The 72,089-nt window shown below is 40.9% G+C and overlaps 1 protein-coding gene across 1 annotated transcript; it reads left to right on the top strand.

Moving 5' to 3' along the window:
* Positions 1–36,351: 36,351 nt before the first annotated feature.
* Positions 36,352–59,899, top strand: LOC126235894 (guanine nucleotide-binding protein subunit beta-like protein). Its single transcript, XM_049944828.1, has 7 exons — positions 36,352–36,562; positions 37,199–37,407; positions 37,737–37,847; positions 57,344–57,439; positions 58,778–58,888; positions 59,161–59,301; positions 59,665–59,899. Exons 1-7 carry the CDS (start codon positions 36,454–36,456, stop codon positions 59,839–59,841), a joined length of 954 nt encoding a protein of 317 aa, XP_049800785.1. The 5' UTR covers positions 36,352–36,453; the 3' UTR covers positions 59,842–59,899.
* Positions 59,900–72,089: the final 12,190 nt, after the last annotated feature.

Genomic DNA, 72,089 nt, shown 5'->3' with positions numbered 1-72,089 from the left:
TCCGCTAATTTCAAGTTGCCGCCACTCATACCTCACCAGTCATTCAACAACATATTTGCCTCTGCACTTCCGCCTCGACTGACATCTCTGCCCAAACTCTTTGCCTTTGAATATGTCTGCTTGTGTCCGTATATGTGTGGATGGATATGTGTGTGTGTGCGAGTGTATACCCATCCTTTTTTCCCCCTAAGGTAAGTCTTTCCGCTCCCGGGATTGGAATGACTCCTTACCCTCTCCCTTAAAACCCACATCCTTTCGTCATTCCCTCTTTCCTGACGAAGCAACCGTTGGTTACGAAAGCTAGAATTTTGTGTGTATGTTTGTGTTTGTTTGTGTGTGTATTGACCTGCCAGCGCTTTCGTTTGGTAAGTCACATCATCTTTGTTTTTAGACATATGTATATACATATACATACACACTCTGCAAACCATTGTGAGGTGCATAGCAGAGGATAGGTCCCGTTGTAACAATTATTAGGGTTTCTTCTCATTCCATTCACGTATGGAGTGCGGAAAGAATGATTGATTGAATGCTTCTGTGCATACAGTAATTAGTCTAATCTTATCCTCATGATCCTTATGTGAGCAATATGTAGGGGATTGTAATATATTCCTAGAGTCATCATTTAAAGCTGGTTCTTGAAACTCTGTTAACAGACTTCCTCAGGATAGTTTACGCCTGTCTTCAAGAGTTTCTCAGTTCAGCTCCTTCAGTATCACTATGACACTCTCCCACGGATTAAACAAACCTGTGACCGTTTGTGTTGCCCTTCTCCATATATGGTCAATATCGACTGTTACCTGTATTTGTTACGGGTTCCATACACTTGAGTAATATTCTAGAACCAGTCGCATGAGTGATTTGTAAGCAATCTCCTTAGTAGACTGATTGCACTTCCCTAGTAGTCTACCAACAAACTGAAATCGACAACCTGCTTTTCCCACAACTGACCCTATATGATTATTCCATTTCATATCACTACAAAGTGGTACACCCAGTCATTTGTATGAGTTGGCTCATTCCAACAGTGGCCCATTAATATTATAGTCATAGGATACTACATTAGTTCGTTTGGTGAAGTGCACAGTTTTATATTTCTCAACATTTAAAGTAAGTTGCCAATCTTTGCACCACTTTGAAATCATATCGAGATCTGACAGAATATTTATGCAGCTCCGTTTAGACAGTACTTCATCACTGATAAGTGCATCATCTTCAGAAAGTCTGACGTTACTGTTAATATTGCCTACGAGGTCATTAATATACAACATGAACAGCAAGGGTCCCAACACACTTCCCTGGGACACACCCACAGTTACTTCTACATCTGATGATGACTCTCCATTCCAGATAATGTGCTGCATCCTCCCTACCAGAAAGTCCTCAATCCAGTCACCAATTTCACTTGTACTCATGATAGTACTTTTGACAGTATGCCTAAGTGTCGTACTGAGTCAAATGCTTCTCATGGGAACCTTTCCAGTGATCCAGTACATTTTTACACATTGAGTGGCATTCTCGTAAATGTGACAGATAATTTAGCATATTTACATCGTCCTCAGTACTGCCCAGTTTACGATTGTGTCTAACACCTTCGTGTGACTACAAAGGGCATGTGATGTGGGACATACTTTTCTCTATTAGTGTGCGTACTTCTTGGATATGGTCAACAGTACTGATCCTTTTCTGAATCCCATCTGTTCAACTTGCTAGTAAAACTCAAACTTCTGACTCAGGCAGTTTGTAATAATTTTTGATAATTTATATAGCAGCTTGTAAAATATAGATAAAAGAATAATAGACCTGTAATTCTTGATGTTCATGTTGTTACCTTTTTTGAAGAGGAGAATGACTTCTGCATTTAACCAAAACTGTGGAAACTTCCTTTACTCGAGACATTTATTTAATAGACTCAGGAATGCTTTTTTATCTCTCCCCCAATTTTAAACATCTCACAGGTGACTTGATTTTCTCCGGGCACCTTCAAGTTCATTTCTTTCCTCAGAGCTGTTTCCATCTCATTTTTATTCATAGCTTCCAGTTCTTATGATCCCACATTCACAATAAATCTTCACGATTTTTTGAAGACAATAGCTGCTTCACCTTTGAGCCTCGCTTTGCTGACTCTGAGTGTGTCCCATTTGATGTTGTGTAATTCATGTTCCAAACAGTCAAAATGTTCTTCAACTTTCATGGTGCTAATATTATGTGTGACAGGATAGAGAGTTTTGTTCACAATGAACCTATTTCCTTGGCCTCTGGTAATCCATCAAGGACAGTGGGATAGCACCTGGAGATGATACACTTGTATAATGGAAACAGAAACCAACAACTGTACTGAAACTCAAACATCGTTTATTCAAAACATGCTACTAGTTTCGACACCAAAAAATCATGCAGGTTTTTGATAAAAGTTTTCAACAGTTTTTATAATTTTGTCTCTTCCAGAAACAGCTTCTCCTCGGTCATTCAGAATGTTGTGGATGATAAACTTCCCTTTTCATTGACTAGAACGAGGGACTCTAATGTTCACATTGATTTTGATGATCTCTTCGATCAGTCTTCTGATTTGCATTCACTGGTCTCTTCTGATCGCCTTACTTAAATTTTTGTTGAAGGGTCTGTCTCTGTCAATGTTCCATTTTCTTCTATAAGCTGTTCCGTTTTAATGTTGAATCTCAGATTTTTCTGTTTTTTGATTGCAATGACTTCCTTTGTTACTGTTTGAATACTACTGGTAATTTCTGTCGAGAGTTTGTTCAGTTCCATTCCTCTTAACTTTTCTCTTGATAGTATCTCACTTATGCATTAGTTAAACTCACTTCTTTTCTCTTGCAAATCATTTATCGTTGGTCAGATCTGCCTTCTCGTAATATGTTTCACGAGTTGACCTGGAAAAGCGTATGGTCACTACCCGTGCAGAAGCGATTAATGACTAATACATTTTAGCAAATTAGGTTGTTCAATGTGATGATGTAATCCACTTCATTCTTAACCATGTCATCAGAGCTTCTCAAGGTCCACTTCCATATTGTATTTTTCTAATAGAATGTGTTCGTGCAATATAAACATTCTTTACTGCTGTTCGAATACTGCTGGTAATTTGAGCCAAGAGCTCATTCAGTTCTGTTCCTCTTTACCTTTCTGTTGGTTGTTAAGGAAATACATCATTTGCCCTCTCTGGTTTCACATAGAAAGTCCAAAATTTGCAGTATAGAGATATTTTTCTGTAGACTTCACTCCTACCTTGTATTAATATCTCGAGTGTTAAGGAAAATGTGGCAGTTTCTGATTTTCTTGCTGTTGTCAGATCTTCATAGAACTGAAACTTCCTGGCAGATTAAAACTGAGTGCCGGACCGAGACTCGAGCTCGGGACCTTTGCCTTTCGCAGGCAAGTGCTCTACCAACTGAGCTACCCAAGCACGACTCACGCACCGTCCCCACAGCTTTACTTCTGCCAGTACCTCGTCTCCTACCTTCCAAAGGCAAAGGTCCCGAGTTCGAGTCTCAGTCCGGCACACAGTTTTAATCTGCCAGGAAGTTCATATTGGCGCACACTCCACTGTAGAGTGAAAATTTCATTCTAGAAACATCCCCCAGGCTGCGGCTAAGCCATGTCTCCGCAATATCCTTTCTTTCAGGAGTGCTAGGTTCGCAGGAGAGCTTCTGTAAAGTTTGGAATGTAGGAAGGCAAAGGTCCCGAGTTTGAGTCTTGGTCCGGCACACAGTTTTAATCTGCCAGGAAGTTTCATATCAGCTCAGACTCCGCTGTAGAGTGAAAATTTCATTCTTCATAGAACTGATCTAATTCTTTGTTGGTTGAAGTGCAAGTAGATGCAGAGGCACAAATGATCCGAAGGCTAACATTAGCATTAAACTTGACAATCATGTAGATCACTCTGTTTGAAATGGGCATGGTCTTGGTGATAAGGTGTTTCCTCCTGTTGTGAATTAGCAGAGCAAAGCCACCAATATGTGAATTTGCATCCGAGTTATTCTGAAACGGGAGATGCCCACAGTTGAAGACAATAGCTGCTTCACCTTTGAGCCTCGCTTTGCTGACTCTGAGTGTGTCCCATTTGATGTTGTGTAATTCATGTTCCAAACAGTCAAAATGTTCTTCAACTTTCATGGTGCTAATATTATGTGTGACAGGATAGAGAGTTTTGTTCACAATGAACCTATTTCCTTGGCCTCTGGTAATCCATCAAGGACAGTGGGATAGCACCTGGAGATGATACACTTGTATAATGGAAACAGAAACCAACAACTGTACTGAAACTCAAACATCGTTTATTCAAAACATGCTACTAGTTTCGACACCAAAAAACCATCATCTTCGGGTACCTGTGTATGGAAACAGACATAGCTTCATAGTAAAGTATAGTGAGAGTACTGACAACAAAAATCACAAGTAATTGATAACATTATCAGACCTCGATAAACCAGCTACATTAACGATGCGATAATTTGGCCACCAACGCGCCCCCCCCCCCTCCCTCCCTCCCCCAAAGTATTGATCGTTAAGTCACCACCCTTCGGAACACTTCAAGCCAGCTGATCTGTTTCAAATTGCTGCCACCCACAGTGACCCAAAAGGCATGACACTGTAGTTGTCAGACGAAATTTTTGTTGTGTTTATGTGTGACTGGATGATAAATTCACTAACAACAGTACTTGTACTTAACATTTAAATGCATTATGTAATGTGAATCATGGTCAAAAATGTTTACTGAGTGTTTCGAATATCATTTTTGTGTACTCACTGTACTGTATTACAAAACCCTGAATTTAATGTCGTATTCCTTGCTACAATTATGTACCGGATTTGAAGGTAACTGTCTTTGTTATGTGCATTCACAAATCCATGTTACCTCCTTGTTGAAATTTATACCATAGCAATTATGGTGGACAGACAGTAAAACAGTCTCCATTTCACATTCTTTAATCCCGTAATGGCCATGTTACTTACCCCTCTCCCCCTGAGATAAACTAGCAGTTTTACTTACATCAAGGTCAAATTCACCAATGTCAATTAAAATTAAGAACATCTTAAAATATTACTGATTCTGTAAGTACACTACTGGCCACTAAAATTGCTATACCAAGAAGAAATGCAGATGATAAATGGGTGTTCATTGGACAAATATATTATACTAGAACTGACGTGTGATTACATTTTCACGCAATTTGGGTGCATAGATCCTGACAAATCAGTAGCCAGAACAACCACCTCTGGCCTTAATAATGGCCTTGATACGCCTGGGCATTGAGTCAAACAGAGCTCGGATGGCGTATACAGATACAGCTGCCCATGCAGCTTCAACACGATACCACAGTTCATCAAGAGTAGTGACTGGCGTATTTGACGAGCCAGTTGCTCGGCCACCATTGACCAGACGTTTTCAGTTGGTGAGAGATCTGGAGAATGTGCTGGCCATGGCAGCAGTCGAACATATTCTGTATCCAGAAAGGCCCGTACAGGACCTGCAACATGCAGTCGTGCATTATCCTGCTTAAATATAGGGTTTTGCAGGGATAGAATGAAGGGTAGAGCCATGGGTCATAACACATCTGAAATGTAACGTCCACTGTTCACAGTGCTGTCAATGCGAACAAGAGGTGACCGAGACGTGTAACCAGTGGCACCCCATACCATCACACCGGGTGATACGCCAGTATGGCGACAACGAATACACGCTTCCAATGTGTGTTCACCCGCGATGTCGCCAAACATGGATGCGACCATCATGATGCTGTAAACAGAACCTGGATTCATCTGAAAAAATGACGTTTTGCCATTTGTGCACCCAGGTTCATCATTGAGTACACCATCGCAGGCGCTCCTGTCTGTGATGCAGTGTCAAGGGTAACCGCAGCCATGGTCTCCGAGCTGACAGTCCATGCTGCTGCAAACGTCGTTGAACTGTTCGTGCAGTTGGTTGTTGTCTTGCAAATGTCCCCATGTGTTGACTCATGGATCGAGACGTGGCTGCACGATCCGTTACAGCCATGCGGATAAGACGCCTGTCATCTCGACTGCTAGTGATACGAGGCCGTTGGGATCCAGCACGGCATTCCGTATTACCCTCCTGAACCCACTGATTCCATATTCTGCTAACAGTCATTGGATCTCGACCAACATGAGCAGCATTATCGCGATTCGATAAACCACAATCGCGATAGGCTACAATCCAACCTTTATCAAAGTCGGAAATGTGATGGTATGCATTTCTCCTCTTTCCACGAGGCATCGTAACAATGTTTCACCAGGCAATGCCGGTCAACTGTTGTTTGTGTATGAGAAATCGGTTGGAAACTTTCCTCAAGTCAGCACATTGTAGGTGTTTCCACCAGTGCCAACCTTGTGTGACTGCTCTGAAAAGCTAATCATTTAAATATCACAGCATCTTCTTCCTGTCGGTTAAATTTCTCGTCTGTAGCATGTCATCTTCGTGGTGTAGCAATTGTAATGGCCAGTAGTATAGTTTTGTTCGTTACTGAACAGGAAAAGTATGTTCTTAACTTTAGTTGAGGTTGTAGGATTCAGCTTTTAGTTGCTAGTGTATGTTCCAATAAAATGTGGTTGATAAACGTGGGACACACTACTACTTGATGACCACTGATCTATAGGGAGGTGTACATCTTAGATCTGAGCCCCACAAAGTCCACATTCTGTGAACCACAGGCTGATAACCTTTTTGTTTTGAGGTGTCATCACAAAAGGACTAGGCAGCATATTCAGACATATCGAATTCTTCGTGATTGTACCTAATTACTTCATCTACATGACTCATCTACAACTGCATGATAACTCTGCAGTTCACAATTAAGTGCCTGGAAGAGAGTTCATAAACCACCTTTAAGCTATTTCTCTACCATTCCACTCTCAAACAGTGTGCGGGAAAAATGGGCACTTAAATCTTTCTGCGTGAGCTCTGATTCCTCTTATTTTATTATGATCATCATTTCTGTCTGTACAGGAGGGTGCCAACAAAATATTTTCACTCTTTGAAGATAAAGTTGGTGATTGAAATTTCATGAGAAGGTCCTGCTGCAGTGAAAAATGCCTTTGTTTTAATTACTGACACCACAATTCCTGCATCATATCTGTGGCACTCTCTCCCCTATTTTGCTATAATATAAAGTGAGCTGCCCTTCTTTGATCTTTTTCAGTTGTTGTACATCAATCCCACACTGTACAGCAATACTGCAGAAGAGAGAGGACAAGTGTAGTTTAAGCAGTCTCTTTAATAGACCTGTTACATTTTCTAAGAGTACTGCAGATAAATCACAGCCTTTGATTTGCTTTCCCCGTAACATTATCTATGTGATCATTCTGATTTGATATATTCATAATTTTAATCCTCAAATATTTAGTTGAGTTTATATCCTTTAGATTAGTGTGATCTATCACTAACTGAAATTTAACTGATTGTTTTTAGTTCTCATTTGGATGACTTCACACTTTTCATGGTTTCTGTATGGTATTTAAGTCAATGTAATCCTTCAATTGGGGATGCCAGTTGAAGGAGATTCCTTGGCAAACACTAATAAATTTCAGTCACAAAGTGAGACATTGCTAGAGGTTTCTATAATGGAAGATATAATGTTGTTTGTCCCCCACCATTGGCAGTTTCACAGGACTAGGTGCATCAGTCTGTGGTTCAATGTTGACACCTGTCTTCCTTAGCACTGCATCCCCTGCGGCTCTGGTGATCTGCATGTCCTCCAGATGCATTGTTTCAGCAGTCTTCTGAAAACACACATGTGTGAAGCAGAGTGAATCATTGGCAGGCCTGCTGCAATAGATGGATGTCCACCGCATAGCATCTACTCCTTATCACTGGCACAGAGAGGAGGAGGAATAATATTAAGTATCTTGTATTTTAAGGGTCAGTAGTATTTCTATTAACATTCAAAATTAACTGCCTCTGAATGAATCAACGGTATCTTATTGACCACTGCCTCCAGTAAAAGTCAGTCAATTCAACATGTGTATTGAGTACTTCTAGAAATAAACAAGAAAACAAACCACATTAGTAATCCATAAATGCAATTGTGTTGGTTGTTAGAAGAAGAAGAAGGAGAGCTAATAGTCACATATTCTCTCTTTGATGACCATCATTGTGCCCCACGAACTAAAGCTGGAAAAGGAGTCATCCCATGACTTATTATTGACTCGCCTACAAGCAGATAAGAACACATAACATTATACCTGTATCATCAGAGGTCAATCTCGGTTGTTTATTAGAGACACCATTTAATATAATAAAAAATATATATAATTTAAAAAATAATTTAAAGGGAAAAGATGAAAGAAAATGCTTGGTAATTGTCCTTTTGCTTTCAATGAAGAGAGAATATTAGTACAATTGCATTATTATGAAATGTTCTGCGTGTACAAAATTGTGCTATTGTTCATTCACTCTACCTTGTGTCATTTCTTTTTCTGTGTCCATCCCTATACATATATTAATTATATTTCTCATCTTCTGAAAGCTTCTCCTTCTGTTAATTTTATGAAAATATGACTGTGGACTTCTTTTCCTCCACTTCAGTTGTAGATGCAGGCAGCCAACTCCAGGAAACACCAGTGACTCCCAAGATGATGCAAAATATGAAGGAATTTTTCTTGACTTGGTTCTACTTCACTTTAATAAAAATGCTTAACACTGTTATTAAGTCTTCTCTTATTCAGAAACACATGTGATACAAAAGACTCATAGCCCACCATACTCCAAGCAGCAGTACATCTTAACAAAACTTCTACATATGAGAGAGCCTGACTAAGACTGTCTAAAATACAAAATCATATGCAAATAATTGAATGAAAGTCCATTCATTTGTCTGCACGCCACCTCGTATTCACAATTAACATCTTTGCCAATGCTTATGATCGGTCGGTGTTTCAATTTTCTTTTAAAATAATCATTAATTTTATGGTATCCTGGGGGGTCCTTCATCATGTACCTACACAACCATCGTCAGCATCAGCAGCTGCAGCAGCACTATGGTGCTTTATAGCACAGACAGGGGTCTAAGGAAGAAGAAAAATGGGGCTAACATCACTGAGAATGAATGAGAGGATGGCTGCAATCGAATAGCACTAACCAGGCGGCTCGAGAAGGAATGAGAAAGGAGTGGTGGAGTAGCTAGTTAGAACCACCAAAGAGTAGCTTTGACCAGTCTAAATCACTAGCTCGAGGATGTGACACCTGTCAGGGATTGGACTTGAATGACCAGCTGCACTGAAGCACCCAATTCATATAGACTTATTGCAGGAACACTTATCACTTCATAGTCGAGTTGATTCCTGTGTGCATAGATGTGACAGAGCCAGGACCTGTCTACGGTATCTTGTGAGCAAAAGAATAATTTACCCATCCAGCCCTTTGTAGCAGCACTATCACACAGGGTCACGTGATAGCCATCGCACTTCCTGCAATCAAAGGAATTGCATTTTCAACTGTTACCAGGGTTGCCACACGTTCTGGAAATCAGGAAATTTCAAATGTGTTAGGGAAATATCAGGGAAATTAAAAAAAAAAAAAAAAAAAAAAAAAAAACATTGGAAAAAATCTTGCTTTTTGTCTCAGTGGATGGAATGGTTTGTTTACTGAGATGTCATGCATTGTTGCTGGCTGGGCACTGCTGAGTACATGAGCTGCTTCCATATTCCCTCATTCTTACAGCTTCTTCCCTTTCAATCATTCCCTCAGCTTGCACTCAGTGCTGCCACCACTACTTGCTGCTACCCTAGCAGCTGCCAACGAGAGGCAGGGAGGTGTGAGAAGTGGTTTGTTTGGAGACTGTTGACTCAGTGGCCGGAGACAGCGGTCATGTGTGCACGAGTTGTCTGAATGATTGTGTGAATGTGTGTGTGCTCTCATTTTCTGACAAAGGCTATGGCCAAAAATTTAGTTGTGAGAGTGTGATTGTCCTTTCTATGTACCTGTCTGCTGCTCATTGATCATCTTTACAGTGAGTTGCTACCTATCCTCAGTAGTATTGATTTCAGAGTATCCACATAAGTTACTTGTTGCACGGATTTATCACCGTGGCCTCATTTCGTCAACACGTTGTCTGTGACATGTAAATAGCTGGCCACACCAGTGAACTTCCATGACGGGCCAGAACCGCAGGCTATTTCTGTGAGTATCTTTAATGGGTCGGGCCTGCCAATCTGAAGCCCAGCATTTCCCACTAATGTGCAGGCCCTACCCATCGAATCTAGTCTCACCAATCTGCCTGCAGGCCAGGTCTGTCTGTGTGTGCCGTAATGTGGCAGATTTTCGTGGTTTATCAATGGACTCTGGACTGTGGTGCTTCTTGGCAGGCCAGAGGCCACAGGCAATGGATTTTAGGAATTGTGACTGTCTCAATGCAAGAACCTAGTACAGTGCGGCATTTTATAGACATTTTATTTATTCTAGTACATTTTGGCGCTTTGAAAGTAACTTGTATATTAGAAAGTGTGGATGATAAAAGGAAAAAAAATGTGGCTGTCACTAGCAATTTGTACGCTATGTACTCATATTTTGTAAAAGAAAAACCACACAGTATCTGTAAAGTAATAGACATAACACTGAGGGCAATAACCGACAATAACAAACATAGTAGAACCAACATTTTATTGGCAGTCACATATGGTGTTGGTTTACACAACTCTTCCCTGCCTTATACATTTCTTTCAAGAGATCTACTTTTTTCTGAGCTTATTTCTGAAATCAGCGAAGATATTTTAAATATGTTTTGGGACTCCAGTGAAATACATATTTTTGTCACCAAATGTGTTTCGTTTTATTGAAATAAAATATCAGTGGTCTTAATGAAACATATATACCATTTTTTTGTCAACTTACGTCTTTACTTACCCTTGAGATCTCAAATCCCCCCCCCCCCCCCAGGGGGCCAACAGCTGTTTTGTGGGGTAATTGGTGTGGCACATACGGGTCCCTGAGCTATCCAGCCTTTATTCTTTTCTGGGCTGCTTTCCCTTCCCCTTCCTTCTCCTTCCCTGTCCTCCTTCCTTTCCCTTTGGCCCTTCCTTTCCTTCTCTTGGTGTTGTTCTTTATGTCAGCCTGGCTATCCTCATGAGTTTGCTTTGTCTTGTGGTTTTTTGGTTGGTTGCTTTTCCTCCTCATTTTTGGCTTTTCCCTTTTGGTCCCCCTCAGGGGTTTGACCTCCATCTCCAAATTTGAAATCTGTAGTGTGAGCCATATGGGGAAGAACTCCTTCTCTAGCGTCTTTGGCTCCTCCTCCTCCTTCTCCTTCTCCTCCTCCTCTCCCTCTCCCTTTTGCCCCTTTCCCCTCCCTCCCTGTCACAGCCCTTTCGCCTCCTTGCTAGGTCACCAGCTCAGTAGCCAGTCTGTGTGGTGGGGCTGTTATCTACCCATCTAGCTGGGCCCCCTGAGACCACAGGGATCACACTGCTGGTACCTGCACTGTGAATGCCTTGTGCAAGCCTAGGAGTGCTTGCCCATCTTTTTGGGGCATCGGAATTCCTGGCAATGACTGTCCTGCCGGGCAGCCACTGCTGTGGCTGGGTGGTGCCCACAAGGTGAGCCTCTGTCTGGAGTGGGTGTACCAGGGCAGACGTTTGGCACAAGAAATGTGTTAAACCCTCTGCTCGCTCTAATGTGGCCGTGTTTCTTCCTTAACGTAGTTCTGTCTCAGTTCCTGTTTCTGCCATTCCAGCCTTACCCTCCTTGGATACACTCTGGGAGGAGCTCTTGGGGTGAAACCTTTTCCACGGTTCCTGGTCTGTACCTAGACCGACAGGGAGACTTTTGCCGCCACCAAACACATTTTCTTTGTGGAACATACTGAGGACAAATTTGGTGAAGTTGAGATCTGGCTCTCTCCTTATAAAGACAACTTTTGCCAGTCAGCTAGCCTCTCTCTGTGGCTGCAATCATTTGGGAGACAACCCCGTGGCTGTCGCTCCTCACAAGTCACTCAATATGATACATGGAGTAATTTTCCATAGGCATCTTCTCCTTCAGTCCGATGATGAACATAGGGCTAATCTGGAATGACGTGGCATTCATTTTGTCCAAGTGTCCAGAGAGGCCCTAAGGACCATCGTGTAGGCACAGGTGCTTCCATCAGGGCATTTGAGAGGGTTACCCTTCCTGGGAAAGTCAAGATAATGGTGTACAGATGCAATGTGAAACCGTACATTCCACCTCCCATGCATTGCTTCCATTGACTCAAGTCTGTCCACTTGTACTCGCAATGCAATGCCACTCCCATCTGTGGTGACTGTGGCCACCCTCTTCATGTGGAGAGCTCTTGCACCCCACTGCCTAACTGTAAACTGCTGTGGTCTCCATTCTCCCAGAGTGTCCAGTGTACATGAAGAAAAAAAGAATTTAGGAAATAAAGAAAGACCCTTGACAGCCTCAGCTACTCTGAGGCTGAGAAGAAATTTAACGGACATCACCCAGTAAATCTCCTCTACCTTTGCTTCAGTTATGTCTTCCCCTCCTCACCCCTCTCCGTTACTCCCATCCTGCCCTCCTTCCCTTTCCCCACCCTCAGTGGCTCCCATCCCTTCCCCTCCAGGAACCACTGTTCCTCCTCCTCCTCCTCTTTGACAGGGAAAACATCCTCTTCTCTGGCACCTGCAAGGGATGGGGCTCCATCTTGGAACACCCATCCCCGGTGTTCTCAGGACAGGAAGCTTGCACCTTTGGGCCGGAGGAGAGACTGACACTGCGAGGGCCCCAAAGCCACTCGCTCTTTGTCTGATCCTGACATCACTGCCACCTATCCCCATACTGATAACGCCTCTTCCCTCCCTCTGAGGGAGAAGAAGAAGCAGTGCAAGTCAAAGGACGAGGCTTCCCCGGCTTCCTGGACGGCTTTTCCCCCCTCCACCTCATCCTGAATCAGACCCAGTTTACATGGATGTCACCCCATCCTCGTTGGTGACGACCACTGACCAAGTGATGTGACCTCCCCTTGGCTTCTTTTATGTCTCACCTGGACTCTTACCACACAGTACTCAAGTGGAATTACAAAGGATATTATTGCCACCTCCTGGAAAAACAACGCCTTGTTTCCTCTTACTGCCGGCCTGTGTGGCCAAGCGGTTCTAGACACTTCAGTCTGGAACTGCACGACTGCTATGGTCGCAGGTTTGAATCCTGCCTCAGGCATGGATGTGTGTGATGTCCTTAGGTTAGTTAGGTTTAAGTAGTTCTAAGTTCTAGGGGACTGATGACCTCAGATGTTAAGTCCCATAGTGCTCAGAACCATTTGAACAATTTTTTTCCTCTTACTCTTCATTCTATCTTGCTCTTCAGGAGTGACCACTCTCTTATGTTTTGTGTTACTGGGCGTTCTGTCGGAACTGTGCCAACCCCAGCATATCGTCTGAAGGGGTCTGCACTTTGGTTCACACCGATGTCATTAGTGACTGGATCCCCATTCATACCAACCTGGAGGCGTTAGCAGTTAGAGTGAAGACGACTCCGGCAATCATCGTTGGCATTGTCTACCTCCCTACAGGTAGTCCATTCCTTACGTTGAACAGTCTTCCTTAATACAGAAACTCCTGCCCCTGTATCTCCTCCTTGGAGGCTTCAATGCACACACATTAGCCTGACAAACGTACTTTGTAAACTGCTTGAGAGGATAGTTAGCTTCCGATTATGTTGGGTTCTCGAATCTCGGAGCCTTTTGTCCCTGTATCAGTATGGCTTCCAGGAAGGACGATCTCCAACTGACCATTTACTCAGATTGGAAACTGCAATCCGACAAGCTTTTACTAACTGTCGGCACTTTGTCATGGTCTTCTTTGACCTACGTAAGGCATACGACAAGGCTTGGTGTCATAGCATTTTAGTTACCCTCCATGACTGGGGCTATTGCGGCCCCCTTCCGATTGTTACTCGTGAGTTTTAATCCCACTGGCTCTTCTGGGTTCCAGTTGGCACTTCACTCAGCACCCCTCAGATTCAGGAAAACATTATCGCACAGGGTTCTGTATTAAGTGTCACACACTTCCTCATAGCCATCAATGGGCTTGTAACCTGTGTTGACCCTCATGTTACCCCAGTGTTGTATGTCGACTATTTTTGCATCTGGTGCAGCTCCCACTCAGTAGTGTCTGCTGAGTGCTGGTTCCAAGGTGCCATCCAATGGACCTCTGCATGGGCTGTCTCCCACGGCTTCCAATTTCCTCCCACCAATGGGAGGCGATCAGCTCCTAGATATTGCAGCACTGTCCTGTGTCTTGGGCTTTTTTTTTTAAACAAAAGCTGATGTATCTGCCCAATATTTGCCACCTGAAGACTGCATGCATGCAGAAGCTTAATGTTCTCCATCTCTTGGCTCATACATCTTGGGGTGCAGGCCATGCTACTCTTCTCCATCTTTACCATGCTCTAGTCTTGTCCAGACTTAATTATGGAAGTCAGGTTTATGGCTCAACGGCTCCTTCCACCCTAAAAATACGTGATCCTGTTCACCATTGTGGGCTGCATCTGGGTGTTGGTGTCTTTCGCACTAGTCCCGTTGACTGTCTCCTCACAGAAAAGGGGATTCTCCCTCTACAAATATGATGAAGCCAACCCCTGGTTTCTTACGCAATCGCCATTTGCACATTACCTGACCATCCCATGTACTCTGTCCTCTTTGCAGGCGAGGTCAGTCTACCTCCTGATCACTGCCCAATGGTGGGACTGCCAGTTGGAATGCATCTCACATACCTGTGTCACGATCTCCATCTCCATTCACTGTAATGCGCCCCATGTATTTCCTCTCAAACCCCCTCGGATTTTGCCCAGACCACAGATTAGGACTGACCTATTCCAGGGTCCTAAGGTCTCTGTTGCCCGTATGGTCTCCTGGCGACTTGTACATTCCATCCTTGCAGAGTTCGAGGTTACTACTATCTTCTACACTGATGGTTCTAAGATGATAGCTAAAGCAGGAAAAGCTTTCATGTCTCCTTCTGGCTTAGAACACCATTCATTGCCAGAATCATGTAGTGTGTTCACAGCACAGTTGCTAGCCGTTACCAGGGCCCTCCATTTTGTTACTCAGGCTTGCCGCCACAATATCTTAATATGTACTGACTCATTGAGCAGCCTGCTACTCTCATCATGCTTTGGTCTCTGCTATCCATTACCTCTCCTTTCTTGGCCGTGCCGCCTACTCAGTTGTCTTTCTCTGGGTCCCAAGTCATGTAGGTATGTATCCCAGGGAATGAACTGGCTGATTGTTTGGCTAGATAAGCTGATACTCACCCTCCATTCCCTTTCATGACCCCACCTGCAGATATGCAGATCTACGTCAAATCTGTCTTTGCCCAAAAGTGGAATGATATCTGGTGCACTACTGCTCTCAGTAATAAACTCCGCACAGCCAAGGAGACTACTGCACTTTGGTGCTCTTCGTTCCACTCCTCTTGGAAGGAGTCCACTGCTTTATCCCGTCTTCGCATTGGTCATACTCACCCATTGTTTCCTCCTGCATAACGAACCACAACCACATTATGGTTGTGGAGCCAGCTAATGGTATCCCACATATTAGTGGAATATCCCCTTCTTTTGGCCCTTTGTACTAGGTATAGTCTTTCTTAATTTTAATACTAACAGAGAAATCATGGATGGTTGAACAGGTCCTCAGTTTCCTCCATGCAAGTGATTATTTCCAGATGCAAGGTTTTGCTTTACTCCTTTAGCAGAGGCAGGATGATTTTGGACGGGGTCTCTCTTCAGGTTTTCTCAGTCTGGGACCCCATGGCAACTCCCCCATGGAAAGACTACTCTTTTTTCCAGTTTTTAGATTTGGTCTAACCTTTTATGCCATTTACTATGTGTGTTTTAACTTCCTTGTTTTATAGTTTGACACCCCTGTCTGGATCCATCCACTCATAACAGACCCTCTTCCTCTGTGAATAACTTTGGAATCACAGGATTGATGATCTCGTTGCTTGGTCCCATAAATCCTTTCAAATAATCAATCAATCTCAAAATTTATCAGGGAAAAATGCTAAAATTTTTCTAGAAGTCAGGGAGATATCAGGGAATTTCACTTGGGGAAACTTGTGGAAACACTGGTTACTTAGTGGCAAGCACCGGTGTTATTTTATTTCAGTGCAGGAATGTGGTGTATCATATAGAAGGATGTACATGGGCCATTGCACATGTGATAGGAAATATTGTACTTTCAACAGTCCCAAGACTTCCCTATTAATGGTAGAAGTAATGGGCAGCAATCACTAGTTGGCAATGGTCAGGTATTGAGTTGCTGAGCTGCCACCACTATCTGAAGAGTCCTATCCATGCAATTGCAAAAACATTGACTGGTACCAACCTACATGGCCACTGCTCTGGCCCCCAGCTGAGAGCTGGCTACTATGTGACGACTGGTACCCACACACTACCGTGATACCGCTGGCGGCCATCACAATCTTGCCCTGGACTAGATGATCTGTCAAGTGCAACACCTCCCCCCACCCACCCACCCACCCACCTACACACACACACACACACACACACACACACACACACACACACACACACACACACCATAGCAGCGATGCTAGGAAGAATGTATGTTTTCCAGAAGAGTTATGGACCTCAGTTAATGTTTTAGATGTTCCTGAAAGTACACAGAGAGCCTTGTGTGGGTCCTTGGATGCAGGAAGCTGTTGACAGGTGGTGCTTTCAGAAAGTACCGCAAAGCAACAGTGATGCTCACACTTTGAGGAGCTGTTGTGGAATGCCTCTGGTGTGAAACAGTGCTGCCACATTTATGCTACTCACTGCACAATTCCTGTGAAAGGTGAGAAATTAATAATATGATTGTGCAACAATAATGCATACACCACTGTATTTGATGGGAATTTGTCTGATGATTCATACTCAATGTGGATGTCTATAGGGCCAGTCCTGATACTTTCATTTTGTTTTGAGGAATCAATCACAATGACTGGTGCTAATTCTTTAAAAGTCATAGTAAGAAGATCAAAATCTCAAGTACATATCATACAGTAGACCAATATTTTCAATGTTCCATTTAATTTGTAGTTATACTATAGGTAATATACCAAATTGAGGAACACATTTGCTTTGGCTTAGGCTACAGTTATCAAATACACTGCAATCTTTAGTCACATCGTGTCAACTGTCTGTCTGCAGCCCATGAATCGAGTTGTTTCTTTTTGAATAACTATCTTAATCAACCAGTTATGTTCTGAAGTCGTTAGCAGAGCTGGATACTTGTAGATGTCCCACGAATGGAAACTTAATGGTAGTTGAACTCTTAGAGTTCATCACACACAAAAGTTTCAGGCAGATCTCATCTGATGCACAACTGTGTGGTGATTTTATAACCTGCCGCGTGAGCCACCATACCTGTAGCTGCTACTCCCCCAGTGACAGACCCCACTGCCGCCCCAACTACGTCACCATTGTGGCAGCCACAGCTGACAGACAACCCACATGTTTCCACTCCTCTGGCCACGAGGACTCTGCAGCTGCCATCTGAATCAGGGCTGGGAGTCACCACTGCAGGTGGCATGTGGCAGCTACCTCCACAGCCTTTCTGGCCTGACACATCATCATCTCCTCCTCCTCCTCCTCGTTCAGACCAGTGACCTCACGAGGCGGGTGCACTATGAAGTATACCTCCTTGCTCCTCCCCGCAACCAGCTTTGTCGACCGGATGGAGTCAATCATAATTGTCTAGTAGTAGCAGTAGTAGTAAAAGTGATCCTATGGCTAGCGGCAGATCTGTCTCCCATCCTATTAGTGGACGACACCAGATCAGTAACGCAATGCCCAGCAGGAGGGAACAGAGATCCAACTAGCTTTCTCAAAGTGTACCTTCTTCTTCTGGAAACAGAGCCCTCAAAACTGCTAATGATCTGCAGAACCCCACCATAAAGTGTAACACAGTGCTATGTTGTGAACTGACGCTTCCCCTCAAACAGAACTTCGGTGTTGAGGTGACGATTATTCTGTATATTTGGGGGAAAAATGGCGTGGTATCGTGGAACAGCTCAATCACTAAGTGGTTTCATGAATTCACCTTGAGTGCTATACAGGCCAAGTTTTACAGGATGGAACTTAGAGGCCCAGGTAAAGCACTCAGCTGAGTACCACACCTTAACATCCATACATATGTCTTTGATCCGATATGTGGGTGGCGGAGGGGGGGGGGGCTCCAACTATACCCCACTTCCTGAGGGTTTGACCGGCAATCAGGCATCTATTGATGTCCAAAATAAGGAAGACAAGTTTTGTTTTGGTTGTGAAAGAAACTACTTGATTCATCGTGAGCATACATCTCGATACAGGAGAGATATTGACGTTCTGGTGTTTTATAACTTGGACAGTATCAAGTTCCCCGTGAAGATCCAGGACATTCCTAAGTTTGAGGCTCAAAATACTGGGATATCAGTTCGTGTTTATGGCCAGGAGAAATAAAAACGCAAGTCAGATGAGCGGAACAAACCAGATAACATGCTGCTATTCTGCAGGGGGGTAATAATATTCACTATGTATGGATCAAAGATATGTCCTGACTCCTTACCTTTCAATTGAGTAACCATACTGGTAGAAGATATTTTTGCCTTAGGTGGGAGTCTCAATATTTATCCTCAAGCAAGTTATTAGCAGAACATCTTGTGGATTTTTCTCCCATGAAACTGTTACATGCCCACAGAGGAATACACATTTTTAAAGTTTAAGAATGTCTCCCGTGAGGAGCGATGTCCCTTTGTAGTGTGAGCTGCCTTTGAGTGCTTCGTCGCTCCTATGACATACTGCAAAGGTGACCCTACAGCCTCACATAGTGGCTTGATGGAAAAACATGTACCAGGTTGTGTGTACATATGATTAGAGTCTTAACTGCCACAAATCGCTTGTAGGGGAGTCTCTTACAATACGGCTGCTCACTGAGATCCAAAAACTTTCATGGGTGGTTGATAAACTTTACAGAGCAGCATCATTCCATGAGAAGTACGAGGTGCATTCAAGTTCTAAGGCCTCCGATTTTTTTTCTCCGGACTGGAAAGAGATAGAAACATGCACATTGTTTTAAAATGAGGTCGCGTTCATTGTCAATACGTCCCAGAGATGGCAGCACCATACGGCAGATGGAATTTTACCGCCAGCGGCGAGAATGAGAACTCTTTTAAATACTTAAAATGGCGAAGTTTTCCTTACTTGAACAGCGTGCAATCATTCGTTTTCTGAATTTGCGTGGTGTGAAACCAATTGAAATCATTGACAGTTGAAGGAGACATGTGGTGATGGAGTTATGGATGTGTTGAAAGTGCGTTTGTGGGTGCGACAGTTTAATGAAGGCAGAACATCGTGTGACAACAAACCGAAACAACCTCGGGCTCACACAAGCCGTCTGATGACATGATCGAGAAAGTGGAGAGAATTGTTTTGGGGGATCGCCGAATGACTGTTGAACAGATCGCCTCCAGAGTTGGCATTTCTGTGGGTTCTGTGCACACAATCCTGCATGACGACCTGATAATGCGAAAAGTGTCATCCAGGTTGGTGCCACGAATGCTGACGGACGACCACATGGCAGCCCGTGTAGCATGTTGCCAAGCAATGTTGACGCGCAACGACAGCATGAATTGGACTTTCTTTTCGTCGGTTGTGACAATGGATGAGACGTGGATGCCATTTTTCAATCCAGAAACAAAGCGCCAGTCAGCTCAATGGAAGCACACAGATTCACCGCCACCAAAAAAATTTCGGGTAACCGCCAGTGCTGAAAAAATGATGGTGTCCATGTTCTGGGACAGCGAGGGCGTAATCCTTACCCATTGCGTTCCAAAGGGCACTACGGTAACAGGTGCATCCTACGAAAATGTTTTGAAGAACAAATTCCTTCCTGCACTGCAACAAAAACGTCCGGGAAGGGCTGCGCATGTGCTGTTTCACCAAGACAACGCATCCGCACATCGAGCTAACGTTACGCAACAGTTTCTTCGTGATAACAACTTTGAAGTGATTCCTCATGCTCCCTACTCACCTGACCTGGCTCCTAGTGACTTTTGGCTTTTTCCAACAATGAAAGACACTCTCCGTGGCCGCACATTCACCATCCGTGCTGCTATTGCCTCAGCGATTTTCCAGTGGTCAAAACAGACTCCTAAAGAAACCTTCGCCACTGCCATGGAATCATGGCGTCAGCGTTGTGAAAAATGTGCACGTCTGCAGGGCGATTACGTCGAGAAGTAATGCCAGTTTCATCGATTTCGGGTGAGTAGTTAATTAGAAAAAAAATCGGAGGCCTTAGAACTTGAATGCACCTCGTAGAAGGAGAATGATGATTTGTTCAATAGTGTGATTGACTGTCAAATTTGTGGGCTGTCATTGGATAGAAAAGCAGAAACTCCTCGCAGGGACCACTGTCATCTAATTGGAAATTTATGAAACCACTTAGTGATTGAGGTGCTCCACAATACCATGCCTTTTTTCTCCCAAATATGCACTATACTTGTCTCCTCAACACTGGAGTTCTGGTTGAGAGGATGCGTAAGATCGCAACATAGCACAGTGCTACACTTTATGGCAGGATACCATGGGTCATTAACAGTTTTGATGAGCTCTGTTTCCAGAAACGGAAGGTACGTTTTGAGAAAGCTAGTTAGATCTCTGTACCTTCCTCCCGGGTTTTCTATGTGAGAAAATAAGAAGCGCTCCTCAAATACATCTTCAATCAGCTCATAGTTTAATTGCAGCATTGATTGACTCCATCCAGTCTACGAAGCTGGCCGTGGGGAGGAGCAGGGAGATACAGGTTGTGGTGCGCCCACCTTGCGAGGTCACCGATTTGGCTGAGGAGGAGGTGGCGCTGTCAGGCCAGAAATAACGCCCAGGCTGTGGGGATGGCTGCCATGTGCTGTCTGCAGTGGTGACTCCCAGCCCTGACTTGGATGGTGGCAAAGGCATCCTAGCTGCCGGAGGGGTGGAAACCTGTGGGTTGTTTGTCAGTCATGGGCAGTCACAGAGGGGATTGTGGCTGAGGCAGTGGCTCATGCAGGCACAAGCCTCGCCCTGGTAGGCGAGTTGTGTCTGACAGGACCGCGTTTCGGTGATGTCAGGTTCATTTGAGCAGTTACCAAACAGCACCAGACAACAGGCTGCACTGCGCATGCGCAGCTAAAATGACGTAGGTAACCTGTGCTCAGTGCGTTTCGTCGCATTTCTGGTGGAATTTCATGCGTGGTGGGGTATCACGTGACCATGTGCAACCCTGCGGCATGTTGTTGAGAGGACATACAGAGTTGTACTTAGAGCAATTGTTTTATCATATCCCACCCAGATAAAGGATGCAAATAAGGAAGCAGTTCTTGGCAAAATATCATTTCAAAATTAGACTCCACAGCTCGAAGTACCATAACATTTTGCTAAGGTGTGGCTTTGATAGATTTTTTAATTTTTTTTTTTTTAAATTCGTACTCTGCAATATTGTTATGTAGCATTTCCAACAGGTTTACATGTACACAAAACTGGAAAAAAAGTTTCTTGTGTAGCTTACACCGGAATAAAGGACAATAAAGTTCATGACTATTTCAAAATGTGTAAAAAATTAACAAGTTTCTGTGTTAGGCAAAGAAACTGTACAACTGACAGTTTATATTCTACTCTAGGAATAAATATGAAAGTCATTTGGGGAGTTAAAGCGATAAAACACGGTATGCTGCCAGTCTACAATTTAGCATAGAATGGCATTCTGTAAATTTAAGACGTAAACACAAATTAAGAAATAACTTCAGGCGTAGAGGAAGTACATTTGTAAAATTCTGCTACAGCTGTCATTACTGTGAAAAGGAACAGGGCACCAAAGACTACGCCAGCAGCATTGGAATTTCATAAACCGTACTAAAATGCTTCATTCCGCTCTAATTGCACATTTCTATGTCCAGATGCACTCTGAAGTACCTGATATTCAGCTTTTCATGTGGTTCTCGTGATACCGATTTTCTTGGAGGTCCAGTACTGTATTCTCAAGTTTGGTTCTTTATTATGGTATGTCATTCGTCCCAGAAAATGAAAATTTGCACTTGAAATTAAAACAAGTTGAAAGTACCTGATAGTGCGGAATGAAACATTTCAGCGGAAAAAAATTAATAGAAGCAAATTTCTCTATAAAACAGACAGAAATAGCTTCATTAAGAAATTAATGGTTGATTGCTAATAACGTGGAAATAATATAAAATCAGAAAACTGAAACTACTAACTTATTTTGGTCTTTCATGGTTATGAGAATGTATATTAATGCACTTGATGGCTCACGGCCACAGAAATCTGTTTTGATTTCATTTGACTTGGGAGCTATAAACGAAGAGACCAGCAATATTACGAAGACACAATATATATACACCGGTTACGTGCCACGTGGGGAAGGACTCTCCCCACTTATAACTCAGCTTGCTCTGCGCATGCGCGAACTTGGCAGCTTGGGAGCGCCGGAAAAAATTTTCCGGCTACTTGCTGCTACTGCTCATACACCAAACAGCCACGCTTCAAGTAGCCAGAAGTGGGAGGAAGGCACTGCTCATACGCGAATTCAGCTCTGCGCATGCGCACGAGCCCGCTGGCTACTGCTCATACGAACCTGGCCCATCTTCAACTGCTATGATACCCAAGCCGCGGGGTACTGTGGGAATGGTGGAATGGATTGCACCCCAGACACTGTCACCTTGCTGACTGTAGAGAAAAAGTGACGAAAATAAGTACACATGTTATTTACTCGCCTGTTGCTGCAAAGAAAAATACTGATTATATATACTACAGAGAATAAAGATGGGTACATAAATTACTGATATCGCCCTCTGTCCAAGCTGACACCATTTCCCTGAGGTCATCGGGGATTGTCGTACCCACTCTGGCATCTCCAATTCGAATTTCCAAAGCCACAGCTCTTGCTCCATTTCTTCCACCCACTGCACCATCTCCTTGTCTGTATTAGCGCGGAGTCATAAGTCCAGCTCCCCACAATCACCTACAGCAACGGACTGATTTAAAAACATATACAGCACCATTAAGAAAAAAATTTTTAACGAAAAGAGCACATACTTGCACAACAGCTGCGATGGTTTCGCTGGTGGTGGTGTAACACCGCTGTCAGACTCATCGGCCTCCTTCTGGAAATCACCTCCAACAATATATTGATTAAAAAACGTAGACACACACACACACAAATTGAAACACTACGAAAAAAAATTAATGAGAATATGTACTTACAAGGTTGCGATAGCTGAATTGCCACTGGGCACTGCTCCACGATCTGACCGTCGGCTCGCCTGCCTAGTCTCCATAACTGATAGAGATTTGCCTGTATACTTGCAGCAACAGCAACAAGGAGAATTGTTGTATACTACTAAAATTTGTCAGAGCATTCAGTTCCACAAATTTTGAACACGAAATTATTTGTTTGTCGAGTTTATGTACTTACATGGCTGTTGTGTCGACTGAATTGCCACTGGAGGCTGCTCCACGATCTCTGACTCGTTGGTCTGCCTTCTTTCAGCCTCCAGCTGCCGATCGAGGACGGCTAGAATTTCGGGAATAAATGCTGCAACAACAACAAGGAGAAATTGTAACACAGGAAATTTTTCTAACGAAAATGTACTATTAACATACTGATCTCATAACACATGCTACGAAATTCGTTTTAACTACGAAATTTGAACTCGTACAACAAAAGAAAATACGTACTTACATGGCAGTTCCTCCTCTGACTGCCTCCTGCTTTTGGATGCTGACGAGCGTTTCCTGATGATGCTCTCTCTCTCTCTCTCTCTCTCTCTCTCTCTCTCTCTCTCTCTCTCACACACACACACACACACACACACACACACACACAAGCGCGCGCGCGAGCATTACCGCAGACGCAGAATGAGGATTACTGTGAAGGGGACGGGTTGATATAGACTCAAGTTCTGGCCACAGACAATCGAAGAACTGATTCACAGCAATTACAGGCTTTCCAGCGATGAAGACGTTTACACGACAGTTCTCGAACGGCTCCCTGACCAAGGAGCAGTGTGCGATCTGCAGGGGGGGAAGGGGGGGATTTCCCCCCCTCTGCTTCACACCATCCCCTCCTCTGGTTTTCGTTTATGCGTCCCAACCTGGGATGTTTATTTCCCACACAGTGGAGTAAAACTTTAAATATAATTTAAATTTGTGGAGCTGAACACTGAAAGTTTTTAATAAGTCTCACTATTAATACTATTAATATGTTTCAGTTTTCTATCATCAGAAAAAGTACAGCATTTCACAAATGTGCCTCTACTTTTTGAATTCCCCTCGTATACCTGTATGTAGATGATTTTGTAAATAAGCTTTACCTATAATGTACTTTTAAAAATATAACAAGGAATGGCTTTTCTGATAGTGCATACGCGTGAATAGTGAGTTTCGGCATTAACATCTATTTATAAATATCTGTTTAACCATGCGTAACGCCACGGTCCAAGCTAGTAACATACATAATTCTAATAACCCCCTAAGACATCCCCCCCCACCGGTAAAAGCACAAATCGACCCTGCCAAGGAGTGGATGTGCATTGTCAAGGAACTGAAAATTCCTGGCGGATTAAAACTTTGTGCCGGACGGAGACTGAACTCTTGACCTTTGCCTTTTGCAGGCAGGCCGGCCGGAGTGGCCATGCGGTTCCAGGCTCTACTGTCTGGAGCTGAGCGACCGCTCCGATCGCAGGTTCGAATCCTGCCTCGTGCATGTATGTGTGTGATGTCCTTAGGTTAGTTAGGTTTAATTAGTTCTAAGTTCTAGGCGACTGATGACCTTTTAAGTCGGATAATGCTCAGAGCCATTTGAAATTGAACTTTTTTTTTCTCTCTCTCTCCAGGTAAGTGCTCTACGGGACAACTCACGACCCGTCCCCACAGCTTTATTCCGCCAATACCTCGTCTGCTACCTTGCAGACTTCACAGAAGGGCTCCTAAGAAAGCTTCTGTGAAGTTTGGAAGGTAGGAGACGAGATACTGGCGGAAGTTGAACTGTTAGGACGGGTCGTGAGTCGTACTTAGATAACACAGTCGGTACAACACTTGCCTGCGAAAGGCAAAGGTCCCGAGTTCGAGTCTCGTTCCGGCACACAGTTTTAATCCGCCAGGAAGTTTCATATCAGCACCAACTCCACTAAAGAGTGAAAATTTCATACTGGAATCATTAGCGATGTTGTTCTACACTTCCTCTGTCAGAGAAAGTGTCCTCTCGTCCATCGGAATGTCAGTAATAATGTTTCATGTTTATTGTACGATCTTGATTAAAGCCAAAAGAAACGTTACGTAACAAAGTTAGTTAACACTTGCTGACATTTTTTGATGGTAGCGTGTCTTTAAATTAGTATACTCTCATGTCCAACGAAAATATAAAATAAATAGATTTCTTCTGGAATTCTGTTATATGTCAGCTAACAGACACAATGACGAAGAGTTCTCTTGATGTAATGCTTTTCTCCAGTGTGCGTGTGCAGAGTTTAATTTCAGCCGGGACGGCATTCCGGCACCTGCCAGTGAATATTTTTGGAAATCACTGGAACAAGCCGGCAGCAGATATTTAAAATAGTGCGTGACCCGAATGGGCCTGAAATATCTTCATGGTCATCCATCGCTAAATACTTTATTAATTAGTAATGGACACACGTTCACTGCAACTATTTGAACATTGCAGCTGAAACTTGGGGTTTTGCTGTTTTAAGTATAAGAAATTATTTTGTTAAAAAAGTGACTTCTCGTTGTAAGTTTTATCAGAAGCTTCCAGAAATCGAAATGCATGATTTTTATGGCTTGATGTGTGGTTGTATGGTTGAAGAGGTGCGTTCCGGCAACTAAAATTTCAAAACTTAAACAGTGTGCATGGTTGTCTGTGCCTTTCTTTTTCGTATGAACTTTCAGTTTAGTTGAAAGAATTTTCTGACATTCTGAAGTACTCGCAAAAATTGATTCTGTTATCTGACATTTCCTTGTACAAAATTAAAAATGTTTATTTCCCACACAGTGGAGTAAAACTTTAAATATAATTAAAATTGTGGAGCCGAACACTGAAAGTTTTTAATAAGTCTCACTATTAATACTATTAATATGTTTCAGTTTTCTATCATCAGAAAAAGTACAGCATTTCACAAATGTGCCTCTACTTTTTGAATTCCCCTCGTATACCTGTATGTAGATGATTTTGTAAATAAGCTTTACCTATAATGTACTTTTAAAAATATAACAAGGAATGGCTTTTCTGATAGTGCATACGCGTGAATAGTGAGTTTCGGCATTAACATCTATTTATAAATATCTGTTTAACCATGCGTAACGCCACGGTCCAAGCTAGTAACATACATAATTCTAATAACCCCCTAAGACATCCCCCCCCACCGGTAAAAGCACAAATCGACCCTGCCACGGAGTGGATGTGTATTGTCAAGGAACTGAAAATTCCTGGCGGATTAAAACTTTGTGCCGGACGGAGACTGAACTCTTGACCTTTGCCTTTTGCAGGCAGGCCGGCCGGAGTGGCCATGCGGTTCCAGGCTCTACTGTCTGGAGCTGAGCGACCGCTCCGATCGCAGGTTCGAATCCTGCCTCGTGCATGTATGTGTGTGATGTCCTTAGGTTAGTTAGGTTTAATTAGTTCTAAGTTCTAGGCGACTGATGACCTTTTAAGTCGGATAATGCTCAGAGCCATTTGAAATTGAACTTTTTTTTTCTCTCTCTCTCCAGGTAAGTGCTCTACGGGACGACTCACGACCCGTCCCCACAGCTTTATTCCGCCAATACCTCGTCTGCTACCTTGCAGACTTCACAGAAGGGCTCCTAAGAAAGCTTCTGTGAAGTTTGGAAGGTAGGAGACGAGATACTGGCGGAAGTTGAACTGTTAGGACGGGTCGTGAGTCGTACTTAGATAACACAGTCGGTACAACACTTGCCTGCGAAAGGCAAAGGTCCCGAGTTCGAGTCTCGTTCCGGCACACAGTTTTAATCCGCCAGGAAGTTTCATATCAGCACCCACCCCACTAAAGAGTGAAAATTTCATACTGGAATCATTAGCGATGTTGTTCTACACTTCCTCTGTCGGAGAAAGTGTCCTCTCGTCCATCGGAATATCAGTAATAATGTTTCATGTTTATTGTACGATCTTGAGACTTGAGTTATGCAATGCCTATACAACAGCTAAGCAAAATTGTGTATACTGAACTGGCGGTGACCAAATACATGAAGGAAGTATTCGGTAATGATAAACTGTGCCCAAGAAAATTGGTTAATACAAATGTATGACATAAATATGAATAGTGTAGTTCACTAAAATCAGCATTTTGTTTGGGTTTCAGGGCCGTCATCTAAAGCTAGGTGAAGCAATATTGGCGACAACTTCAGAAAATCTTTGAATAGAATTAAAACTGTGAGTTGATGAAATTCGTGAGACAGTACAGACATTCACAGCAGTTGAGATTCTTCACGAAATTTTTTGAGGATAGGGAAACCATGACTAAGACTGATGACGAAGTAACAAACTAAAATCTTAATGGTGAGAGTGACGTCAGTGAAGAAAAGGAATATAATGCTCAGTACAATAAGACACAAATTGATAAACCTGCGTTTTTGGAAGCACAAAGTCGCACTTCGTCCATTTCAAAGTAAAAGTGTTCTACAGAAAGACTTGTACCGCCAAAGAAAACAAAACAGTCACTACCAACCGCTCCACCCCCCCCCCCCAAAAAAATAAAGAAACACCACCTGCCGCTGCTGCTGTCGTGGAGTTTCGAGTTAATAAAAAAAATATTATAGGCTCCTCACTATGGCTAACAAAGCATCCAGTTGGTCCTTTTTTTTAAATCAGGTGCTGCACTAACTTTGAAAGCATTGCCGTCGCGATACTATTTTTTTTAACACTATACAAAAGACGATATATTTGCCGTCGTGCAAAAATTTGAGTTCAAACTGCTTATAGTGCCATAGCAACATGCGCAATCAACTCCCAACTGTGTGTGTGTCCTCCGCCAAATCTTTGCAAACTACCTTCTGCTGCAGGCAGCTACCAACAATCTACTCCAGGAGAGAAAATCTATGAGATAATTCGCTGATTAAAGCCAAAAGAAACGTTACGTAACAAAGTTAGTTAACACTTGCTGACATTTTTTGATGGTAGCGTGTCTTTAAATTAGTATACTCTCATGTCCAACGAAAATATAAAATAAATAGATTTCTTCTGGAATTCTGTTATATGTCAGCTAACAGACACAATGACGAAGAGTTCTCTTGATGTAATGCTTTTCTCCAGTGTGCGTGTGCAGAGTTTAATTTCAGCCGGGACGGCATTCCGGCACCTGCCAGTGAATATTTTTGGAAATCACTGGAACAAGCCGGCAGCAGATATTTAAAATAGTGCGTGACCCGAATGGGCCTAAAATATCTTCATGGTCATTCATCGCTAAATACTTTATTAATTAGTAATGGACACACGTTCACTGCAACTATTTGAACGTTGCAGCTGAAACTTGGGGTTTTGCTGTTTTAAGTATAAGAAATTATTTTGTTAAAAAAGTGACTTCTCGTTGTAAGTTTTATCAGAAGCTTCCAGAAATCGAAATGCATGATTTTTATGGCTTGATGTGTGGTTGTATGGTTGAAGAGGTGCGTTCCGGCAACTAAAATTTCAAAACTTAAACAGTGTGCATGGTTGTCTGTGCCTTTCTTTTTCGTATGAACTTTCAGTTTAGTTGAAAGAATTTTCTGACATTCTGAAGTACTCGCAAAAATTGATTCTGTTGTCTGACATTTCCTTGTACAAAATAAAAAATTCGCCTAAGCTGATATCTTTTACGATAACTTATGAATGTCTTTTTTATGTTTTTCATCCAGAAGCGACATCAAAAGTTCGTTCTCCGAAATTATGATTTTACGAAATCAATTGCATTCAAACGAGTGCAAATTAGCATCACTGGCCAGAGAAAGTGACTCGCACTCTTATCACTGATGGTTGCATTAGTAGTTCAGTTCGTTCTGTGACTCGTGTCATGTCAAGTATCCTCGTATGTTTCGTGTTTCTATTAAATAAAGTGTGTTGTGTGCTACGTACTGTGTCATCTATCATTCGCTATCACTACGTACCGAAGTTCCACATTGGTAGCCCCGAACTTCTAGTGAACGCTAAAATAGTGCAAATTCGTGTCGTGACAATATGGCCATTACACACCCATTGGTTTACGCCGACCGCGAATTTCCTCGACCTATTGCGTCCCTCGCTGTCGACAGACATGAACAGTGCTCCATATACTGCCCAAGTGATTAAAAGTGACAGTAAAACTTCTCACAGTGCAGTCTCATCATCGCAAATCGCAGGGGGACAACAATGCAGTGCAATTGACAATCCACTTATTGCCTTTGTTACGAACTCTACCAGTGTAACATCTACCCCCGCGTTTCCTCAATATTTTCACGACCTGGACTACCGATCCGTGCCGATCGCGTTGCGGCCCTTATCGTACGCAGTGGATACGTGTCCGCCCATTATGAATGCCGTCTCATCAGTGTCGCCCGGCAGGCAGTCTGTGTTTTCCGTGCAGCCGCCTGTATTATCGACCACGGCTAACCCGCAGTTCTCCTCGTGCTATGCGGTCGTATTTCAACCACGCTACCGAGCCAAACAGTCAACTGCTTCACAGCTCACACTACCGCCATTCTGTATGGACAACCTGCGCATGTGGTTCACGATTGTGGAGTGCTTGTTCACCTACAACATTGTCGTCACGGAAGATACGAAGTACATCATTCCTCAGCCACCTCGGCACCCACGCTGACGTTATCTACGATGTCATCTCGGCACCAGAGTCTACGGTCAAGTATGGGACTGCCGAAACAACGCTCTTCGACGGCTCTCTTCCACTCCTGAAGAGCATTATACCAGGTACTTTACAATGAACGTTTACAGAATGGCACCTCCTCCGAATGGTGACTGCGTCTTCGGAGCAAAATAGACCTGTGCATCATGTCTGACGAGGCACTGTGGACGATCTGGATTGTCAAGCTCCCATCCCATGTTCAAATAGCTCTAAGCAGTATGGGACTTAACATCTGAGGTCATCAGTCCCTTAGAACTTAGAACCACTTAAACCTAACTAACCTAAGGACATCACACACATCCATGCCCGAGGGAGAATTCGAACCGGTCCATCTCAGGTGCAAATGACTTTGCTCATCACTAGTAACCAGTATATCGACGAATTTTCTCATAGCACCAACAAAGCTCCCAACAATGGTATGAATATTCATGCTGCACTGCCACAAGTGCGACCTCCTACAAGCACTGACAGTCACCAAGTGCTCTTGGCCCTGCTTGATGCTGACCAGCAGCCACCGCCCCCCCCCCCTCCCCACCCCTTTATTTACTAAGGCCGGTATTACACTATCAAATTTCTTTGTCCAATATCTTTGTCCAATATCTTTGTCAAAGATATTTGATAGTGTAATAGGGATCTTTGACAAATGTCGTCCAATATTTGATCAAATCTAGGCCGAGGCCGTATATTTGATCAAAGAAATCGCTTGTCTTCTGTTCACTGCAATGCGATATGTTACCACGCGGAGCGCTAGCATCGCTGCAGCGTTCTGTCGTCTGTAGTGTTTTTATAACCATTGCCGGTAAATACAATTGGTGTGTGCCGACAACTACAGAATTAATAGAGATGTCTGAAGCTGATGAGGCGCTTTACAACTTGGGGCACCCTGAATACAAAAACAGATTAAGAAGATTGGAGACCTAACCTAACCTAACCTAACATAACATAACCCTCTCCTGTAGCAAGGAATCGGAGTGTTATAGTGAGCCTGTCTTCTGAAGATGTAGCAGTTCTTAAGTGAAAATTGTGCTTGTGATATGAGGATACACTTCATTGAGCACATACAGAAATGTATGCTCATCCATTCTTAAGTAATTGATGTACGACTTGACGTCTTCCACTGTAAGCTCACGTAACAAGTTTTGTTGAATGCTTTTATCGTGTCGTCGTAAAACCCACGGCTTCACCCAGATTAGATTAGTTTTTCGTTCCATAGATCCATGCTGAGGAGATCCTCGTGGATGTGGAACATGTCGATTTTTTTTAAGCTGAAATAAAAATACTAATAGTATGAATAAATACATCATTTGTTTCTATTAAAAATTTCGCCAATGGAGTAGGAGTTGGCCAGTAGTAAGTCTTTCAGGCTCCTTTTAAACTGATCTTTATTTCTAACTAAATTTTTTATGTTTCCTGGAAAATTATTGAAGATGAGTGTTCCTGAGTAGTGGACCCCTTTTTGAACTAAAGTAAGTGCTTTTAAGTCCTTGTGCAGATCATTTTTGTTCCTGGTATTGTATGTGTGAACTGAGTTGTTTGTTGGAAAAAAGAGATATATTATTTACGACAAATTTTATTAAGAAGCAAATATACTGAGAGGCAGTAGTTAGTATACCCAGTTCTTTGAAGAGGTTTCTGCAGGGGGTCTGTGAATTTACTCCACAAATAATACGTATTACACGCTTTTGGACCTAGAAAACTTTTGTTTGACTTCAAGATTTACCCCAAAATATTATCCCATATGACATTATGGAATGAAAGTATGCAAGCTTTTTCATTTTTATGTTGCCTATGTCTGCTAACACTCGAATTGCAAATACAGATTTGTTAAGGCGTTTCTGCAGTTCTGTGGTGTGCTCCTCCCAACTAAATTTATTATCAAGTTGTAATCCCAGGACTTTTAAGACTGTCAACCTCGTATGTATGGTTCCATTTTTCCCCCCCACTTCTTTTCCGCATGTGCACACAATGCAATTGGAGTACGTAGAACTGCTGCGGTTAATAACAAGTTGTCAGCCATCTTGAACTTTGACGAAAAATTTGATGACAGTGTAATACCCCTTGCAGCGCTACGTCAAAGATCTTTGTCAAATATATTGGACGGAATATTGGATCACATCTTTGATCAAATCTTTGACAAAGAAATTTGATAGTGTAATACCGGCCTAAACAAACTCTGCTCCAGCTGTCATTCCCAGTACATTGGCAGCTGTGCACACGCAGTATCACCTCTGTTGGTACCATTCCTGCTTTGGCGACTTGCCTCTATTGTCAACATTGTAACTACCCAAACTCTCCTCACGGCCTGCGAGAGGCACCCCCAGCTGTGAACAATGCAAGCCACCTCAACACACACAAAGTCGCCGTCTATGCACTGGCTTCTGATGTTGCTCTGGTCAACCCTCTGTATGACCTCGACCACATAAGTGGACTATGTTTCCTGGTCGACACCAGATCACAGATCAACACAACACCTGACACACCTGCCTTGCCTACGTCTGAAGACTCGCTTCTTCACTTCACAGCTGCTAGCAGCTCTCCTATCGCCATTAGGGGTATCCAGTCATGGACTCTAGACCTCGGTTCCGCTTCACCTGTCACAAGGTTATTCATCATTGTTGATGTTATGGAACCGGTCGTAGGTGCTGATTTCCTACAGGCCTTTTACTTTAAGCCCTAACTGCATGCAGATGAACTCATCTACATGTCTCCTGACCCCACTGCTGACAGTACACGTGTTTCAGCCACCTCACTGCTCCATCATGACAATGCTGAGCTCCTTTGCCCTCAGCCTCGACCACACAGTGGTACATACAACAGTATATGTACTGTGCTGACCACTTACTTACTATGCATTTGTCAACAGCGTATGGACACGCAAGAAACACTACTCTCCTCCGACAGGACAATGCATCCCTACACAGCATCATCCAGATAACACAGACAGAACTCACAGAGCCTACTCCACCCCTGAGCAGCTCCATTCCTCGTCTATTCCCAGACTTACAGATGTGCATCTGTCATCCGACACTTCAAGTTTCCTGACCCAGCCACCCCCGACTCAACATGTAATCAGGTCAGTACATCACCTGCCACTTATTCTGTGTACGCTCCTTCACCACCTGATGTCATCTGCACTACCCTCGCACTGCGGCCACTCACCTCCCTGACCACCATGCCCATGCCAGTTGATACCTGCTGCGCCACCTCTGTTCAGTATGATGCCTCCCACTCCATGCCCATGTCTTTAGAGAACAGCCTCACCTGTGCAACACCCGTGCCTGTGAAGTACGCTGCTGCCCGTGCCGAGCCAGTGCCTGCATCCAGTGCTGCCAGCCATGCCGCATCTGATCCTTCACAGGTCGCTGACGTGTGGTCAGCATATACAGACCAGTGGCTTGCTTGGGTAACCCGTCTCCAGCCTATAGTTGACATCTGATGTCATTTCTGTTGCTCAGGACTCCGACTTCCGTGCGGCCCATGCTGACAAACTCTCAACCGGTGGCTCCACTCCATGTGATCTTTTCTTGTCACCCATCAAAAACGGCATGGTGCTTGGTATCAACACTACACCGGACCTGCAAGGAAGTCAGCACCACAGGCATCTACCCCCTGACCACTTCCATATGGTGAACACAGCAGTGGACGAGTTGTTACAAGCTGACATCATTCACTCATCAGATAGCAGTTGAGCCTCACAGATACACCTCGCCCCTAGGAAGGACGGCTCAGCCAGACTTTGTGGGGACTACCATACCTTGAATGCTCGCACAGTCATGGACAATTACACTGTCCCTAATATCCGAAACTTCGGACACTATCTTGCCAGTGCTAACGTGTTCAGTTTAATTGATTGTAAGAAGGCATATCTGCAGATATGGATGTACAAACCTTTGGCTGCCCTACCTCCATAACCACGGACCAAGGCAGGCAATTCGAGTCCTAACTGTTTGCCAAACTGTAAACTATGTGGCATTACCCATTAATGAACCACTGCTTACCACCCTCATGCTAATTGGCTTGTTGAGAGGTGACATCGCACCCTAAACGCTGATGGCTGGTCTGACACATTCCTGTGAGTGCTGCTGCGTGTCTGCATGTCACATGAACATGATCTCAGTGCCTCACTAGCAGAGATTTTATACAGCAGTGATTTCGTCTCTTCTGACTACAATCCTACCCCATCCTCGCTTCCCGCCCTGGTTGACAGCACCTGGCATCACATTGCCAACTTTTATGTTCTCCCCACTCCTCCCATATCCCTCCTAAAATTTTCGTCTCCTCGCTTCCCGCCCTGGTTGACAGCACCTGGCATCACATTGCCAACTTTTATGTTCTCCCCACTCCTCCCATATCCCTCCTAAAATTTTCGTCTCCAAAGGCCTAGCTACATGCGACCACATCATGCTGTGTGATGAACCGTCCCCGCTGCCTTCCATCCTCATTTTTGGGCCTGCATGGAGTTCCCCAACGTGGCCCCAACACCTATGTCATTCTGCTTAACGGCAAGCCAATCAAAGTCTCTGTTAATCAACTGAAACCTGTCTGGTATCTCATCAACAAGCTTCCTGATACAGACTCTACCATCATGATGGCTTTTCCCCCTTCTCCCGACCGTCCTCCCCATGTGACTGTGTCCTCTCCTTTCCAGATGGTACTCGATATCGGGTGTTTCTGCCTGGAGCATCTTAGCCCCAAGTTACAGACATGGAGCTGGTAGTCACAGGGGCCCTTGATGTCTGCACGGTCTCACCTAAGTCCCCGGTACATCATTTCTAGGAAGTTCTCCCTCCATTCCTGATAACAACTCTGCACGTACATTTCACTGACGACGGCCACCTGGCCATCTCCAGTACTCGTCCGCCCCTCTCAACAGCGAGTTCCTCATGGACCCACTCAACACACATGTACCAAGGGATACATCTTCCCCATGTCTCCCTCCCATGCTCACCCCACTGGCCAAGTCATCCACACACACGCCCATTTCCATCACTATCACCTCTACATCCTGCAACTGACGACCCTCGCCAGTGCTTCAACCCCCCCCCCCCCCAGTCATTGTCTCCACATCATGCTCCACACTAGCAGTGGGGGAGCCTCTCGCGCCTCTCTGTGAGAACGTTAGCATCACTGGCCAGAGAAAACGACTTGCAGTCTTATCTCTGACGGTTGACGGTAGGAGTTCAGTTTTCTCAGTGAGTCGAGTGGGCTACGTCATGTATCCTGGATTGTATCAAGTTTCTGTGAAATAATGTGTGTTGTGTACTCCTTACTACTGCATCGTCTGTCGTTCACTATCACTATGTACTAGAATTCCACAAGATCATCACTAATGGAGTCGTGGGCCGATTACAGCACTGTAATGTCGTCGTTCTCTTGGTTGTTTTTATGGTGGCGACATGAACGGTGACTGGAATACATTCCTAATTTTTTTCAGATAATACTTGTTCTTGAAATTTTGTAAGTAGGCTTTCTTGGGATATTTGGCGCCTATGTTCCAGCGTCTGCCAGTTGACGTTTCTTAGCGTTTCTGTAAAGCTCTTCCATGAGTCAAACAAATATATGACCAATCGTGTTGCACTTCTTTCAGTGCATTCAGTTTCCCCTGTTGGTACTATCTTATACGCATCCCATGTGTTGCACGAGTGTTTTGTAAGCAGTCTCCTCAGAAGACTGACTACATTTTCCCCAATTTCCTACCAATGAACCTTCTTTAGGCCTACCTACGATTGGGCGTAAGTGATTTACGCCTAACTTTGTGCCAGAGGTCCTCCACAGTCTAGACTACAGAGGTGAACCTTTGTTACTGACTACACCTTTCTTGGTCTTTTATTCGAACCAATGATGGATAGATAATTCCAGGTCCACTTGTTGCCAGTAGATCCAATATGCTTCCCCTCTCGAGGGCTTGTCCCACCGACTGCTCTAAATTATTTTCTAAATTGGTGTGTCTATCAATACAATCAATGGTATGTGATGCTAGAAGTACCAAAATATGCTGTCATCGCTTGAAGTTTTACAAGGGCGCTAATAATGGCACTGTGAATCTGTTAAACCTTCCGTTATCTCTATGGTTCTTCTGCCACAAATCCCAGAACTTTTCATATTCACCGCCTCTCGCAAGCAGTAGTTGCTCTCGTATTGCCAACTGTTAGACATAAACTCCATAGAAATAATCTTGAACCTACCGATTGAAATAGTAGCCATACAAAGTAGTTTTATTTATCAAGTTATCGGTAATTAGCAAGTGGTGATGATTTCCTATGGAATAACGACAAATAATGCTGAAACGTTGTATTTGTTAATGTTTAATAGAGGAAAAGGGAACTTGGATTTTTTAATATCTTTTACACTTCCAGTTGATTTAGAAGTGATCAACGTCACATTGAAAATAACGGCCAATATTTTCTTGCGTATATCTGGTTGTTTGGCGGACGATCCTGTTCGATAGCTGTGACGTCACTTCTGGACAAAGCAGGCTTCCGGTTGAAGGTTGGTGGCAACCTGTCTTTTCCTACTTGGCGCGGTGGAGTGAGCAAGTGTTGTACACGCCTCGTGAATCCGTGGGCATCAGTAGAAGAGAAGCCGCTGAAAATGTCGGAAACACTGCAACTGCGAGGGACTCTTCGGGGCCACAATGGATGGGTTACACAGATAGCAACCAATCCTAAATATCCAGAAATGATTTTATCTTGCTCAAGAGGTGAGTGTGGCACGCGCTTCCATTGATAGTTTGCTATCTACTTAGTGATGGAGGTTTTGTGATACTCCCAAGTATTTTATGTTTTTGAAGTGTAATTTGCTAGTTGATCGACTCAGTCATTGAATGCAGAAGTCTATCGCCTCTTTAGTGTCGAGTAACATTAACTACACTGAACGAGGTTAGGGTCGGTTATTTGTAGAAGCACTGGAGCCCAGCAGCAGCACCTTAATTTATTTGCGAAATGGGAAACGTTGAAACACACGTGGGCTTAGTGTAACCACTGGCAAATGGTTAAAACGGCCAACGTTAATTTTTGCTTCGTATGAGATTGTAATTGACGGTTACAGTTATTCCATGTTAACTTGAAAAAGTAAGTTTTTCAGTACCTCGTTGATAGTAGTTGTGTATTAATAAATAAAACATTGAGCTGGTATGTCCGTCTGTACTGTAAATTTAAAGTAATTGTTGTCCACATTACTTGTAATTGGGCAGTGCTTTTTCAGTAGCCAAAAGAATTGACATTTTGGCTGTTGATAGTCTGAACTATAAATCACAAATCCTTTGATTTAACAGTATGCGCGATGCAAAATTTGCCATTGGTAGATTAGATACTACAATTAAACATTTTCATTGCAGACAAGACCCTTATTGTTTGGAAGCTAACAAGGGATGACACAAGTTATGGTGTCCCTCAGAAGCGGCTCTATGGCCACTCGCATTTTGTGAGCGATGTGGTACTGTCTTCTGATGGTAATTATGCCCTGTCTGGATCATGGGATAAGACGTTGCGCCTCTGGGATCTTGCAGCTGGGAAGACAACACGGCGCTTTGAGGATCACACGAAGGTGCAGCTCGCCTACTGATGGCAGACCATTTCAAGCTTTTTTTTTTAAAAAACTTTTTTTTTGCATTAATTTAGAAGAGGTTAGCCCATTGCCAAGTAAGTATGGACATACACTGCACAACTCGTGTTGAGTATCTTCATACAACACTTCACTTCAGTTACGGTGATTTTGGCTTTTCATTATTCTTAGTATTTGGTAAATGAAGACATGATTTCATGTATACTAGATTTAGATGTTCAGTATGAATGTTTCTTTTAATGGACTTGAACTTATTAATTATATTAATACGTATAATTTCAAAGTAATGATTGGATATTATTTTGTTTCAGGATGTACTGAGTGTTGCTTTCTCTGTGGATAACAGGCAAATTGTGTCTGGAAGCCGGGACAAGACAATAAAGCTGTGGAATACCCTTGCTGAATGCAAATACACCATACAGGTAATTGCACGGTACTTACATTTGCGCATTTTGATTCTTGACTTGCTTATCGGTTTCTTGATGTTTGGTTAAAACTGATCTGTTAGGACTTAAGACATGATGACTGCTATATGTTTTACCCAATAACCTCTAATCATAATTAGTTGGCTGCGAATGACAATGTGTTAATCAGGAAAATCATATTAGGTTTTGTGGCATACATGACCACAAGATTATAAGTAAATTCAAAAGTAGCAAATGAGTTCAGGTTTTGACAAGGCAGTATTATTTGTAAATGTTTTGTTATTGTTGTGTTGTCAAATTTTCTGATGTGGTCCTCACTAAGGGCAATTTTAAGAAAACAAACTACTACTGTAATTGTTGAGGATAATGGAATTTGAAGTGCGGTTATGTGAGTAGCATAAAGTCGTCCATGTGAAATATGTGCTGTGATTAATAGCAGTGGGGAGAGAATATCTGCAGTATGTGGTGTGAGACATAGTGGTTGCCAGTTACCCTTAAAGGATATATCCCATACCTCCTCAAACTGTTAAGCAGTCTTGCAGTGGGGTCATTCCATGTCAAGTCACCCAGGCCTTGACACCAACCATGTCACATTTTGATGAAACTTGGTACAATTACTTCTTTTATCATCCTGAAAGCACTTGTAAAATTTTTTTGCTCTATCTCTTATAGTTTTTTTATAAATTTTTAAAGTTTTTAGATTTGGTGTTGTTTCAGCAGTCGGAAATTGTAACTTAATGTGTCCTCACAACTAAAAAAAATGTGTATATTAAAGAATACTCAAGATATCAGTATGAAATTTTGGAATAAGTTTGCGTATTATATCTAAATGTTAAAAAAAATTACCATAAAGATATATTAAAATCTCCCAAACGAAAAAAATTTACAAATTTTTTATTTAGCTAACGGATGTTTAGTTTTACAAAAACTGCAATATCTAGAGTCTCAGACCTGATAGAAAGCTCAAATTTGTTTTAAAATACTCTTAATTGTATAGGCTATTAGATAAAAGAAAAATTATGTTGGCTTTTTAACCTGTTTAGTAGTTATCTAATTTTTAAAATAATATTAATTATATTTTAAAAACAAAAATTACCAAGTGACTTAGACACCGAAAATGTTTTTGTCTTCTTGGAGTAGCAATGTACACTTGGATTTTGTTTTGTTACTCCTGTGTTTTGAAGTAAAAAATTATTACAGTGTTAAATAGTGCTTGGATAGTATTTTATTAAGTTTATTCAAACTCTCAGTAAGTACTGTTACTTAGTTTACAGAGATTCTTTTCCAATATCCTATAAAAGTAACCAGAACAGTAATCAGACCAAAAGTGAAATCAGTATGTCAGATATTCAAACCTGTAGTGTAGGGTTATTTAAAAAATCTGACTGTTTCCAAACAACCTACACACCTTCAAAAAAGTTACAACCGGTATCTGAATTGAGTGAGGAAGAAAAAGATTTGATCCACTTACGATCTGGAATTGATCTGTGTGAATTTAAGAATATATGTTTACACCACAGCTACTACTTTTTAAATGTTTTTGAAATGTATCAAACATGTGTAAACCCACTAAAAGAAACACAAAAAGCCGATCAAAAAATTGTTGAGAAGTGTAGGCTTGGATCTTTCTAAACAATTACTGACAAAAAAATATTAGCGTAAAACCCGGACAAAAGCTTTGCTCAACATGCCGTAACTTTTGTGAGGAAAAATTAAAGAGTTGAAGTCAATGAATGTGAAACAGATGATGAAGTCATGGTTGAATTAGAATAATTGGAATCCAGAAATGAATCCCTCGTACAAACAAACATTGCACTTGATTATTTAGGTTTAACACCGATAAAGCTTCATGGCTTGTCAGAACAAAGTAAAGGGTCTTATTTTAAAAGGAAGGTTAGCAGTATTGAAAAGACTGCAAAAAAGGCGGTTTCAAAAGCATTAAAATATGATGCACCAAGTTCTGATGATGACGAAGAAGATAAGTGTGGTTGAGAAAGCAAAGAATTTTGATGTAATGATTTCTCTTATGAAAGAGAAGATTTCATCTGTTGGGAGGTCTAGAAAAATCCAGATTCTGACCTTGGCTCCAGATTCTTGGAGTCGAAATAAGTGATGAAAGAATTTAATGTAAGTGAGTACATGGTGTGACAAGCTAGAAAGCTAAAATCTGAAAAGGGTATTTTGGAAACTCCTGGTCCAAAAAAAGGTTAAACTCTTTCTGAAAATACAGTAAGACTTGTAACAGATTTTTATGAAAAGGATGAAAGTTCCAGAGTGCTACCTGGAACGAAAGACAAAGTAAGTGTTCAAGAAAATGTGTACATGCAAAAAAGACTCATTTTGTGTAACTTGAGAGAACTCTATTATTATTTCAAATAGGAGAATCCCGAGGTAGAAGTAGGATTTTCAAAATTTTGTTTCTTGAGACCTAAATGGTGTATCCTTGCTGGTGCTGCAGGCGCACACACTGTATGTGTATGCAGTATCCACCAGAATGTTAAACTATTACTGGATGCTGTGAAAATTTAAGAATCTTATAAAGACCTAATTAAGATGCTTGTGTGCAACACAAAAACCAAAACTGCATGCTACATCATTGCAACAGCTGTCCTGCAAATACTGCACTAACAGAGTGCTTAACTGAAAAACTAAGTGAATATTATGATTTAGAAGAAGAAATTGTAATCAGTCAGTGGGTTAACACAGACAGGGCAGAAATGATCAAAGTCTATCAGTGTTGAAGACTACATTTCTTTATTGGTTAGGTCATTGGAAAAGCTCACCCCGAACTTGTTTATAGCAAAATCCCAATCAGCAGCCTTTAAAAGATTGAAAGAAGACCCACCACCCAAAACAGCAATTATTGTGATGGATTTCAGTGAAAATTATTCCTTTGTTATACAAAATGAGATCCAAAGTTACCACTGGAATAGAGGTGGTTGTACTCTACACCCAGTTGGAGTTGTTCTAAGAAATGGGGAAAACAATGTTTTTGTTTCCAACCACTGTTTTATTAGTGATGACGAAGAACGTGACACTGGTTTTGTTAACTTTGTACAAAAAGAAATTACAAAGTCGCTGTCATTACATCATACTGACATTGACTCAGTTCACTACTTTACAGATGGTTGTGCTGGGCAGTACAAAAATAGAAACAGTTTTAAAAATTTGACTGAACACTTGAGAGACTAATTTGAAGGCCCAACACACTTTTTTTGCAACAAGTCATGGGAAGTCAATTTGTGATGGCCTAGGAGGAACTATTAAAAGAATTTTAAGGAAAGCCAGTCTACAGCTTTCAGACAAAGAACAAATAATGACAGCAATCGATGTGTATAAGTTTTGTGAAAAAAATATTGAAAACATTCATTTTCACTTCATTGACAAAAAAGAAGCTGATTTGCTACGGTTAAAACTAGAAAACCGTTTTTCAGCAACCCGAACCATTCCTGGAACAAGAAGTTTTCATAACTTCAAACCACTTCCAACAAACAACCTTGAAATTAGGACTACAGATAGTGTAAAACCCTCCTTAGTCTTTTCTTTCCATTCTTCTTCTGATTGGGTTCGTGTTGAACCATCCATAAATAGCTATGTGGCTGCAAATTATGATGGTAACTGGTACTTTGGACTGGTAAAAACAATATTCAATGATGAAGAAGATGCAGAAATTCTATTTCTACATCCTTCAGGACCTGCTGCATCATTTTATTGGCCTGAAAGAGAAGATTCCTGCATAGTGCCTTTGGAGCACATAGTCTGTGTAGTAGACGCACCTCAATCAAGCGGCACTGGGAGAATGTATTACTTCAAAAAAGACTGTATCAAAAGAACTGAAAGCCCTTGGATGAAGTGAAAAACAGTTTGACTCAGCATTAATGTTTATTAAAAAGACAAAATTACTCAAAAAATTCAATGTTTCAAGCAATCAGTTGGGTTATACATAAGTGTCGTAAGTATCTTTGTACATAATTCTAATGTAATCTACTATAATTAATAAACATGTTAAAAAGCCATCATTATTTTTGTTTTATCAAGTAGCCTATATGTTTAAGAGTAAATTAAAACAAATTTGAGCATTCTATCAGGTCTGAGACTCTAGATATTGCAATTCTTATAAAACAAAACATCCGTTAAAAAAAAAGAAAAAAATACATATATATATTTTTTTCATAGAAAATATTAATATATTTTAACAGCATCATTTTTATCTTCAAATATGTATAATAAATAAAATTGCTGCAAAAGTTTATGATGTTATCTAAAAGAGTTTTTAAGATAAGCAAATTTAAAGTTTTGAATACAAATTAAATTGACCATTTCCGAAGGTTCAGAAAACGCAAAACATAAAAACTTTAAAAATTTATAAAAAAACTAAGAGATACAGCAAAAAAAATTGCAGGTGTTGTCAGGATGGTTTAAGAACCATTAGAGCCAAATTTCATGAAAATCTCAGGAGGTGGGTGTAAAATTTATTTTTTATTGGGTGATTTGATATGGAATGACCCAGTGCAGTAAGATCTTGTTGATAAATAGCTTGGCAATAAGAGAAACACAAAATTTCTTGAAAACTGGAAAATGGGTTAGAAATAAAGTATGTTGAAGTATGAAAAGATAAATTAAAAACAGAGGCAGCTAGTAAAAGGGTGGTATGAATTAAGGTCATGTGGACAAGGATTTAAGAGAGATGGGAACAGTGTAGGACAGATCAGCAGTGTTGTAGCAGTTACCCAGATCACATACGTGAATGTGGCTGAACTAAGTAGTAACTTGTTTGGTGGTGTAAATATTAAAACATCAGATAATTTGGATAGCAATACTATCGTATTTTAGGTTATATTGCACAACAGCTTATTGTAATTGGACTCCACTGTTTTGATTTTAAACTTCAACACAATGGCTTAAGAATTTGATGTAGAGCATTTCATCTGGATAGTTGGCATGACTTACTGTGAATTGACAGTAATAATCAGCAGTTTGTTACTATTGCATAAAAGAATCTAATTACTTTGCCTGTTGTTAAAGTACAGTACCATTAAGTGTGTGAACTGTAAGATGGCAGAGTTGTGCGGGGAGAGGAGGAAGCAAGCATTAGCTGGCAAGGCGAGAGGATCCTCGGGGGGAGGGGGGGGGGAGACAAGGCAGACAAGGTACGCCACCAGTTGCAGTGCTGGCACTACAAATTGCACGTCATGCTTACACGAAAGCAGACAAAAGGCTTGGAAGTAAAACTCGCTTTAAATGTTTTCGTAAACAAAACTGAAATTCTCATGTAAATTAAAATCTATATGTATAAAAATGAATGTGTGTATGTTTGTCTACTATGCGCTCACAAACCATTCATCCGATTGCAATGAAACTTTGGCGAGTTGTTCTCCGAACACCCAAAAAGAGTAATGGACAATGTTTCAACAGTTAGGTCACTGTAGCGTGCGTGGCGCAATTGATTAGGTAAAGGCTTGTCATGCAGCGGACCCGGGTTCGATTCCCGCTGCTTGCATATCCCCCCCCCCCGTAATGTTAAACTGTTAATTACAAAATTTAAATATACTTAAACAGGTCATATAGTATAACGTAACTGTCAATATCTATAGATAAAAATGTATGTATGTATGTATGTCCGCCTTCTGTGCGTTCCCAAACCATTCATCCGATTGCGGTGAAATTTTGGTGATTTGTTCTCCGTATGCCCATGAAGGTTCCTGGCTGAAAAAAAAGAAGTATGACACATTCTTGAGGAGATATGACATCATAAACAATGAGATGCCACTGCAGGAAAATACCCAGATCTATGCATCCACTATTTGAGAATGAGAGCATGTGTTTCAAAATAATACAGTAACCAGTGGTGTTTCCATACAGAGCAATACGGTAGCAAGGAAAAATGAAATATAAGGTAATTCGGACGAAATAGGGGGCTCCTTCAAAGTGATCGCGAACAAAATATCTGAAATGGAAACTCACCTTTTCTTGCCAGGCGTTCGTGGTGATACGCCAGGATGATTCTTGGAAAACTGTTTGAATCTTCCAATGCTACACATGTTTTGTCCTGTGTATGTAGCAGCTCTCACTGAAGATTTGTAAATGGGGTGAAGCAATTTTTTCTGCTCCCTTTCGCAGCATTCAATCACGCAATATAATTTTGCGAGCATCGCTATGTAATACTGGTTTCCTTTTAACCGTAGGCCTACCGGTAGGGGTTGTTGGTGACTCCAGAGATGGGCCAGCAACTGCCTCTTCACTCATTTTGATAATGTTTAGCACAACTGCACAATAAAAGCACGCAGAACAGTACAGTGCAAAACAATAACGAAGCAGACGACAATGGCTGCCTTGTAAAGTCAGCTTCGTAATGTTGACAGCAGCGAAACTGCGTGCCTACCGAAGCCTCTCGACGTTTACAGACTTCTACCGATTCAGGACTAAGGAGAGGTCTTCCATCTAAAAGTTTACACACTGTACTACGCCACGTATGAACAAATCCTGGCTTTTCATAGCTGTCATGATTTTGTTGCTGGTTTTGTATTTGTAGGTACTTGGCAAAACCATATCAAATGTGGCTGGCAACATTGTCACTGCAGTCGGGACGACAAAGCTGCTTTATTAATTAGAATGTTTGCTTGTGTCTAGTTTAAAAGTTTGAGCCAGGACACACACAGTTGGATGTTCCTGTTCCAGAGCTCATTTTAAACTCAACAAATTTTTAAACAAAACTTGTTCAAAAGTCATTTTGGAGAAGTCTTTAATGTGATCAATCATTACAACAACATATTTTCAGAATACACAAGTATAAATACAAAATCCAGCAAATACGCTTCAAAGCATTGAAATGGAGATGGCATTAATTTGATTTGCTGCTATCACCCAATCGCAATGAGCCTAAGACGTTCATCATTAGCTAACCACAGCACAGAATCTGGACACACTAAATTTTCTTTGCAGGAACACCATGGAACATGAATAAAATTTGTTCTTTTAGGGCTCATTGTGCAAAAGTCTTGTGGTAACGTGATAGTATATATACCAGTTACACTCCTCTCTATATGATTTTTATTGTGTAAATTGCTGAGCTCTTTTCAGCATATTGCCATCATAGGGTGTTCCGTAAATGCTGTAATGGCTGATAATCTGGATATTATAAACTGTGTAATTGGAAAGGTGTTATACATTTGATTGGTGTTTTTACTGAATGTATAGTATCAGTATTACCTGTAAGGTAAAAAATCAATCTAATGTATAACTGGTATTCTCTGTAAGGTACAAGCATAAATTGAATCTATAACATGTTTTCAGTCTCTTGCCTATTGATGTATTTACAGAACATATCTACATTTTATATCCTCTCTTCTTTGGTCATCATTAGTTATTTTACTGCCCAAATAGCAAAACTCATCTACCACTTTAAGCTCCTCATATCCTATTTAATTTCTGTAGCATCACATGATTTAATTACATTGCATTCCATTATCCTTGTTTCACTTTTGTTGATATATTGCATCCTCATTTCAAGACACTGTCCATTCTGTTCTACTGCTCTTCCAAATCCTTTGCTGTCTGACAGAATTGCGATGTCATCGGCAATCCTAAAGGTTTTTATTCTTCTTCTTGAACACCCTACTCCGAACTTTCTCTTTCGTTTCCTTTACTGCTTACTCAGTATACAGATTGAATAGCATTGGGGAGAGGCTACAACCCTGTCCCACTCCCTTCTCAGCCACTGCTTCCCATTCGTGCCACTCTCATTCGGGAGGACGACAGTTCAATCCTGTCTCCAGCCATCCTGATTTAGGTTTTCCGTGATTTCTCTAAATCGTTTCAGGTAAATGCCGGGATGGTTCCTTTGAAAGGGCACGGCCGATTTCCTTCCCAATCCTTCCCTAACCCAAGCTTGCGTTCAGTCTCTAATGACCTCGTTGTCGACGGGACGTTAAACACTAACCACCACCACCATTCGTGCCCCTCAACTATTACAGGTGCCATCTGGTTTCTGTAGAAGTTCTAAATAGCCTTACACTCCCTGTATTTTCCCCATACTAACTTCAGAATTTCGAAGAGAGGGTTCCAGTCAACATTGTCAAAAGCTCCTCCAGGTCTACAAATAATATAAACATAGTCCTCTAGGATAAGTTTTAGGGTCAGTATTGCCTTGCATGTTCTTGCATTTCTCCAGAATCAAACTGGTCTTCTCTTAGATCCCAGTTTTACCATTCTCCTATAAAGAATTCACACTTATTTTGCAACCATGACTTGTGAAACTGATAGTCAGGTAATTTTCACACCTGCCAGCAGCTGCTTTCTGAGGAATTACTACAGCCTGCTTAAGTTAGAGGGTATTTCACCTGTCTTGCAAACCAAATGGGAGAGTTTTGTCACTGTCCCAATGCTGTCAGTAGTTCTGACAGAATATTGTATACTCCCAGTCCTTGTTTTGACTTAGCATCTTTCAGGGCTCTGTCAAATTCTTCTTGCAGTATCATATCTCCCATCTCATTTTCATGTACATCCTCTACCCTTTCTATAAAACTGTTATCAAGTTTAACTCCCTTGTATATACCATTTTGTATACTCCTTCCAGCTTTCACTTTTCGTAGGGTGGTTTTCCATCTGAGATCCTGATATTCATACAACTGCTTCTCTGTTCTCCAAAGGCCTCTTTTAATTTTCCTGTAGTTGGATCTATACTTTCCTTAGCGATACGTGCTTCTATATCCTTACATTTGTCCTCCAGCCATTCCTGCTTACCCATTTTGCACTTTGTCATTCATTTCTTAAATGTTTTTATTCCCTTTTACCTGCATCATTTGCTGCATTTTTATATCTTCTACTTTCGTCAATTAAATTCAATATCTCTTTTTGTTATCCAAGGATTTCTACCACTAGATCTTGTCTTTTTAGGTATTTGATCCTCTCCTATCCTCACTATTTCATCTCTAAAAGCTACCCATTGTTCTTCTACAGTATTCCTTTTTCCTATTCTTGTCAACTGTTCCTAATGTTCCCTCTGAAGCTCTGGGTGTTTTTTTTTTCCCAACATATGCAAGTCCCATCTCCTTAATTTCCTACTGTTTCTCAATTTCTTCAGTTTACTCTATTATTCATAACCAATAAGAGTCCACATCTGCCTCTGGAAGTGTCTTAAAGTTTAAAATATTATACCTGAATATGTCTTACCATTATATAATCGTTCTGAAGCTTTAACTTTCTGGTGTCTCCAGATCTCTTTAATGTGTACGATCTTCTTTTATGATTTAAGAATCATCTTAGCAAGTGTTAGTGATGATTAAATTGCGCTGTGTTCAAAATTTTACCAGGTGGCTTCCTCTTTCATTCCTTTCCCTTAGGCCATATTCACCTACTATTTTTTCTTCTCTTTGTTTTCCTACTTTAAAATTCCAGTCCCCCATCACAATCTCAATTTCTTGTTTATCTCATTATACGTTTCTTCTGTCTCTTCATGTTGGAGCTAGTTGGCTTGTAAAGTTGTACTACTGTGGTAGGTGTGGGCTTCGTATCCATATTGGCTATGTGTGTGTACTGTGCTGTTCATAGTAGCTTACCCGCATTTGTATTCCTATTCCTTATTCCTCCTGCCACCGAACTTAATTCCCACTATATCTAACTTCAACCTATCCAAATCCCTTTTTAAATTTTCTAACCTACTTGTCAATTAAGGACATAACATTCCACACACCAATCTGTAGAATGTGAGTTTTGTTTGTCCTGAAATGACTTGATAGTCCTGAGTAGTCCCCACCTGGAGATCCGAATGGGGACTACTTTACATCTGGAATATTTTACGTAAGAGAATGCCATCGTTTAACCATGCAGTAGAGCTGCATTTCATCAGGAATAATTATTGCTGTAGTTTCCCTTTGCTTTCAGCCATTCACAATACCAGCCCAGCAAGACCATATTGGTTGATGTTAAAAGGCCAGAACAATCAATCATCCAGACTGTTTCCACTCTTGTGGAACCTCATGTTTGTCTGGCTTCTCAATAGATACCCCTACATTGCGGTTGTACCTATGGTATGGTTATCTGTATCACTGAGGCACACAAACCACCCCAGAGATGGCAAGGTCCATCGTTCATTTGTGCAGTACAAACCATTTATAGTGCAGTGTAACTGGTACATTTTATTGCAGTCATGTGACTAATAAAAGAGGAATGATGATGCTCCAAAGTAATATATTAACAAGCAGACACATGGTTTCCCAGTTTCAATCGTGAGGAAAGTAAAGGCATATTTTTCAGTGAAAGGTATAGTTATGGTTTCCAGTCATGCCTGCAGTAAACTACAGAACTTTTGCATCACAGTTCTGCTGGACAGGTTAAGTTTTCCCACCTTAAAGAAAAATACATCTTTTGGAGATGTGCTCAATTTAACATACTCAGCTAAGTAACCCATGACTTGTTTTGATATTGTCATCCCAACACATTCTCTCCACATCCTTCAATGAAATGGTATATTACCTACAAAGTTAAGCGTGATTTCACTCTCATGTGTTAAAAATGTTTGGTACCTAGCGTTGTATTACTTGGAGCATTTTTAACACTTGTCGTCCCAGGAAGGAATTGTTTTCAGGACTTCCTTGGCCAAAAATTAAGCACGTCAAGGAAGTGGTTTTTTTTCCCCTCTCTGCTGAATTCCATAGGATACATGTTGCCTGAAGATTTTATAGCTTAGGTCATGTTTCCTTTTCCCACATTGTGACTTGTCTACTTGAGCATCACTTTTCCCCCCTAATTGCTGTGAATTGTTTATTTCCCACTGGATACACACTTCATGACAGAAGGGAGGCCAGCCAGTAACAATATACATAGACTTGTCGAAATTCGTGATAATCCTTACTGTCTTAGAATATCACATGGAAATCCAAATGACACAGAAGCAGAGATTTTTCATCATTCGCGAATTACCAATCTGTGCAATCCACTTGAATCTGCACTGTACGTCGACCATGTGACTACCTTTCTGTTATTTAAGGTGGCACAAACAGAGTGAAGCCTCATTTGGCAAAATAATTGCTGGAACACCTCATTTTGGGTAGTACATATTTCCTGGTCTAACATGCCGCCATCCACATCTCTCTCAGCAAACATCTGTTGAACTATTTTTTTAAAATGAACTAAGACTAGTCAAATGAAAACTAACCTTTGAAAGAACCCAGATTTTGCAGTATGTTCGCTCGATTAAATATCAATACTGGTAGAACAATGTTGCATTTGATTTCTGCAGAGTAAGTGTGAGGGTATGCTACAAACTAACCACACAAGCTTCGACATTGAGACTTTTGTGAAACAGGAAATTTACAATTTAGATTGCAACAAATATTTGGCTGTGGTTACAGTTTGCCTGTTCACACCCTCCTACATTGCAGCATATTCCAGAAAATAGCCAAATATTCATGAAAACAAGAGTGCCTTTTTGTGGTAGTTATGGTGTCCCAGCCAAACCACACACCTAGAAATAATGACCTGTTTGGAAAAGTCATATTTGTGACAGCAAAGAATACGAGTGCTTCAGTCAGCAATTTAAGCTATGCTGTTCCATCCTAACCTCATCACATACCCAGAAGGGAAAAAAAAGCAGCCAATATGTTATCATACGGATGCTAAACACTTTGCTGTTGTGCACCCAAAACATAGATCACGTCTGCTGTGATCGGCTGACACCAACAAACTGAGCAGGCACCACCTGAATTTTGGAAGCTAATGTGCTGTATTTAATGGATTTTGTTTTTATACTTGCATATTCCAGGGCTGTACAGTTTCAGTGATACAATACATTAAAGGTAACACCAAAATGCTTTGTTTTTATTATGGTTTGTTGTGCTATAGTGGCAGGAAGTCTATGAATAGTATATAAAATTTTACCATTTGGGAAGACAGCAGTGTAGGAACAATCGTTGCAAGACTAAGTAATTTTTGTAGCTCAATCCACGGACTTCATACAACTGATAACATACCCAAATGAGTAGAGATACTGTCTCAGTGTTCTCGAAGCCAAAAGGATTCTGATGTATGAAGATCGGTGGTATGAAGAAACTGCTGTGGCATATTTACATACTTTTGCTCAAGTGGCTTTATGTATTTTCCAGTTAAGGTATGTAACTTATGATGTGATGTTCCGTGGTAATGAAAGTTACCATTTTGTTTTTTCGAAACCTGTTAGTGATAGGTTTTGTAGGCTACCTGTTATGTTGTACTATAGATCTGGTATTGTTACTTTCAATTTTGATCACGAAAGCTTGGATTACTTCTACAGAAATTTCAACCATTTGACAGCTATATGATGGGAGTGTATTGAATGCCTCTATTTTGTAAATTGCCTACTGATCACTTTACATCCTGAATGGAGAAAATGTCATTAGGTCCCACATTAGTACTCTTGAAACACATTGATTTTTGTTAGGTGATTAGTAGGTATGCTGCAAGACCAGTGGCTACATGTTCAACTGCGAATTTACAAGAATGCATGATCAAGCACTTCATGCAAGCATGCTTGACAATCTTTAAGCTAATTTTATGCAGGCAGTATGGTTGTTCAGGCTATTTGATGCTCAATTGATTTTGTTGTATGGGGTTGTTACAGTGTACCAAAATACATGTTTGTGTGTGTGTGTACTACAATGTGCAGGCTGATATAAGCAAATGTCAGTTGAAAGGCTGTCTTTGTAGCAATCTTAATGTAGTGACATGAAGCATATAGAATTAAAGTTGCTTTGCAAGCATATTTGCTTATACAAACACAAGCATTGTTTCAGCAGTATTATAGTGAAAACCTGTCATGGAGAGGCAGAGAAAAGCTTTGCATTTGTAATACTTGTAACAAAATTCAAAGCTATTGACTGTGTCATAAAGAAACATATTGTTCCTAAAATGATAAATTCAAAAACTCCTTCAGTCAATTACAAGAGGGGTAAAAATCAAATCAAGATATTACACAAGCACATACTTCCATACACTCGCATACTTACATATACTTCTCCCCCCACCCCAAGAACCATGGACCTTGCCGTTGGTGGGGAGGCTTGTGTGCCTCAGCGATACAGATAGTCATACCGTAGGTGCAACCACAACGGAGGGGTATCTGTTGAGAGGCCAGACAAACGTGTGGTTCCTGAAGAGGGGCAGCAGCGTTTTCAGTAGTTGCAGGGGCAACAGTCTGGATGATTGACTGATCTGGCCCTGAAACACTAACCAAAATGGCCTTGCTGTGCTGGTACTGCGAACGGCTGAAAGCAAGGGGAAACTACAGCCGTAATTTTTCCTGAGGGCATGCAGCTTTACTGTATGGTTTAATGATGATGGCATCCTCTTGGGTAAAATATTCCGCAGGTAAAATAGTCCCCCATTTGGATCTCTGGGCGGGGACTACTCAGGAGGACGTCGTTATCAGGAGAAAGAAAACTGGCATTCTACGGATCGGAGCATGGAATGTCAGATCCCTTAATCGAGCAGGTAGGTTAGAAAATTTAAAAAGGGAAATGGATAGGTTAAAGTTAGATGCAGTAGGAATTAGTGAAGTTCGCTGACAGAAGGAACAAGACTTTTGGTCAGGCGAATACAGGGTTATAAATACAAAATCAAAAAGGGGTAATGCAGGAGTCGGTTTAATAATGAATTTAAAAAAAATAGGAGTGCGGGTAAACTGTTACAAACAACATAGTGAACGCATTATTGTGGCCAAGATAAACACAAAGCCCTCGCCTACTACAATAGTACAAGTTTATATGCCAACTAGCTCTGCAGATGACGAAGAAATTGAATAAATGTATGATGAAATAAAAGAAATTATTCAGATAGTGAAGGGAGATAAAAATTTAATAGTCATGGGTGACTGGAATTCGGTTGCAGGAAAAAGGAGAGAAGGAAACGTAGTAGGTGGATATGGGTTGGGGCTAAGAAATTAGAGGAAGCTGCCTGGTAGAATTTTGGACAGAGCACAACTTAATCATAGCTAACACTTGGTTCAAGAATCATAAAAGAAGGTTGTATACATGGAAGAAGCCTGGAGATACTAGAAGGTTTCAGATGGATTATATAATGGTAAGACAGAGATTTAGGAACCAGGTTTTAAATTGTAAGACATGTCCAGGGGCAGATATGGACTCTGACTACAATCTATTGGTTATGAACTGTAGATTACAACTGAAGAAACTGCAAAAAGGTAGGAATTTAAGATGGGACCTGGATAAACTGACTAAAACAGAGGTTGTACAGAGTTTCAGGGAGAGCATAAAGGAACAATTGACAAGAATGGGGGAAAGAAATACAGTAGAAGAAGAATGGGTAGCTTTGAGGGATGAAGTGGTGAAGGCAGCAGAGGATTAAGCAGGTAAAAAGACGAGGGCTAGTAGAAATCCTTGGGTAACAGAACAAATATTGAACTTAATTGATGAAAGGAGAATATATAAAAATGCAGTACATGAAGCAGGCAAAAAGGAATACAAACGTCTCAAAAATGAGATCGACGGGAAGTGCAAAATGGCTAAACAGAGATGGCTAGAGTACAAATGTAAGGATGCGGAGGCTTATCTCAGTGGGAGTAAGATAGATACTGCCTACAGGAAAATTAAAGAGACCTTTGGAGAAAGGAGAACCACTTGTATGAATATCAAGAGCTCAGATAGAAACCTAGTTCTAAGCAAAGAAGGGAAAGCAGAGAGGTGGAAGGAGTATATAGAGGATCTAGACAAGGGCAATGTACGTGAGGACAATATTATGGAAATGGAAGAGGATGTAGATGAAGATGAAATGGGAGATAATATACTGCGTGAAGAGTTTGACAGAGCACTGAAAGACCTGGTTCGAAACAAGGCCCCCGGAGTAGACAACATTCCATTAGAACTACTGACGTCCTTGGGAGAGCCAGTCCTGACAAAACTCTACATCTGGTGAGCAAGATGTACGAGACAGGCGAAATACCCTCAGACTTAAAGAAGAATATAATAGTTCCAATCCCAAAGAAAGCAGGTGCTGACAGTTGTGAAAATTACCGAACAATCAGTTTAATAAATCAGGGATGCAAAATACTAACGCGAATTCTTTAAGGACGAATGGGAAACCTGGTAGAAGCCAACCTTGGGGGAGATCAGTTTGGATTCCGTCGAAATATTGGAACACGTGAGGCAATACTGACCCTAAGACTTATCTTAGAAGCTAGATCAAGGAAAGGCAAACCTACATTTCTAGCATTTGCAGACTTAGAGAAAGCTTTTGACAATGTTGACTGGAATACTCTCTTTCAAATTCTAAAGGTGGCAGTAAAATACAGGGAGCAAAAGGCTATTTACAATTTGTACAGAAACCAGATGGCAGTTATAAGAGTCGAGGGGCATGAAAGGGAACCAGTAGTTGGGAAGGGAGTGAGACAGGGTTGTAGCCTCTCCCCGATGCTATTCAGTCTGTATATTGAGCAAGCAGTAAAGGAAACGAAAGAAAAGTTCGGAGTAGGTTTTAAAATCCATGGAGAAGAAATAAAAACTTTGAGGTTCGCTGATGACATTGTAATTCTGTTGGACAGCAAAGGACTTGGAAAAGCAGTTGAACGGAATGGACAGTGTCTTGAAAGGAGGATATAACATGAACACAACAAAAGCAAAACGAGGATAATGGAATGTAGTCGAATTAAGTCGGGTGATGCTGAGGGAATTAGATTAGGAAATGAGACGCTTAAAAGAAGTAAAGGAGTTTTGCTATTTGGGGAGGAAAGTAACTGATGATGGTCGAAGTAGAGAGGATATAAAATGTAGACTGGCAATGGCAAGGAAAGTGTTTCTGAAGAAGAGAAATTTGTTAACATAGAGTATAGATTTAAATGTCAGGAAGTCGTTTTGAAAGTATTGGAACTTAATTGTGATTTGAGATTTTCTTACAGAGAGAACTCAACACATTGCTCTCAACAGTACAGAATAAATGGGTATAAATGTAATTTCAGGCATATGATAGGACTAGTACATATTTACAATATGTAAAAAGGATCCAGTAGAAAATCTCAGAAGCTCCATAAGGCTATTTGCAGATAATGTGCTTGTGTGGAAGAAAATAGTAATGCTAGAAGGTGAGCAGATTTTCAGAACAACTGGACAGGTTTGATGAATTGTGCAGGGCATGGCAGTGTACCCTGATTGTAAATGCTAGGCTGAGATTCATAAGTAGTTGTAAAAGAAAATGTTAAGTCGACCATGAAAGAAGTTGCTTAAAAAACACTTTAGGCTGGTTCTTCAGTATTGCTCATAACTCTTTGACCCTTATGAGGTAGAACTAACAGAAACCCAATGAAGAGAAATAAGTTCAGCCACATGGTCATTTAGTCAGTGCGAGAGTGTTAAGAGATGCTAAACATACTCCAGTGGCAGACATTATAAGAGGCATTGTTTATCATGAAGTGGTTTATTACTGAAATTCAGAGTGTGTGTGTGTGTGTGTGTGTGTGTGTGTGTGTGTGTGTTCTGCGAAGGGTCGACAACATTTTACTTCCTCCCACGTGTCGTGGAATGGCCAGTAGGGATAATTTTCAAGTGATAATTATGTGGGGGGGGGGGGGGGGTAAGAGACCCAGTGTCAGAATGGAAGTGAGTAGGTTCAAAACTAAGTACATGCTAATTGTTTTTCCCTGTCTTTGTGTGTTTAATACATTCAGGGTTTCCTATTCATGTAAAAGAAATTAGGTTCTTCCATATTCAGTGTTACTTATGTGTGTGCTCTTGGTAAGGAGTTCCTTCCATTTTGTATCACCACTATGTTTAAAAATGAGATGAAATTTCTTAGTTTGAAACAACCAAAAATAACATGTCTATTACTTTTAACACAAATGAGTTTTTTCTGAATAATGTTGCCATTTCCAAGGGTGTGGTTATGCAGGAATCTAAAGAGTACAGTTTCAACTGCTGTGGATAATACTAGGGGCTATCTTACTTCTCACCAATACTTCACTGTTTATTTGGAATGTCAAGATTTTAGAGGTTGTAGTTAGGTAGGAACTTAAAAACTCTGCTCAAATTTCTGAAAGTTAAATGAGTTGCAGTCATTTATACTCCTGCTTGTAGCATATTTAGCTGTGGTTGAATCCTTAACATCGCTTTTGTAAATTTGTCAATGAAGATAATGATTGCACCACATGAACAAGACGTCACATGACTGCTTTCAGATTTCAGCTGAATGTCAAATGTACTTCCAATTTTTAGTAACTCACCCTAATACAGAGGTTTACAGAAATCATTCTTTCCACCTGTCATTTGTGAACAGAACAAGGGGGTTCAAATTGTGGTACCTGAAGTACACTCCACCATGCACTGTCAGGAGGATTGCAGAGAATTGATGTAGATGAACAGGTTATGCCACATTAAAAATTTAGGTCTCCTTGTAGTTCATGCATCGAGTTCAGTTAGGAACGGGCCATGGAAACAATTTTATGTACAAAACTGACTACCATATGCAGACCACCTTTTTACAAATACTTGTGTTGTCGGTGTCTGCATATTGAGACTATCTAGATTTGTTCAAAGTGATACATTGATTGCCCATGGTAAAATAATTCATAAAATGGATCTCCATGCTTGTGCCTTTGTAAAAGCAGCCCTCTTCGGCAAGGAATTCTTATGTTTAACTTGCTGACATAAACATTATTTCTTTGTTTAGTGAGATTTTTAAAGGGTGTTGTTTGATAATGAGTTTAAAATCTATGCTATAACATACGTCATCTAATCTCGTTGAAAGAGAGATAGAGAATGAAAAAAGAAAAAAACAATCCATCAGAAAAATTTTCTGAACACTATCCATCTGCTTGTGTGTTTTCTAGGTGGTTTGATGATTATATGTGTGTGTGCAGGCATTGCATTAGTGTCCTAAATTTTCAAAATAGCTCAATTTGCAACTGTAAATAGAGGTGGATTGAAGGTAAATTTCAGTTCTTGACTTCACTACATGGTCTACTGAAAAGGCGATTTTGATGGAGCTTTTGTGTCAGTCCATCTAATCAGAAGTTTTCTTATCACAAAAATTGTCAATTACCAGTTGTGGCACTTGAGCTTCAGAGTTATGATATCCAACATTGGGTTAAGGAAGATTTGTGTTGACAGATAATGATACAGGTGCATTTGAACAGTGTGAAAGGTGAGTGGATTGAAGCTGCATATGTACACTAGTTGGGTTGTAATCTGTGATCATTGTCTGAACAAACGGTTGAATGTGACAAATCTTGTCTTCTGCTAGTGTTGTATGGCAGTGATATTTTCTTGTGCGCTTCTTGGTAAAGCAGGAAAAAATAGAGGTATCATTTTTAAGTGCTTAACATCTGCAATAATTAGACTCATGAAGGAAAAAGTACTCGGCTTCCAGATTTGATGGAAGATGACAAATATTTTGGTGTTATGGACTCTTTGAAGTTTTACCTATTTTTCCTTAATAAATATACAAAACACAAGCAGAGACTATACTTTGCGGTAAGGTACCTGTATTTGTCTAACAAGTGCATTTTACTGTGATGTGAAACAAATTGAACACTTAAAATGAAAAATTCGTAGCATTTGTTTTTAAATTAAAGAGGTGAATTGCCATTCGAATGAATTAAGGATTTGTAAACACCCTCCTTTCTGCAGCAGGTACCATATTATAGTTTCCTGCAGATTTCAGTTTGGCTTTCCATGGGAGTGTTGGTTGGTTTCAACCACACTGGTGACGACATTTTTGTTGGCCAAAGTGCCTTGAAAACAGCTGTGGATTGATTAATGCTATTCATAGTAGAGCTTTGTAATAGTGCAACTTTGAGTGGAAATACCATTAAATACACTAATTCAGAAGTATTGGCGTCTTACTCCAGTTCAAAATTTCCTTGTGCAGAGGTTGAAGGCAGTGGTATATTTGAATGACTTGTACCTATCATGCAGATGCTCCCAACACTTCAGCTATCTTTGTTGATTACTGTTCTGCATTTTTAACCTATGCAGTAATCACTTGAACCAGCTGCATGTGCTAAATCCGTTGTGTCCCATGTATAATAATTGTAGAGAATACAGTGGGCTTAAGAGTGCCCCAGTGAATACATAAGTTTAGAAAGCGGTTCACAATCTTTGAGACCATTACCCCTGAGTCCAATTAGATATTAGCTAGCATCCCACCGCCATCACCACCTCATTGCATTAGCCTAACTAAACCTTAGAATGTAAAAGAATTTTTTTGTGTACTTGTATTTTTAAAATGATGAAAGATAAATATTTGTTTCTGTAGGTGTTTCACTAAATCGTGAAGTAATGATTCAATGAAACAGTTGGTATGCTTATTTGTAATGTTAATATAAATTATGAAGCAGTTCCCCATGATTCAGAAGTGCTGTCTATAATTTCTTCTCAGAAAAGAAAGATAACACATTGAGGATTATACTTGTAGCAGTAGCAACAGCCTTTTTCATATTGGTTAACCAGAGTGTAAATAATTTGTTTTGCTGTATAATTATTTTTCTGGCTAACAGTACTGTTTTTGTTTTACAGGAGGACTGCCATAGTGACTGGGTGTCGTGTGTAAGATTTTCGCCCAATCATTCAAATCCCATCATTGTGTCAGCGGGATGGGATCGCATGGTTAAGGTGAGCTGATGATTGCTGTACCTAAACTGTAGTTCAAAATTTGTGGCATTGCTTAGATATCGAAGCCATTGATTACCAAAGATAAAGTTTCTCATCTGAGTTGTAAGTGTAGCGACCTTGCATATTACCTTCGGTAATTACAAATTGAATCCAAACAGATGAAACAATTTTGGGTACAAGTGTCAACTCAATCCTTTCTTTAAATCAGCTTCCTGTTTTCTGGTAAAGTGTCAGTGACAGAAATTATTTCTTAGGTTCTGGGTCACCTCTTACTTCTCATGGAATTTGAAGCAGTGTGGTTGCTACTGCATAAATGAGCACTGGAGTTTGATAAGTTGGGTTTTTTAGAGAAGGTGTATGTTCTTCATGCTTGCAAAATTTATAAACCACTAAAATTTGTTCCATACATCATTAGAGCTTTAAACTTTTATGCTCTTTCACCATTCACTGTGTTGTCATAAATGGCAAACTTTAAATATTGTACAGTAATGTCAAGAAAGTCATCCATTCAGCCTTCCAGGGCATATAGCACTACCATGGGCAACGTTGCTTTACCATGATGGGCTTTTTTTAGCCTTGATTGCTGAAAGTGTAATTAATATATATTGTCAAATATAAAGACGAGCCACAGGCTTCATCTAAATGATGAATTTCCATGTGGGTAGAGATGTACTCTGTGTTCCCATAGCCAAAAGGATTCTGATGTTTGAAGAACTGTGGTCTCAAGTAGCTACTGTTTCGATCACTATTTAATGCTTTGGGGATAGGCCACTTTTTACAGGAGGTCAGGCCTAGAAAACCAACCATTTATGCAATTATTTAAAGTATTTGTGGCACATGTGCAGTTGATATGTTTACAGGAGTAATACAGACTAAAAAAGGCGAAGGCTTCAAGATTTATTTTTTGTATTTACTTTAGTTATTTGATAGATCACAAATCTTAAAATAACAAAGTATAATAATCATACCTACAAAAAAGGTGAGAGGTGGTTATTGAGCAAGGTCTTGCTCTCAAGCTTCCAAAATTTCTTGCTCACGAAAAAAACTTGGCTTACTTGCAGCAGATTTACAGCAAACTGCAAAACCTAACAGGTACTGGCATGAAATTCAAAACTTGATCACATATTGGCTCAGCCATTCATGAGAGCTGCTGTTACATTTGCTAATGTTTATTTTAAAATAATTTTAGGAATTGACAACAGAAGGCAGCACCTGTCCAGGTACAAATAGTGAGACACCTGTACATTATTCTCGTACACAGAATTCAGAAGTTTTTCTTGTTGTGAGAGCTGAAATTTTTATTATGTTGTTTGAACATGCTGATCATCTTATTTCCAGGTGTGGAATCTAACAAATTGTCGTCTGAAGATCAACCACAATGGACATACGGGATATCTGAACACAGTTACTGTTTCTCCTGATGGCTCACTTTGTGCTTCTGGTGGAAAGGTAATGTAACATTATAGAGACATTGTTTTTAAGTCAGTTTTGATTCTTGTAACTTAGTAAATGGTTTGGTGATTCAAGGACTGTTATTAAATTTAATTGTAATGAGATAGTTTTATTTAGTAACGTTATGCTAATGTTGTGAAATGATGCATACATAATTGAACCATGACATTCACTGAGTGTTTGCGGATATGGGACTGATCTTAGTAGTACTCAAAAGAGTTAAATTATTCCCGTACGAACAGTTGCTTTATTCTGGCATTTCTTTGCAGGATTGCAAGGCTATGCTGTGGGATCTGAATGACGGAAAGCATCTGCACACTTTGGATCACAATGATATAATAACAGCACTGTGCTTCTCACCAAATAGATATTGGCTGTGTGCTGCCTTTGGACCATCTATTAAGATTTGGGTAAGTAACTTTTTCTGGGTGGATCCATTTAGTCATATTCGTTCTGCACATGATGAAATAAGGGGCAGATGAACTCGCAGTTTGGTCTCTTCCCCCTTTTAAACCAACCAACCAAACATGATGAAATATCCTGACGAGTAGAGCTGTGGTCTCTGTGTTCTCTTTGCCAAAAGGATTCTGATCAAAGAACTGTGGTCTAAAGTAGTTACAAATGGTAGGGCAGACATGTTAATGATGGAATAGTGTATTAGGTGTACTTAAAAAACCTTGTTGAATAATACATAATAAGATTGCACTAATGTTTTGTAATAGCTTAGGGGCATTACTTTGTTGCAATAGTGACATAACCATGCATTGTTATAGGACTTGGAGAGCAAGGACATGGTTGAAGAACTCAGGCCAGAAGTAGTCTCTGTGACTGCAAAAGCAGAACCTCCACAGTGCCTGTCATTGGCATGGTCTACAGATGGGCAGACACTGTTCGCTGGCTATTCAGACAACCTGATTCGTGTGTGGCAGGTGTCTGTGTCTGCACGATAAGACTACACCCTGATCAGGGTGCTTTTATTTTGGGAAAATAAAACTTTTAACTTTTTAATTGTGTTTATTTTCATAGATTTTGCTTCATTGGTGACGTTCTGTGAAAGAGTTGTGAGAGTTTTTGTGTGTATTTAAAAAGTAGAATGTAAGGTTGTCATTTGAAATATTTTAGAAATATACAGTTGAACGTGAGTGGTCAAAGGTACAATAAGACTGAGTGAAGAGAAAATGAGTGTATTTCAAACCAGTGCAGCCTTTGTGTGTGCTCAAATTTTGTCATATCACAAAATTATAATGCAGTAGATACTGGGGTCAGTAATTGTCAAAGAGGATTGGGATAATCTATTTTGTGGTATATTCTTAAAATTGATGAAGGTTCTTAGAATTCTTTTAACAGGATTTGTGTGAGTGTCCAAACCCTCGGACACTGCCTCCCAATACAAGGTATGCAGTTGTAAATATGAATTATTGTTGATGTTACTTTAAGGATAGTCAATGTATCTATACACTTCTCTTCGGTCTTAATATTCGGCACACTCAACTTTCTTCACATTATGTAAATTTGTAGCAGTAAAATAAGGAATGAACATTAAGTGAAAAATTCTTTCTGAATTCTTAACCCTTTCTTGGCAATGTTCCTCTCAGGCAATGTCAAAACTGCACAGTTTTTCTGTGATACTGAAATTTTGCCTGGGTGGGCAATGATTGTTACAAGCAGTGCTTAAATTCTCTGATCGAACAATATTCTGTTCTCTCTGGCACAGTTTCTGAATTGTGTGCACCTTTGGCAGTTGGTGGTGCTAGTTTGAGGATTGGTTACCGGAATAAAAGTTTGGGATTTTTTGTTGTTTTATCTTATCCAATAAAAAGTGTGTAAGGGGTGTTTGTGTAAGAGTGTGCAAAAATGTAACAGGCCCTAGAGCAGGGCTTAACAACTGGCCGATTTTGAGCGCGAGTACTCGCGTCTGCTCAGGGACGTGCTCGCAAACAGGTGCAAGGTTGGGGAGAGGGTAGGGAGGGGAAATGCGCGCGCACGTTTGGATAGGGCCACAGCGTGCCTATGAATTCGCGCCGACTGTGTAACGTTTAAAGTACTACGATCAGCTCTAACAGTCACTTCGCTGGTTAAGAATCATGTCAAGTCGCCATTATGTAACCCCATCAACCATGCTTTCGCAGTTGAACCCCCACTGGGAGGAATTGTATCTGTTTACAGAAAAAGGTGGTGTTGCAAAATGTTTAGTATGTCACAAAACGCTGAATTCTTTTAGGAAATTTAATTTGCAGTGACATTATACGTCGTACCACGCGAAAGACTACGGAAGTGGAAAATGTGATGGACCAGATCGTGCACAGGAATTTATTAAACTTAAAAGGAAGCTATCCGAAGAAGATCTGGACGACGAAGAAAAATCAACTGACGCAGCTCTCAGAATGTTACAAAATTGCTTTGCGTTTAGCAAAATCCCTGCTCCCCATCACTGATGGCGATTTAATAAAAGAATGTTTGGTAGTTGCCGTGGAACATTTGTGTCCATCTCAAGTTGAACAGTTTCGGATTGTGCCATTATCTAACATGACCATTATGCGTCGCATACAGGACATGGCAGACGACGTCCAGAGCCAGCTTGCAAATATCCTTAAAGATTTTATGGCGTATTCTCTAGCTCTGGACGAAAGTGTTGATATCACTGGAACAGTGCAGCTTGCCATATTTATTAGAGGTGTTAATAGAGATCTTCAGGTGAGGGAGGAGCTCCTCGATGTAGTAGCCATGAAGAACACTACAACTGGAGGTGATATTTTAAGTAGTGTTGAAGAAAGTGTTGAAAATATAGGATTGTCGTGGAATTCTTTAGTTTCAGTGTCTACAGACGGTGCACCAGCGATGACAGGGAAGAAATCAGGTTTCGTCGCACTGTTGAAGGAGAAAATGCAAAAACTGACCATGCCGAATGACACAAGGGGCGTTCACTGGCTGATCCACCAGGAAAACTTATGTGCAAAGAGTATCACTCTAAAAAATGTGAAGAGTTGTTTTTCGCACAACCAATTATATAAGGAAGCATGGGTTACAACACAGGCAATTTTAAAGCTTTCTTGAGTATGTAGAAAGCCAGTATGGTAGCCTGCTTTATTACAGCAAGGTCCACTGGCTTAGTGGTGGCGAATTATTAAATAGATTTTTTTGCCTATTAGATGAGATAAATATGTTCATGGAAATAAATAATATGTGTTTTCCTGAATTGAAGGAGCCTTCATGGAAATGTGATCTCGCGTTCTTAGCAGATTTAATTAGCCATCTGAATGCTTTGAACATTTCACTACAAGGTAAAGATCTGCTAATTACTCATTTCATAGATCGAATACGAGCTTTTAAAATGAAATTGACACTTTGGGTGAGTCAGCTGGAAACAGGAAATCTAGCTCATCTTCCTACATTATCATCCATGCAAGATGTCCACAGACATGTGAACGTTATTCACATGCCCTTAAGGAAGAACTTGATCAACGCTTTCAAGATCTGACAGCACTAGACAATGATTTTGATCTGTTCTCCTCTCCATATTCAGTGAATATTGAAGAGATTCGTCCTGAGCTGCAACTAGAAATTATTGACCTGCAGTGTGACAGAATACAGAGACAAATTTCAGAACAAGAAAAACATTTTGGAATTCTACAGAGGCTTCCCTCAGGATAGATTTCCCCGTTTGCACAAACTGGCGGCTACAATAATATCAATGATCGGTTCCACGTATGTTTGTGAACAACTGTTCTCTGCAATGAAATGTAACAAGACGCGCCTGAGAAACGCATTGTCTGATCGAAATTTAAACTGCACGCTGCGCCTACAATGCACAAGAACAATTACTCCGAACATAGACGCAATTGTAAAGGGCAAAAAGTACAAGATAACAGAGAACCCCACACTTCAGTGACACCTTTTATTGTGTAACAGTTCACAAATTAATACGAATGTAGAGGCATACACTAAGCTAATGAAATTATGTGGCACGTGTACATTCTTCTTTTTGTTTCATTTGTCGCAGTAATAATTTGTGAGTGATATCCCTGCAGGTGGCCGCGGATTTACATTGACTGGCGGCAGCTGTTGTGTGCCCCACGTGACTCTCCCCACTCTCCGATTTTATTCCTCTCCTTACGCTGGCTTCTCCAACTCCAGGTTCCATATCTCAAATTGTTCAGTGATGCATCCTGTGTCTCCTGTTACATATTTGCACGCTCATGTGGAAACACCCTGTATAAATGGAAATAGGAAATATTAAAAGATTAGTCGTTATACAGATGTGTTAGCAAATTCCTTTCTGAAATTGAAGTGTGAATAGTTTCCTGTAGGCAGCATAGCCCCTATATAGAACTTCACAACATATGTGTCACGAAATGTTTGTTACATATGTCATAAGTTCAGTACTTATATTCTGGCAACTAGCTTAGAACTGAGTGGTTAATTCACAAGTCTCACCAAAGGCTGCCCTGAAGGTGCATGATCTTAATGACAGCCATGTAAAATTGGCAATACTTGCATCACACAGTGATGGTAGATTGCCGCAATATAAATAGGGTCTCTATATGATGTACAGGTTCTCATTATACGTCAGATTAGTTTTGATTCTAACCGATGTATGAGCTTGTATATTGACATCTATATGACGTATGTGATGTAACTATTGCCAAGTTTAGATGATTGTTATTAAGCTCAGGCACTTTCAGTGCAGCCTCAGGTTAGGCTTGAAAATGAGTTGGTTCACAACTAGTCGCCAAGATACATGTATTGCAACTGTTATTGATTTGTAATATGCACTTCATGAAATAAAAGGGTTGCTGTCCCTTCATCAACAAAACATGTAATGTTTCTAATGGTGTCATGAACACCCATTTACAGGCTATTGGAAATGGAAGCACACACATTTAATGGAAGAAATGAGATTCATTTGCTGCCAGGAGACTCAAGTATCACCGATAGTTGGCTACGGTAGTGAAGATCCTGAATATGAACCCGAATGTTAACAATAGTGTGTTACTGGATATTCCAGGCTCTAATGTGGAGTCTGAAAAGTCAGTTTACCCATGTACTATCAACTAAATAGTTGCAACTGAGCGAGGTGGTGCAGTGATGAGTCAGTTGAGTAAAATCATAGGATGGCTGCTTCCCCATCCTTGAAGCATTCGGAGCATATGCTGTCTCTGACGACATCAATGTCGACAAGGTGTTAAACCTTTATCTTCCTTCCACATCATTGTGACTTCTGATACTGGTAGTGAATCACATGATAACCCATATGCCATACGCAGTAAGAAGACTTACTGCAGTCAGGTCGATAAAGGAGGACTATAGATATAATGTGACAGCTGATGTACTTTTAGTGCTTGAGAGTTACTAGGCCGATACCACTGCAATATTTGAGAAATCTCTTTAGAAACAATCACGTGGACGCAATTGATCAAAATGTGTTCGGTGCAGCAGATCACTATATCAACACAGTGGAGCAGTTCACTGACATGCTCATTTTAATGGGCATTATAATTGTATCTTCTTTACACATTACTGGGCAGTTAACACATCTTGACAAAATTTCGGGCATTATGAACTCGAAACCTATCAAATCTTGTAGGTACAGTGAAGCCCCGCTTCTTTATCAAGTTAATAAAAAAAAATGTGGGGAAATAATAAGCTGTGTATATGAACTTCCCTTACGTTTTTGGATTTGATGGTATATGTACATAATAGGCATCAAAATACTTGTTAGTGAGTTGTTTATTATCTAATGCTGATGTGACTGAAACTGGTAACTGTCTGGAAAATGTAAACATTTCACTTAATTTTGTACATCATAATAGACGTTTTTGGAAAGCCTGCAACTGTCATTTATTATGTAAATAATGAAACACTGCATCAGTTACGTATTTTTTCATGCTTAGCCCAATGTGTTTACAGAATGTATTCTTGTTGTCAAGTGCTGCAAAAATTTACGAAAGTATTTGTGTGGTGGTTGTGTATTTGTTGAATTGCTTCTCCTTGCACTGTAATAGCCTTTTTGACGTTATCAGGTACTGTACTGCCTCAGTTTCATAGAAAAGCACCCACTCCCCCACGCGCACACCACACACACACACACACACACACACACACACACACACACACACACACACACCATCACTTGCATTTTTTGTTTGTTTGTGAAACATCACAAGAATACTTATATATTTTTGTACCTGACAATGAGAATAAATTCTCAGCTCAGCATGAAAAATACGTCGCCCTTTTAGTGATTCAGATCTGCTGATTAGGATGCCCTGGTGTCAAGAAACTTTACCACATATCTTTTATAAACACTACTTCATGCCTGGTGTCAGTTTTTTTGCTCCACAAACATTTTTATGAAGTGTAAATTGTGGGAGAAATATAATTTTGTTAATGCAAAATTAGGTGCAATTGAACATAGTAATTTTGGCGGTAAAGGTAAATGTCATAAACAGTGGGAAGACACTAGTTCTGGGAACATAAAAGTGGTATTATACTGTATTTAGTTTCTGACCAATGAACTAGCAACAAACAATAACAGATTATCGAAGATTAAAGAACTTGTCCTGGCCATCAACAAGAAAACTGAAGTCTGTTAATTAGCAAATGTCTTATGTGTACACAACACAACAACCTGCATTAGTACATTTGAAGTAAACACCATAAATAGGATTTCAAAATATTTCTAAGTGCTGATGTGGCAGTCATTGTGTAAGATTTTATTCCCTGTACAGACTGAGTAATGTTACCAGATGTTACAGAAGAGGAAAAGTTTTTTTGAAGAAGTAAATGAGCTCACATGCCAGTGTTGTGATTACTGACCAGTGTGGGGGTGAAAGAGATGTTGGGGGTATTTGTAAAATGTGGAATAATTGTGTGCTTGTTCTGAAGAGGAATTGTTAGAGATTTCACACGAAATAAATTGAAATGCAATCATTTAATCCACCTGCAGGGATAATATTGTGGTATTTCACATTATAGCACCCATGTGACTTACGGGCAATGTTGCTTGCAACTTCCCATTTTTTGTAAAACTAAATGTTATAAAACCCCAGATGCATGCATAATTGTTCACATTACCATACGCGTCTAAGTTTCGTAATATTTTTCTTTTTTTCACATCAGCCCTGTGTGTCCAGTGAAGAATTGAAATGGAGATCTTATGTAGAAAGTATCACATGGTCTGTTCTTCCAACTTCTGGGTGGTATCCTTGCCATGCTTGGTTCTTTCCTAGCTTGCAATTAGTGTAAATTTACTCTTCCCTAATAATTCCAAATATTTGTTCTGTGGTGCAAGGATACTGACTGAGGTTTCGTAGTACAAATACCTTCTATATGTTAGATTTACGCAGATAAGTGGTGGTTTCTGTGAGAATTTAGTTTACCTAGCTCGTGGTAGCGTTCACTTCCTGAGCGCGGGGACTCTGGTTTGATTCCCAGCTGGGTCAGGGATTTTCACCCTCTTCAAGATGACTGGGTGTTGTTGTGTAGTCATCATCATTCATCCCCATTACTGTCAGAGGAAGGCAATGGCAGACCACCTCCACTATGACCTTGCCTAGTACAGCAGTGCGGGTCTCCCGCATCGTTTCCCTATGCTCTTTCGAGTATGGGACCATCATCATCTTGTATTTAATCACAGTGGAAAATCCTGGATGGAATGTAACATTATTATGAAAAGGGAAGTTGCTACTTGCCATATAGTGCAGATGCTGAGTCTCTGGCACAACAAACAGTCACAGTACAAGATTTCGGCCATCAAGGCCTTTGTGAAAGACAGACAGGCACACATGCAAACACAACTCGCACACGACTGCAGCTTCTGGCAGCTGAAGCCACACTGTGAGCAACTGCAGCAGTGCATGATGGGAGTGGCAACTGGGTGGAGGTGAGGAGGGGAGGGATAAGAAGGTAGAGGTGAGGGACAGTGAAGTGCTGCTAGGGAGCATGCAAGGATGAGGTGGAGAGAGGGTTGGGCAGCTAGATAGTCAGGAGATTGGATGGAGGGCAGGAGAGAGTGGGGGGGGGGGGTTGCGGAACAGGAGAGAAGTAAAAAGACTAGGTGCATTGGTGGAATGGGGGCTGTGTAGTGCTGGGAGCGGGCTGGATGGGTGAGAAAAATGATTAACAAAGGTTGAGGCCAGGAGGATTACGGGAATGTAGGATATATTGCAGGGATAGTTTCCACCTTCGCAGTTCAATAAGGCTGGTGTTTGGTAGGAAGGATCCATATGGCACAGGCTGTGAAGCAGTCATTGAAGTGAAGAATTTTGTTGTGCAGTATGCTCAGCAACAGTGGTCCGTTTGTTTCTTGGCCACAGTTGTTGGTGGCCATTCATGTGGACAGATGGCTTGTTGGTTGTCATGCTCACATAAAGTGCAGCACTGTGGTTGCAGCTTAGCTTGGAAGATTACATGACGGGTTTCACAGGTAGCCCTGCCTTAAGATGGGATAGGTGATGAGACCAGAATGGAGTAGGTGGTGGTGGGAGGATGTATGGGACAGGTCTTGCATCTAGGTCTATTACAGGGATATGAGCCATAAGGTAAAGTGTTGTGTAGGAATGGATGAGTATATTGTGTAGGTTCGGTGGAGGGTGGAATACCACTGTGGGCAGGACAGTTCTCATTTCAGGGCACAATGAGAAGTTGTCAGATCCCTGGTGGAGAATGTAATTCAGTCCTGGGTGGTACTGAGTTGTGAGGGGAATGCTTGTCTGTGGCCGAATGGTGAGACTGGGAGGTCAGGAAGACTGGAAAGATAAGGCAAAGAGATTTGTTTTTATACAAGGTTGGAGGATAATTAGACAAGGAGACACTCTTGTATTTAAGAATGTTTTCAGAGACTATGTGACTGTTTTGCATGTGTCTCAGCAGTAAGTAAATTTGTTTGATATTGCTACTTTTTGCCCTGAAAGGTAATACAGTGTTTGGCAAGTCAGCAAATGGTACATTAAAGTAGGAATGTAAAATGAGTGTGATTCATTTCCCATTGAGTAAATCTTTCGTAATACACACACACACACACACACACTTAAGATTATCAGTGACAACACAGGAATTTGTGGTACTGAATCTATATCATTTTTCAAATATGGAAGTACTTTGTGAATAATGTATCCTTTGCAGTGCCATGGAATATTTCAAAGTAGTCTAGCATGAGCTTAGTAATTTTATAGGCTTTTTAGAGTAGCCTTATTTAAATAGTTAATTGCTTACCTACCCTTGTTTTATATACATGTGCCTGGAATGGAAAAAATATCAAAACCTTTTGATATCTTAGTTTTGGAGTTGTATTAAAATATTCATAATGGCTAACAAGTATGCACCACAGATTGTATTTTCTTTGTTTGAAGGATACAAAATTTTTGAAATAATTGGCCAAATTAAAACGTAAGTCATCAGTACAAAAAGTACACATAGGCTTTCTTTTTTAGATAGGTTCAAGAGTTCCCATTCGATGATTGATTTAAAGTTGTTGGGATACCTGAATATTGAGCCACAAAAGCAATTTGATTGTGGTTCTGTGGGGATGAAATAAAACAACAGTATCAAAATACTGGATGACCTACTTCTGAAAATAAGTGCAAACAAAACATTGTGGCTTATCAGATGCATCATAGATAAATGTCTTATGCATAAAGTCTTCTTCTGAAGCATTTACTGAAAACCAACTTTGATGCCTCCATTGCATAATGTTGGCCTCTCCTTAGGTTTTCTGGAAATGATTTTAAATTATGTTAAAAATATCTGCAATATTTTGGTTTCCATGTATATTTGTAGTCACATTACTGTGTGTTGCAGAGTTCCATTGGCAAGAGCCCACCTAATGTGTCTGCACTAGTGTTTGTTTGCCTAGTGCATTCCATTATTCCTTATATAAAACAGTTTTTGTTTAGTTTTGAATTACAGGAACTTATTACCCACTCCAAACAAGCACTGTGTAATTAGTCTTTGGATTATTGTTGGAGCAGCACCAGTATTTTTGTACTAGACTGCCTCCTGCCAGATCCAAAGACGTGAATCATACATTCAAAACTGTGCTCAAGAAGCCTTCATTGTTTCAGCTTGCTTCACAATGAGCTCTCCTGCCCTTCCTGACCTCTCAATTTAGTGAGAGTTTCAAGGAAGCCACAACAAGAATGGTAATCAAAAGTAGCAAGTTTAACAAGAACCATTTCTGATGGAAACATAAACTATTGACTCATCCACTTTTTGTATGAAAGTTCTGCTCCCTACCGAGTCTCCAAAACACTGTTTTAGTATAGTTTGTTGTGCTGCAGTGACAGGAAGGGAGGCATTTCTGTCTTAAACCTTTGGACGTTCAAATGGTTGTTTTCGTAGTGAAAGTATGTATTAATATTATATGATCATGGACAAGGTTCGTGGGTGAATAAGTATTAAGTAATTAATATTGTGAAACTCAGCATGATACTGGCAGTATATTAAAGAGTCTAGACACTTTACAGGCATGATCAATTTGTCAAACTTCATTGATAGCAAATATTTGACCGTATTCGGCGCTGTTCGACGTGTTTGAGAGAAATTTCGATTGATGGAGAATTTGACAAGATCGCGGACGTTGCTGGTGCTGTTTTGCCACATGTTTTAAGTAGTTGTATTACAGTTTGTCTCCATGTAGGAGTTTCCATAACCATGCAAACAGCGGTCAAGGATACTTAATTGCGCAGGCAGGTTAAAAGAAAATATTTTACGCACAACATAAAAGCGAGAGTACGATGTAATTTAAAAAATACTTCTCCGGTTCTTCCGCGGAGGATGTTATGTTTCCACATTGAGGTATTTTAACGAACTCTAATTACACGACCAAGTAGAAAAGAATCAAGTTTACCTTATTTCTGTGTTACTTTTTAATACGAGGGCGAAGTAATTAAACTAAAAAGTTTGTAACGAGAACGTTGATTTTTATCGTCAGCTTCCGAATGTTGTAACATTTTCTTGGGAGGTTTTCATTTTAAACTATCCCTTGGTTCAGCACCTTGTTTCATCCTTTCTATTATTTAAACAGTGCCAGGATCAGTGAAAAATACCATTTCCATTAGTCGAAATACAGCATATAGGGGCCCTACTTATAAAAGTGAATTTAAATTGACGAATTTGTTAGATCGTGTGCTTTATGATTACGTTTGACAGATCCATAGATGGACGATAACAATCTGACAAATAGGTTTGATCATTTCTGGGGTCCTTTGCTAATCGTATTTGAGAAAGGAAGTAACATATTTCTGACGACTGTGTAATTTGATAAGGTATAACTTTTAATACAGAAAATCAACTGTTGTAGTGTCTGTCTTCAAAAATGAGCTTTAGACCATAACGAATTACTTTCGGGGACGTGTGTCGACGTCAAGCGGAGATGTGTATGCTGGAGGTCACCGCAAACCTGATATCAACGTTCTCCAAAAGGATAGTGCAACTTTTAAACCGGCCTGAATGGTTCAGAGCCAACTGTTGCGATATCAAAACGTAAACTGGAGTTTTACGGCTGAATACCCAGTTACTAGAAGACACAGTAGCTTTGTCACATAAAGAACAAAGATAGCGAAGACTGTGAAGGTGTTTTCGAACGAAATTCATCAAACTTGCAAGATGATCTACATCTAGACACTGGGTTCAGCAGATATTACTTTCGGGGAGCTGTACCCACAAAAATGCAACCCCACAAACAAAATCCGGCTTCCATAGAACAATCATACTTCAGTAATGAGTGAAAACAAGAATCAACATTAATGAACAGATTAGGACGTAACTGACTGAATATAGCAGAGTGTACGTGATGCTCGACCTCTAACTTAAAAAGTTAATAACTGAATAAATTTCCGCCGTCGTAATATCCAGAGAACGCTCTTTAGTTAGACATTTCATTTCAATTACGAATCGTGGAACCACATTAACGGCCCGGTTAGAAGATAAGGGCAATCGAATATAGCAGAAAATACGCACTGGGAGCCCTCGGCCGTTGACTTGGGTGGTCAGTAACACAACAGATATCCCGCCTTTGGAATATGTCACTTGCAGCATGCATAGCACTCTCCTTTAGTTCAAAGAAAAAACGTGAAGCCAGATTAAAGGTCTGCTTAGGAGATACTGGCAGCTGAATATCATAGAAAATACGATACGTATTGAGTCTGTTAGGGCGAGCTCTATAAATGGTATTATTATATTACTGTGGGATGATAAAAAGTAAAAGAAAGAAGAAAGGCACTCTGAGCAGAACTAATGAATCAGTATTCAGCATATAAATTTGTCAACAGATGACGAGGACACTGGTAACAAAGGGATGCCACACCCTTCTTGGTATGTATTAATGTTCATCGCACGGCACTGCATAACGTACGTTCGGGAAAGGCACGTGTAGAAACGAATGTCAGAACCATTTCAAATAATTGTCTCGATGTGCAACAGCAGCAAGCTTCTGAGTGAAGAATGCCGTTATTAGTCATTACATCTACAGGCTTGCATACTACTTGCTGCAAACTACTACACTAAGGTGACAAAAGCCATGGAATACCTCCTAATATCGAGTCGGACCTTTTGCCAGGCGTAGTGCAGCAACTCGACGTGGCTTGGACTCAACAGAAATATTGAGTCACGCTCTCTCTCTGCAGTCGTCCATAACGGTGAAAGTGTTGCCGGTGCAGCATTTTGTGTGCCTCCTGACGTATTAGATTATGTCCCATGAATGTTTGATGGGGTTCACGTCGGGCGTCGTGGATGGCCAAACCATTCACTCGAATTATCCAGAATGTTCAAACCAGTAGCGAACAGTTTTGGCCCGGCGATATGACGTTGTTTGGAAACATGAAGTCCAGAATGGCTGCAGTGGTCTCCAGGTAGCTGAACATATCCATTTCCAGTTAGTGATTCAGTTGCACCAGAGGACCCAGTCCATTCCATGTAAAACACATCCCACATCATCATGGAGCCATCACCAGCGTCAGTCTGGAACCGCTGCGGTCGCAGGTTCGAATCCTGCCTCGGGCATGGATGTGTGTGATGTCCTTAGGTTAGTTAGGTTCACAACTTGGGCCCTTGGCTTCGTGGGGTCTGTGCCACACTTGAACTCCACCATGAGCTCTTACCAACTGAAATCGGGGACTCGTCTGACTAGGCAACTGTTTTCCAGTCGTGTACGGTCCAATTGATATGGTCACGAGCCTGGGAGAGGCACTGCAGACGATGT

Source organism: Schistocerca nitens, chromosome 2 (assembly GCF_023898315.1).
Source record: "Schistocerca nitens isolate TAMUIC-IGC-003100 chromosome 2, iqSchNite1.1, whole genome shotgun sequence".
Classification (NCBI taxonomy): Eukaryota; Metazoa; Arthropoda; class Insecta; order Orthoptera; family Acrididae; genus Schistocerca; species Schistocerca nitens.
This window is presented reverse-complemented; position numbering and strand designations above follow the sequence as displayed.

Excerpts from the sequence above, each read along its gene's own strand:
- LOC126235894 (XM_049944828.1), top strand. The coding sequence starts at position 36,454 with ATGTCGGAAACACTGCAACTGCGAGGGACTCTTCGGGGCCACAATGGA. Across the intron at positions 36,563-37,198 it reads GATTTTATCTTGCTCAAGAG|ACAAGACCCTTATTGTTTGG; the intron begins GTGAGTGTGGCA and ends TTTTCATTGCAG. Across the intron at positions 37,848-57,343 it reads AATGCAAATACACCATACAG|GAGGACTGCCATAGTGACTG; the intron begins GTAATTGCACGG and ends TTTGTTTTACAG.